We start from the raw sequence: 72,089 nt of genomic DNA, 5'->3' as shown, positions 1-72,089 counted from the left end.
ACTGCTCCAACACTGGAGAGGCTTCCTCTATGCATGATGTGCCCACATAGTGCTTTGGCTGGAACCTGAGTCTTCATTCATGTAAAGCGGGCACTCTATTGGGTGAGCTGTCTTCTGACCAAAAAAAGTTGTGCAATTTCAATGACTGATATAAAATTAACTGATATAAGATAAACTCTCAAAGATAAATAAGATAAATTAGTGTAAAATTTTGAAAGGTGGTTTTGTGAGGAGTGAAAAGAATTAGCCATTGATTATAGAAAGGAAAATTAATTCCTACAGTTGTATAAGCCAGCAACATTGAGCAAGAAATATACTAAAATGCCTTCTTTGTATACTGACAGTGTCAGAATATTGTACCAACTATCACTCTATAGAAATAAATGATCTACAGATTATCCATCCCTGAAGTATATGACATTCAGTTTAGAGTATGAGTTCAATTTAAGCTTAAAGAGTTTAGTGTTTAAATTGTAAAAATATCTGGTCATTTTACCTAATGTAAATAAAGAATGTAACTAAGAATGTAACTAACACATTTAAACACCTCATCTCTAGTATTACCTATGAATTGAATTAAGTTTCTAAGGTGAAAAATATTATATATATATATATATATAGCTTTTTTAAGTTTTCTTCCTCTCCCTTTCTTTCTTCCTTCCTTTCCTCCTTCCTTTCTTTCTTCCTTTCTATAAAGAACAAAAAAAAAAGAGAGAGAGAGAGAGAGAAAAGGTCACCAGGCATTGTAGAGTTGTGCAGGCACAGAACTTCAATGATAACCCTGGTGGTAACAAGAAGACAAGCAAAACCAAAAAAGGCTGTTCTTTTAGTTATCAAATGACCTAGCTTTCTTGTTAACAATACCCCTTAGAGGCAGTAGTAAAATAAGAGATTAAACAAGAAAAGGTAGCACATGGTTTACTGAGCTTTAATAATCATTTCATTCTTATAATAGAGTGCCTAGGCTTAGTTATATATTTAGTGCAGAAGTTCTTTTAGTGTGTACAACACTACTGAGTTTATTATATTTTTAGTGTATCTCAGACTCATTTTAGATCCTGATTTCCCAGTACAAAACTAAAGTAACATATATGCAATTTTTCACATAAATAACTCAGCACCTTATATTTCAAACAAGGTTCCCAACAAGGCACAATGTCCTATATTAAGTTCTTTGAAGTGTAAGTTAATTAAGGCAAAAATCAGTTGTTATAACCTTAAAACATTTTAGTTTTAGCAGCAATTCAAAGCCAGATTTATCACAAGTAGATTTGTTGCTGCTCACATGTATAATCATCAGGAAAATTAAAAATCAGTTTTAGTGTGACTATGAGTCATTGTGGTTTAGGCAATAAATTTCTGTAGAATGAAAGATCTATAAGTACTATTACTGTAAAAACTACATGTAGTGAAAACCCAGATTTAACACAGTCAAATTGAAAATGTTGGGCTTCTAATTCAGAATGTGATAATATGGAGTCATCAGAGGCAGGGAAGCTGATGATTCTGAATAAATAATATGATAATTTTTAGCCGCTTACGACTGTAGCTTTCAATGCATACAGTACTGAGAATCTCTAAACTAGATGCAATGGAAAGAGTTGCTGATTTCTAGTAAAAGCAGAGAAAGTCACCAGAGAATGAACCCCAGAATATTTTAATGAATCCAGCCTCATGGCTGGCCAGATATCCCAGGATTGTTAATGCAAACCAAGCTGCTTGCAGAATTGCTTCCAAAGGACTTCCTTTTGTGTTAATTCAAATGGGGAAAACTATGATCTCTCATAAACCATGGTAACATCTTTCCATTGGTGAATACTTATGGTAGGCTAGGTAATCTCCAAGACACTTGTTTTCTCATTTAATTCTCACAACCACTTTAGAAAAAGAAGCTACGAATGCTTAAACAGTGTATCCTAGCACAAAAAGTGAGTAGAGAGAGGCACAACTTCTACCCAAGCTGATCTCCAAGCTTTATGGACTTCTCTTATGTTGTTGTTGTGGTCAGGTGTTGGGCTGCACCGTGGAGAAGAGAGAGGAAGTCTAGAGCAAGTGTGTTGGATAGTATGCCAGCTCCCCCTGGCTTCTGCTTAACCATATGCCTATATAGGGATAGACTTAATCCCATTCAAAGCTTTGGTCTATTTACATAAATCACTTTTACATTTACATAAAGCACCACACTCCCTCCAGGGCATTGGTGTTTTAGTGGTAGAATTCTCACCTGCTCCACCCCCTCTCCTTGTCACACCCTGATCCTCTCCTTGTCACACCCTGATCTTCCACCAGTCACTTTTCGCTCCACCCTCTCTATATCACATCCTGTTTCCACCCTACTTAGTATAAAAACAGCTGCTCTTCTGATTAAAGACACTTGGAAATTGCTTTCCGGCTCTGAGAGTTCCAGAGTGTATCATCTGTGAAGTTAGTGCGGCACGAGTTCCTGATCCCTCTCCCACACAGCAGCCTAGATCGGCTCCAGTTGAGTTCTCTCCAACCCAGAGAGCACTAGCTTGGGAAGAAGTACCCTCAGGCTATCCTGGCATCTGGTGCCCAGAACAGGGACATGTAAGCAGCAGATTTACAAGAAGACATCCTAGATAAGTACACACCTTTTGGGTATCTGCAATATTGTGTTAAGGCGCTGTGATTTTTTTTCGTTCTTATTGTTTTCCTGAGATCTCTCCACCATGGAAAATCTTTTCCAAATTCTGCATTCTTTTTCCAGTATACAATTTTTATATATCTGGGACATTTTTCTCGGGGCTGCACCTTATATCCTGTTGATCATCATAGCAGCTTTTAAGGGATATATAGGGCAACCTCTCAAAAGGCTTAAGGACCTAGAGGCTGAGGTCCAAGAGATAAAGGAAGTGATCATAGAACTTAACCAGCACCTTAAAAACAAGAAGAAGCAAAGGCCTGTCATGATCCTGACCCACGCTAATTCCTCTGTATCTTGCCCTGAGGCCCCTATTTTGGCATCTTGCCCTGAGGCCCCTATTTTGGCAGACACGTGTCCGAATTCCCCTTTGGACTCCACAGCCACTTCTTCGGCCACCCCCATTTTGGCAGACATGTGTCCAGAACCTCCTGCTGCCTCCATGGCTGCTTCTTCGACCACCCCCAATTTGACAGACACATGTCCAAATTCTCCTGTAGCCTCCAAAACCACTTCTTCGGCAGCTTGTCCAGAAGCTTCCACTTCGGTGACTCCTCCTACCGCTACACACTTATCAGAGCAAGTCCACATATTCCGTTCAATGTCACCCCCAATAGACAAAAACCTCAGGCCTGGTATCCATATTCCATCACAGACATGAAGGAACTATGCCAGGCTATCAAGGATGACGGTATTCATGCACCATGGACCAGGTCCATTTTACAAGGGCTGCTTCAGAACCTTAATACCCCCCAAGATTGGAGGGATATAACTCACGCTGTGCTCCCAGGCCCCCTCTTCCTGCAATGGGAGGCATTCTTTCACGACAAATGTTTACAACAATCACAGAAAAATATTCAAAATCAGCCAGAGGGGAATGTTGATGCATTGTTAGGAACAGGCCAATTAGAAACAGGGATTCAACAGGCGGAAGCCAAGTTTCCACTAGGGTATTTTGATCAGGTATGCCTGTGTGCATTAAAAGCATGGGAGCGATTAACACCACCCATGGGAGCGGCCTCAGCCCCCATTCTCTCCCTTCAACAAGAACCTGATGAATCCCTCGCTAAATTCATTGCCAGGGTCCAGTCGAGTTTGGAAAGGAAGATTTATAATCCTGATGCTCATTTTCTCCTCCTGCGATCCATAGTCTGGGATGGAATGCTTCCGCATTTTCGACAGGCCTGTATCACTCTTAAAAATGAACACACAGATACTTGGATTATAGCTACACAGGATCTCAGATCAAGCTCTTTTCAAGGACCTATGTTACAGGCCTATGCAGCTACATTACATAAGCAAAAAGGGGCTTGCTTTCAGTGCGGTCGCCAAGGGCATTGGCGTAACCAATGTCCAGAAAATAGACCGCGACCCCGCCTCCAGTCAGGGCAACCCCGACTCCAGACAGGGAATCAGAGACCACGAATGCCTTGTCCCAGATGCCAGAAAGGATTTCACTGGAGGAGAGATTGTTGGTCAAGGTTCCATAGGAACGGCACGCCTCTGCCAAATGTAAACAGGGATTTAAACTAGGTGTGGACTTCCCTTAGCCCTGCCCCCAAGAGGGAAGGAAGCAGGTCGCCCGCTTGGTGCTGTGCCCTTCTTTCACAAACAGAAGCCCAGCTTGGGACCCAATCCATCGCTACACCCACCATGCCAAGTAACAATAACAGAGGGTGAGCAGAAGGAAGAACCTGCGGTATGTGGGAACTTCCAGCATAGAAATAACCAGCTGGAGCAAGAGAACAGCTCGAATTTGGAGCCTGAGATTTTATGGACCACCCCTGTTTTAGAAAGGGGTCGCCCAACTATGACAATAAAGATTGGTAATATTCCTTTTAAGTGTTTGATTGACACGGGAGCAGATAAGACAATATTAAGACAAGCAGAGGTTCCCCAGAGTTGGGAACTCCTCCCAGGACCATGCTTACATGGTGTTGGAGGATTGATTCAGGCATTCCGCATACGAGATTCCCTTGTGTGGGAAGATCCAGAAGGGACTACCGGATGTTTTCAGCCTTTAATAGCTGATATAAGCACCAATTTATTGGGAAGAGACTTGCTGGAATCTTTAGATGTAGTGATATCCTCAGAAACCTCTGCAGGACACCACACTCACTCCTGTGAGACTGCTAGACCTAACCAGCACCCCCAATACTAACTGCCACTGTTCGTAACAGAACTCCCCGCTTAGATTGGATTTCTAATGAGCCTGTCTGGGTGAAACAATGGCCTTTGCCTAGGGAGAAGCTAGAAATTTTAAAAGAACTCGTCCAAGAGCAGTTATCTTTGGGACACATTCGTCATTCTCAGAGCCCATGGAATATTCCAGTCTTTGTGATTAAAAAGCACTCAGGAAAATGGCGCCTCCTCCAAGATCTTTGTGCAGTTAATAAAACCATGGAGGTTTGGGGCTCCCCCCAAAGGGGTTTGCCTCTTGCTTCCGCAATTCCCACAGGAATTCCAATCATAGCTATTGATATACAGGACTGTTTTTTCTCTATTCCCTTACACCAACAAGATTGTAAACGTTTTGCTTTCTCTGTTCCTTCTATTAATAATGCCAGCCCTGCCGATAGATTTGAATGGGTGGTACTGCCCCAGGGCATGGCTAATAGTCCTACTATTTGTCAAGAGGCTGTTAAATCTGCCCTTTTTCCATATATTCATAAGGGCCTTAAGGTTTTTCATTATATGGATGACATGTTAATATGGGGAGAATTAGATACAGATCTCTCCGCCCTAAGTGATTTTCTAATCCCTGCCTTAAAGAGAAATGGACTTAATGTAGCTCCTGAGAAAATACAGCTAATTCCTCCAATATCTTTCTGAGGCTCAGAGATTTCCCTAACGCAGATTCGTCCTTTAAAACCTTGTGTTACTTTTCCTTCTAATCTCACTCTTGCTTCTTTACAAAGTTTTCTTGGAAATTTAAATTGGCTTAGGCAGTATCTTTATCTGCCTACGAGCTGCCTGCAACCACTGTTCGATCTGTTAAAAGGAAATAAACAGCCCTCCTCAAAGCGTGTGTTAACCCCCGAAGCCTCCTTGGCACTGGAAAAAGTTAACCAGGCTCTCCAGGACATGCACCTCATTCGGTTCTCCCTCTCCTCTCCAGTAAATCTTCTAATCTTTAACTCCACCCCACGGTAGTGGGGGCACTGTGGCAGAAACATGGCATTCTGGAATGGCTTCATACGCCATTAGGTGGAGCTCCAAGACTCCTTACCAAGATTGATGCCTTAGCATTTATGGTTCACCAAGGTAGAAACAGATTGGTTTAGGTCTTAGGAAGGGAACCAGATTCAATCATTCTTACCTTTTCTCTCACAGATACAGAATGGCTCATACGCCACCATTCTCGTTTTGCCATAAGTTTAATGGGTTTTCCAGCACAATTAGATAATCATTTTCCCTCTAATAATTTGATAGCTTCTTTACCTCTGTTGCCTCTACTAGTACCTAAACTTTTCTCTCGAGATCCCATCCCCTCTGCTCCTACAGTGTTCACTGATGGTTGAAAAAAGAGAGCTGCTGCCCTTATATATTATCCAGACCAGCAATACCCCAAACCTCTCTTTACTGAACTTCCTGATAATTCCCCTCAGTACAAAAAACTTTATGCTGTTTTCTTTGCATTAAAAGTTGTACCATAATCCTTCAACCTTTTTTTCTGACAGTGTGTATACTGTTAACATACTTCCATGGCTTGCTCGATCTTATGTAAGAATTGATGAGAACCCACTTTCTCCTCTTTTAATTCAAATTGCCTCTATGCTCTGTTCTCGAACCCAACCACTGTATGTTCAGCACCTTCGTTCCCACAGCCCTCTTCCTGGTCCCCTGTCTGAAGGAAATGCTGCAGCTGACCACCTTGCCTCCACAGGAATTCTCCTAGCCTCTGTCTCTAATCCTGCTGACTTTCATTCCCTAACCCATGTTAATCTTAAAGGTTCTCGAGCTCGATTTCCTGATATTCTTCTGCCACAGTTAAAATGTATTCTTGCTACATGTTCCTCCTGTGAATGTCTAATCAAAACACCTGCTATTCAAATTCTGGGGGTTAATCCTCGAGGTTTAAAAGCCAATGCTCTTTGGCAAATTGATGTTACCCACATACCAAACTTTGGCAAACAAAAATATGTGTTCGTCTCAGTTGATACCTTCTCTAAGTTTATGTGGGCTACAGCTCAGACTGGAGAAAACTCAAAAAAGCTTATAAGCCATATGCTCTCCTGTTTTGTTGTAATGGGATTACCCCTTCAACTTAAAATGGATTATGGACCTGCTTTTACCAGCAAATAATTTAAAGATTTTTGTTCCCTCTGGAACATTACTCATACTACAGGCATTCCGTATAATCCACAGGGACAAGGCATTGTTGAGAGGGCCCATCAAACTCTTGAGGCTCAATTAAATTTAAAAAAGGGGAAATGTACCCCCCCAATATCCAGCTGTCAAAAGCCTTAACTACATTAAATCTCTTTAATATTTACAAAAACTCAGACCAACCTCCTATTATTCTTCATTGGCAAACACCACCCACCCTCCAAGCTATTAAAGTCAAACGGAAAGACCCACTGGATAAAATCTAGAAAAGACCTGACCCCCTGTTGACTATGGGGAGGGGTTTCGTATGCATTTTTCCACAAAACTACTCCAAGCCTGTTTGGGTTCCTGCCCGTCATGTCCGGCAATACCCACATGATGGCGCTGATATCCCTGAAGAACAAGAAACACTACAAGTAGACTGGCTGCAAGAGGACTGGCTGCAGGATGCACCCCAGGATCCATAATACAGCATGGCAAAATCAAAAATATATATATATGATTCACAGAACTCTTCCCCCCCCCCAAATGTCTTATGCTATGACTGGCCAGTTGTGTTTTGTGAGTGAGTGAGTGAGTGAGTAAAAAAAAAAAAAATTGAGTGAGTTGAGTGACCAAAATTTTTGTACGATCCATTGTGCTTAGAGTACTCTGAAAGTTAACTGACTTTATATAAAATGGCTGGACGCAGCCATGGTTTCTAGAGACGTCCAGAAACAGTCCAAAAATTGTTTATTCCCCTTTTTGATTTCTTTTTAAGTCTTGATATAAATATGAAATGTTTAGTCTTAAACTGTATGAGTAAAGATGGTTCAACTATGACAGTAGATCTAAATTCGCATTTGAAATGATATGTCTTATTTACAAGTTTTTCTCCTCCTGTGTGTTATAAACTATATGTTTAATATGCATGTTTCAAGTTTGGTAAACATTAAGTTAACGGTTAAATTGTAACTTCGAACCTACATTCTTATGAGAAGAGGTTAAATCAATTCATTAAAGTAACTGAGTGTTTAAGGTAAAACTCTAAATATTCAATGTGACATTTCATCATCTCCTAAGTTAAAATACAAATCCTCTATACAGGACATTTTTGGAGGGCCCCCCAAAATGTCCTATAAACTATCTTGTGGAAATTAATCCACAACAAATTTGGCATCAATCTGATATTGTAAATGTACCAAAAAAAATTGTCACTAAAATGTGTTAACTCTAGTAACCTGAGTTTGCTTAAAAACCCAATGTAAAAATAGTTAAGAATCAATATATGTGACTTAAATTCAGTATGAAAATTTTGCTATATAGAGACTGCTACATGAGGTCACATAAGATGGCCTTTACACAAAATTATAAAGATACCTAAACCAATTATAATCATTGAGTTATCAATTGTAGTAAACTTCTAATTTGTTACAAAGTTTTTTCATAAGTAATTGACTACAGCTATGACAAGCCTTCGCATAAAGAAGCATCTGCTCATATAGAATCCCCAAAAATCCATCTTGGACCCCTGACCTCTGACATCACCCACAATTACAGTCATCCCCCGAAACCCATGATGTGACCTGACACGATCTAGAGAACCTGATTCACAGACTCCAAAAGACAAGACTTTCCTACTGCCTTTCTCTCAACCATCGGTGTCTACTCTTCCTGCTTCTATTTCGCCCATCATTTTTTGGCGGTTCCAGGTCACTCTCTACAGAGAAGAAAAGTTCCAGTGGCTGTCCTCCTCCATCAAGATAGACGTGTGGCATTTATTTCCTGGCCGTTGACATTGGACTGATGCTTCTATAGAACTTGCTGGACACTCCCTTTATACTGCTGAACTTCTTGAAGAATGACTGTAGCAGTTCATAGAACTTTCCGCCAGCTGACTCGGGATTTTGCAATGCCAGATCACCCCTCTAGCCCCTCGGCTTATCAGGCCCCCACTCCTCCACCCATCAGGCTCACTCTGTCTCTTGCTACTCTTACTTATCCCTCCCTGTCTTGTGCTAGTTCTTTTTGAAGACACTTACATGCTATCATTCTGCTTTCTTCCCAACAGGTTTCTGTTCACCCCTACACTGCTATTCCCCTGACAGAGATGAAGCCTTTTACAGACATTGACCCAGTTATATATGGCCATTAAGTAAGAGGAAGATGTTGGGGAATTGTGAGGATATGGTTGAGCTTGGAAGGGCTTGAGCCTGAGGGGTGTGTCAATCCTGTTAGTCTCTCTCTCTACGGAGAGGTTGAGCAAGGAGGGACAGTAGAACCCCAAAAAGTGTGCCTCTTATCAGTCTCCCTGCCTCACAAAGTGCCCCACACTCCTGATACTATGGTAAATAGTTAAAAAGAAAGGGGGAGATGTTGGATAGTATGCCAGTTCCCCCTGGCTTCTGCTTAACCATATGCCTATATAGGGATAGATTTAATCCCATTCAAAGCTTTGGTTTATTTACATAAATCACTTTTACATTTACATAAAGCACCACACTCCCTCCAGGGCATTGGTGTTTTAGTGGTAGAATTCTCACCTGCTCCACCCCCTCTCCTTGTCACACCCTGATCCTCTCCTTGTCACACCCTGATCTTCCACCAGTCACTTTTCGCTCCACCCTCTCTATATCACATTCTGTTTCCACCCGACTTAGAGAGTATAAAAACAGCTTCTCTTCTGATTAAAGACACTTGGAAATTGCTTTCTGACTCCTAGAGTTCCAGAGTGTATCGCCTGTGAAGTTAGTGCGGCACGAGTTCCTTATCCCTCTCCCACACAGCAGCCTAGATCGGCTCCAGTTGAGTTCTCTCCAACCCAGAGAGCACTAGCTCAGGAAGAAGTACCCTTAGGCTATCCCGGCACAAGTGGGGTACACAAATCTTTATTATAGGATGGGGGGTGGCTCAGGCCACATGGAGTTAGCCGACAATGGCCGTCCCCACTACCTGACCACGGGGCAAGAGAAGTGAGAGAGATCTGAGAGAGAGCCAAAGGGGCCAAAAGAGAGAGAGGGGGATCCAAGAGCCCAGAGAGAGCGAGGGGGGGTTAGGGGGCTTTTAATGGGCAACAACCAGGGGTGACGTGTGGGGCCAGGATTGGTTGAAGGGGGCACTTCTAGGATTTCGCGGGGCATGGTAAAACCTGGGGCGGAGACTGCATCAGAATAATTCCTCAGCATCATCTCCTCCTTTCCCTTTATATCTAAATGGACACAGTAAAGAAAAATGGAACAGAGCAGGCTTAAATGTTATTAAAGAGTGCTGTGCTCAGGTGGGAAGATGTAGGACTTTCTGTGGAGGAGGGAAGGCTTAAATGGCTGCCAACCTTATGAGATTTATGCATCCTCCTGTGCTCAACCCCTCTTTAGAGAGAGAGAGAGAGACTTACCTGGAGGGACTCATCTCATAGGTTTAAGCGCAGCCTGCTCAACCATCTCTTCACAATATCTCTACATCTTTTCTATCTTTCTATCTAGTAATAGCATAAGATGGTTCAAAGTCTGTAAAAGACTATCATGGGGCAGAAACCCTTTGGGCATAAACCTTAATGATATAACAAAACAGGAAGGGACAAGTAGGGGAGTAGTAAAAGCCAGTGTGAAGTGAAGAGAAGGATTGGTTTGTAAAGGAATGTTCCCTGCTTGGGGGGTAATGGGCAAGGGTACATAATGAGGGGGAGGCGGGAGGGCATGACCCACCAAACAGAGGGGCTATTTGGCATTGTATAGTCCTCAAGGCAACAGTCTGTAAAGTCTGTGAACTACTCAGGATCAGTCTATGAAAAACCAGCAGCGTGAAAGGAAATAAGCTGCTTTAAAATTGTGTAAAATGTCTATAGGGTATGCCAGCAAGTCTGATACAAGTCTCAGTCCAAAGTAGATGGCTAGGGGAAGAGTTGGCAAGGGATGAGACGCTGCATGAGGGAGGTCAGCCACTGGAATTCTGCTTTTCTGTAGATAGCCAGCTGGAACCGCCAACACGTGACAGGCAAATCAGAAGCAGGAACGGCAAGCAGGCATTAAGAAAGTTCTGTCTTTGGAGTCTGTGTATCAGGTTCTTCAGATCGCGTTAAGTGACATCTAGGGTTTCGGGAGTTGTGCCACTGTAGTCGTGCCATCTAGTGGGTGACGTCTGGGTGTTCAGGGGTTCAGATGGTTTTTCCGGGATTCCTGTGAAAGAAACACAAACAATCTGCTTCTCGTGGTTAATTTGAACTTGTAACAAGTTATAGGTTTGTTATAGTTGATACCTTGATGATTATAATTGGTTTAAATCTCTTTATGATTTTATTTAAAGGTCTTCTAATGTGACCTCCTGTAGCAGTCTCTGCCGCAGGATCTTGAGACCAATTTTAGCTAAAATATGTATTTTAAACAGACTCAAATTGCTTAGAGAGTTAACGCATTTTCGTGACAATGATTTTAATGTTTACAGTGCCAGATTGATGCCAGATCTGTTGTGGATTAATTTCCACAAGATAGTTTACAGGGCACCTTTGGAGGCCCTCCAAGGGTGTCCTATATATAAAATTTATATATTTTAGTTTTGGGAATGTATAGTCATGTTAAACATTTAGACTTTTACCTTAAATAGTTAGTTACCTTAGCAAATTAATTTTTACCTTGTCTGGTAATAATGTAGCTGTAGGGTTATACTTTTGAGTGTTACCAAACTTAAGACATACCCATAAACATTTAGTTATAACACACTGGAGGAAAAAGAACTTTTGTTATAAAAACATATCATTTTAAAAATAAATTTGTCTGTCATTAGTCACACAGTTTAAGACTAAACACTTACATATATATACCAAAAACTATATATAAAAATCAAAAGAGGGAGAAAAACAAAAATTTTTTAATGTTTCTACGCATCTCCAGAAACTTTGGCTGCATCCAGCATTTTTATATAAAGCCAATTACCTTTTAGAGTACTCCAAGCAGATGGGTCATGCAAAAAAAAAATTTTTTGTCATTCAACACACTCACTCACAAAACACAACTGGCTAGTTATAACAGAAGACATTCAGGGAAAGGGTAGGAGAGAGGTCTCTGTGAGCCAGATTTTGTAGGTACTGCCATGTCGTATTACGGGTCCTGGGATGTATCCTGCATCTGGTCCTCTTGTAGTATTTCTTGTTCTTCAGGGATAACAGAGCCATCCTGCGGGTATTGTCGGACATGGTGGGCAGGAACCCAGACAGGTTTAGAGAAACTTTGAGGGAAAACGCATGCAAAACCCCTTCCCATGGTCAATAGGGGGTCAGGCCCTTTCCAAATTTTATCGAGTGGGTCTCTCCATTTGACCTTAATTGATGGGAGGGTACATGGTGTTTGCCAGTGAAGAATGATAGGAGGTAGGTCTGAATTATTGTAAATATTAAAGAGATTTAACGTAGTTAAGGGTTTTGCTAGCTGGATATTCGGGGTGTACATCCCTCCTTTAATTTTATTTAATTGAGCCTTAAGGGTTTGATGGGCCTCTCGACAATGTCTTGTCCCTGTGGATTATAGGGAATTCCTGTGCTATGAGTAATATTCCAGAGGGAACAAAAATCTTTAAATTGTTTGCTGGTAAATGCCGGTCCATGGTCAGTTTTCCGTTGAAGAGGTAAGCCCATCACAGCAAAATAGGAGAGCATATGGCTTTTAAGCTTTTTATAGCTTTCTCCTGTCTGAGCTGTAGCCCACATAAATTTAGAAAAGGCATCAATTGAGACAAACACATATTTTTGTTTGCCAAAGTTTTGTATGTGGATGACATCAATTTGCCAAATAGCATTAGCTTTTAAACCTTGGGGGTTAACCCCAAGGGTCTGGATAGCAGGTGTCTTTATGAGACTTGCACAAGAAGAGCATGTAGCTAGGATATGTTTTAACTGTGGTACAGGAACATCAGGAAATCAAGCTTGAAGGCCTTTAAGATTAACATGGGTTAGAGAATGAAAATTAGCAGGATCAGAGACAGAGACTGGGAAAGTTCCTGTGGAGGCAAGGCGGTCAACTGCAGCATTCCCTTCGGACAGGGAACCAGGAAGAGGGCTGTGGGAACGAAGGTGTTGAATATACAGTGGTTGGGTTCGAGAACAGAGCATAGAGGTGATTTGAATCAAGAGAGGGGAAAGTGGGTTGTCATTAATTTTCACATAAGAACGAGCAAGCCATGGAAGTAAGTTAACGGTGTACACACTGTTAGAAAAAAGTTTGAAGGATTCTGGTACAGCTTTTAATGCAAGGAAAACAGCATAAAGTTCTTTGTACTGAGGGGAATTCTCAGGAAGCTCAGTAAAGAGAAGTTTAGGAGATTATTTGTCTGGGTAATATATAAGGGCAGCAGCTCCCTTTTTTCCACCATCAGTAAAGATTGTAGGAGCAGAGGGAATGGGATCCCAAGAGAAAAGTTTAGGTGCTAGTAGAGGCAGAAGAGGTAAAGAAGCTATCAATTTATTAGAAGGAAAATGGTTATCTATTTGTTCTGGAAACCCCACAAAGCTTATGGCAAAGCGGGAATGATGGTGTATAAGCCACTCTCTATCTGTGAGAGAAAAGGGCAGAATAATTAAATCTGGTTCTTTCCCTAAGACCTGCAACATCACTCTTACAGTCCAATTTTTCTTGTATACTCTTTCCTTTCCTTCTTTCCTGTCTTTATATTTCTATTACCCATTTTCCCACTATAATTTCCCCCATATGCTTTATGTGTCTCCTGTATAGATGCCTGGTATAACCTCCTGTTACCTATTAGTTATTATGTCGATTGTCAGTTAACAATTAAAAAAGTCACTGGGTTCAAGGCACTGATGCCCCTTCAAGCAAGTATGACAAATTAAAGGACAATTTATTTCTCCTTACAGATATAGGTATTCTCTCATTATTTTTCCAAGCCTGCTTTAGTTTGCATATTCATTTTCTCGTCATTTATCAATTTGTTACAATTTTTATTTTAAGAGGCACCAAATCTTTTTTTATCTGTAGTTTACGTTTTCCCAAGTTGATTCAGTTGCCTTATGTTTTTAAGCAACATAGGTTAAGAATGAAGAAACATATGAAAGAAATAGAGAAAGAATGGAAGAAAAGAGAAGGAACGAATATAGAATGTTCACATTAAAGATTTGTCACTTTCCAAAAAAAAAAAAGAAATAAAAACCCACATATGTTTCTGGGTGACAGAAGCTTCTAAGGACATCATTAAAAAAATCTGAGAAACAGAAAGAAATAATTCCTAAATTAGGCAAGTCACCCTATCTGCAACAAACTACCCTCAAACTAACCTTCCTTTAGTCACATAAAAAGAGTAAAACCTAACCAACTAGGAAAGAAAAGAAAAACAAAAACTCTACTCATCTCCCAGGAGCACTACTGGAGTTAACAGCAACACACATGGTCTGTAATCACCAGGAACCAAACATACTAAGTTTGTCCCTGTTGGGAACCCGTAATTCACTTGCTGTCGCCAGGCAACAGGAGAATGGGCGGAGCTTGCCATGCGCAATCTGGCCTCTGACCCTGCTAGGAGGAGCGGAAGTATAGGTGGCGGGCGAGTAGGAAGTGGTGTTTCCTCTGGTAGACATGGCGGCTTTTGCTCCGCTGCCCCCGCTCCCCCCGCAGTTTAAGAGCATACAACATCATCTGAGGACAGCTCAGGAACATGACAAGCGGGACCCTGTGGTGGCCTATTACTGTGAGTTTTTCTGAGTTGCTGCGCCTTTCCTTTGAGGCCCATAGGCCAGTTCTTATTTCCTGGGCCGGGCCCCGCCCCCTGACGGTACCCTGAGCTTTGACCTCTGGAGGCCTTGAGAACGCCCAGCGGCCCCGCCTGTCGGGGTTACACATCCCCCCGCCCAGTATGGCGGGCAGGGCTCCAGAAACTCCTCTGTCCAGGCTGACTTCACGGGCCAACTCGGGCACTGCTCCAACGTTTCCTTTTTGTATCTACACACTTGTCTCTAGAGACTGCCGAAAATAATCTGTGTGGTTAAGTTATGTGTTTGGATTAAAACCAAAATGTTAAGTGCCCTAGAGATTGTAGTGATAGGGACAAAATCCTTTGTTAAATTTAGTAATAGTGTAGGTTAATTAGGACCAAGGCCAGTTTATTGAGAAAACTGATAAATAATGGAACCGCCTATAAAACAAGCACTGGGATTTGACCATCCATCCTGCATTCAAACTGCTGTCTCCCACCAATGACAGTTTTTAGTCTTCGGCTTAAATAATCTAGTTTGAAACACTTTGTAGCCATAACTTTTACTTAGACTGTTATGCATAGCATCTGCAGTTGATGGAAAACTGATTATGTTTACTATATTTTCTTTAGATTGAAGAAAGCAGTTCCAGTAATTTTATGTCCCATATATCAGTTCTACTGTAAATGAAATAAGCAACTTGGAGCTAAAACTTTCAAGATACTCAAGAACTGAGAAGCTCAGTGTAATATTTCCTATTGTGTACAATATAAAGTTTAGTTAAAAATTGGTCCACTACATTGCTGTTCTACTCAAAAGTATACTCTGCTCTATTTTTCAAACGTGCAAGATACTTTCAAACCTCCAGTGAAATGCAGGTTTCATTTTCTTAGGATAGCTACCCTTTTTCTCCACTTTGCAAAATCCTCCTTATTTAAGATTTATTTATTTAAGTGTTATTTTAAACTTGTTCTTCAGGTTCTTTAATCTGGGATAGTCTATTAAGAATGTAGTCATTGAACTTCTACATATTTTAAGCATATATTGACACTGTGGTTCTCCCATATACTGTAGCTTATATCCAGTGGGCTGAGGGAAGTAAACAATAGGTAGAATATAATATATAAACTACTAGAAGGTTATGAAGAAAATATAAAGTAGGGAAAGAGAATCAAGAGTACCCAAAGAGGTGATTACAGAAAGGATTTCACTTTCAAAGTGATTAAGGAACTCTCCATTAAATTCACATCTGAACACAAAGGCTTGAAAGAAATAACAGGCAGACATCTCCATGGAAGGAATTGCAAGTATAAAAGGGTAAAGGATATTCTCCATGGAAGGAATTGCAAGTATAAAAGTCCCAGTGTAGTGCCTGCTTGAAGGAGAAGGAGTGTGTAAAACAAGGAGAAATGTGTGATAGGGACAGATATATATTATTGTTGTTAAATAGAAATGAAATTACAACCCTTATTGTTTAAATGTGGCCATTTGTGAGCTCTATATTATGTTTCTTTGTGACTACCCAGAGACCCATTATTTCCCTTCCCCCCTTTTTGTTTCATTCTAAACCTGACCTACTTTCCTTTATTTAAAGATAAAAAATAAAGGTTCTCACTTGATATTCCCCTAAAACTGCAGTTTCAGTGTGTCTGTTTAACTTAATAGATAAGTTCAAAATAGTTGTCTTTAGTTGTCTACGAATCCTTCTCTCAGAATCTTTTCAGCCTATTGTAGTATGTTTGTCATGCTACTGATTTACTGAAATGCTCTAAAATTATGAACATGCCTTTTTATTATCAAATCCAGATTACACTTAAAATATCTTCATTTTGAAACATCTTCATGTTGAAAATTTATATGTGTAGTTTAAGGAATACTATATATTATTAGACCTTTAAATTTCTTGCTGTTTTAGTGGGTGTGATGTCTCATTGAAGTGAAATTTGCAATTCACTGACTCTCAGTGAAGTTGAACATCTTTTCATATGTTAATTAACAATTTGTGAATCCCTTTTTATTGCTTTTGACCACTTCTCTGTTTATCCCTTTTCAACAAAACATTTACAAGTTTTTTGTTATATACATTATAAATATCTTCTCCAGGTTTGTAGTTTGATTTTCAGTTTCTGCAAGTCTTTGATGTTCAGAAGTTCTTAATTTTAAAATGTAGGCATTTATTTAGTTCTTCCTTAGGAATCTGCATTTAAATTTTCTAGACCTTGATTTATTTTGTGGAGTTTGTTTCAGATTTTGACCGCTCTTTTTTAGATGGGTGACATCTGTTCCTTCTGGAAAATTACCTACTGTTCAAGGATTGCTTCTCCCTTTTGTTGAAAGTTTCAGTAGCATATTTGTGCTTCATTTTGTCTAATGTCTTTTATTTATTTATTCCCTTTTGTTGCCCTTGTTTTATTGTTGTAGTTATTGTTGTCATTGTTGGATAGGAGAGAGAGGAATGGAAAGAGGAGGGGAAGACAGAGAGTGGGAGAGAAAGACACTTGCAGACCTGCTTCAGGGCTTGTGAAGGGACTCCCCTGCAGGTGGGGAGCCAGGGGCTCAAACCTGTATCCTTACTCTGGTCCTTGTGCTTTGCTTCACTTGCGCTTAACCCGCCACACTACTTCCCGACTCCCCATTTTGTCTAATTTCTTTAGGTATGTTCACTTTCATATTTCCGATTGTTGAACAATTATTGTATTTGTTAAAATCCTCTAACTTGTTCTCTTTGTTTTCACGTTTGAATCTGCTTAACAGCATCTGATAGTCTTTTTTATTACATTAAAAAACATGTCTTTAAATGTTTTATATATATTTGTATTGTCTGTAACTCAGCTGCTGTATTTGTGGGTTTGATTCTGCTTCATCAGTGAACTCACATGGTGACTTCTTATGCTTTGTGTTCTACACATACAAACTCTCTGAACTTGGGTTGCAAGTAATTTTACAGGATTCAATTCCATAATTCTCAACTTCCATATATTTATTTCCTGACAAAGCTGCTTTGTTAGAGTAGCAAAGAAATAAGCTGCTTCACTTTTACCACATCCTGTAGATAATCGTCCCCCTACAGTAAAGAAGTCATGCTTTCATGAAACGTGGGTATTTTATCCAGAGAGTTGCAATGGGGTTGTTTGGGTCCTAGGTCATATGCCAGAGGGTGTGGAATTATCAGCTCTGTACACAAATAGAAGGACCACAATGAAGAAATATGTGTCTCTTAGTCTTATATTTATTAAGAGTAATGTGAGTAATGTTTCATATTAAAAACTGGGCTGCAGTGCAGTCTTCAGATTCCCAAAATGGTAAGAGTTTTCATGAAATGACGTGTCATTCCTGAGAAAAGAGCAAAGGAGATGCTAAATTCTCCTCATCCAATTGGTTATCAGTTTAAAAGTAGAATTCAAACATGAAGTAGTAGATACAGTTGCATGCCTTAACATTTGCTACAGTTAGAAAAATTAAATCATATATTTATGAAAAAATAAGCTTCTGTTGGCTGATTAGTTGGTTATTAACTATTGGCATCTTGCTCCCATGTGATGCTGGAGTCTCAAGCTTGCGTCATTGAGCATAGTAAAGTGTGCACTCGTTTGGTTTTATAAGTAGGCAAACTTTTCCAGACTGGCTATATATACCATTTTATATTACCATTATGAGTGATAGTTTCTTTGCATTCCTGCCTGCATTTAGTTTTGTACATTTTTTTTTTAGTCATTCTAATAGGTGTGGTGCTAAAATGATTTTAATATTTTTATTTGTATTTATTTTGGATCAAGACAAAACCTGAGAGGAAAGGGAGAAGTAGAGGGTAAGAAAGAGACACTTGTAGGGGTGGTGGTGGCCCACCTGATTAACCACACATAGTACTATATAAGGATTCCCATAAAGGCCCTGGGTTCGAGCTTCTGCTCCCTACCTGCCTCAGGAACACTTCACAAGGTGAAGCAGATATGCAGGTGTCTTCCTTTCTCTCTCCCTACCTACCCTGGTTAATTACTCCCTGTCATATCAAATAAGAAGAAGGAAGGAAGCAAGGAAGGAAGGAAGGAAGACAGGCCCAGAAGCAGTGGATTTGTAGTGCTGGTACCTAGCCCCAGCAATAACCCTTGTGTCAAGTAAAGCAGAATAAGAAAGAGACACTTGCAGCACTTTCGGGATATCTCTCTCCCTCTCCGGCGGGGTGGTCTCCAGGGGAAAGGTAACGGGCTGGTTCTTTCTCGCTCACAACAGGGGTGACATGAAGTAAAAGACACCAGGGGACTCTTAGCGTGCCTAGAATCTGAGTCCTTAGAATCCCAGAATCCTAGAGTCCGTTTATTAGCAAAATTGGCATGAGTTAAATAGAAAAGCAATGGAGGTAATTATTGTTGAAATATGACAGAAATTACAGGTTTCTTAACAGTCAGCATGCCCCTAAGGTAGGGGGCTGGTATGACAGGAATTGATGAGATACAAGACAGTTATTTTCCATGACACAAGCAACTTAATTATCCAAAGGTATTTGAGAGAAGCATAGGGGTTAAACCGGTAGGGTGAGACAGAAAGAAGATGAATATCAAAAGCCATATAGTTTGGAATTTCTCTTGTCTGGGGTCTGAGGTGTGTGATGAAATGTGTGATAAGCTGTGTTCTTCTGTGATCAGAAGGTGACTTTGAATAAGTGAATCTGCGGCCATGTGGCCTACAGTTAATGGAGGGAAGTACTGGGGTATCTGTGGGCCTGAGAGTCAAGAAGGAAAGAACCAAGTCTGAGTTTCCCCCCTTATACTCACCTCGGTTGAGAGAGACTTACCAAGAGGTTATCTTCTCAGACCTCCATCCAAAGATGGGGGTGGTTCTCCCTAAGCTCTATCAGGCTTACACATGTTCCCAACACAGCACTGTTTCACCACTTTTGAAGTCCCTCTCCCCCACCCCCATAGAAACTGGGAGCTTGAACCTAGGTCCTTGCACACTAAAATCCTGGGTATGCCAACATCCATTCCCTATCTAGTTTTAATTTTTATTTTCTTGATGAATACTGAAGTTACCATCTTTTCTTGTGTTTACTTGTTGTATATATCACCTTAAGTGTTTTTTTTTCTGTTTTCCCTCTTATTTTGTCCCCCTTCACCCTTTTTCATTTTGTACTATGTTTTGAAATGTCAACCATATATGTTTGTGTTGTGTTTTATTTTTTTGTCCTATTTTTTAGTTTCTCTTCCCCCTTCCACATAACGTTCCTAAGTTAAATGGCGAAGCACACACACCCCCATGTTATTAGATTTTTGATAACAGTGTTATTCAGGTCTCCCAATTTTTTTTTATCATATCTGATTTGGTTATGAATCAGCAAATTAATCTCTAGTTAAAAAATAAGATAGCCTATGTGAAGGGGTGTGCCTGCTTTTCCTTAGAGGAGACCCAGTTTCTATTCTGTCCTCCCTGGTGCTTTTATCTCTCTTCCTCTGTTTCTGTTTCTCGCTCTCTCTCTCTGAAAAAGTAAAGTAAAAAGTAAAGATAAAAAAATTTCTTCATAAGTCTTAGAGAGATAACTGCCCAGGTTGAGTGCCTACATTGACTGCCAAGTGCATGACTCAGATTCAGGACTGGGCACCATGTGTGATGTGTTGTGGCAACAGAAAAAGCTTTGGTGCTGTTGTCTTTCCTCTGTGTCTTTCTCTGTCTCTCACTGAATGAAAAAAAATTAAAGGAGGCAACATAGTAAAGTCATACATTGAGGAAGTCCTAGTTCTACCAGACAAACAAATATAGCCAAAATATAGAATCATCAAAGCCTATTGACAAAAGGGTAAAGAAGTTGAGGAATATATAGTTGGCAAAATACTGGTATGAAACTTAAAAAGATAATAACATCATTTGGTGCAAAATAAAACTGGCAGTGATTATGCTAAGTGAAATAAGTAAATACTAAGTGAAATAAGTAAATGCTAAGTGAAATAAGTAAATGAGATAAGTGTCAATAGCTTTACTCATAATGTGGAATATAGATAACTAAAGCAAAAAAAATGGACAAAAAAATTAATAACCTAATTGTCTCCTAGACTTTGTAAAAATTATGGTGTTTATTACAGGGGAGGATGGGTGGGACTTTGGCAAATGTGGTGAATTGCACACACATTTAAGTGTGAAACTCTACCTCTGAAATTTTGTAGTACTTTGAATAAGTATTCAGTAATACTATGTTATTCTCAAGTCCAATTGCAAGAAACTTACAGAATCAGAGATTTTTACATGCCATATATCAGACAAAAGACTAGTAACCAAAATATGTAAAGAGTGCACCAAACCCAGCAGCAACAACAAAAACAAATGACTCCATCCAAAATTGAGGAGAGGATATGAACAGAATATTCACCACAGAACAAATCCAGAAGGCTAACAGACATATGAAAAGAATGCTTCAAGTCATTCACTGTCAGAGAAATGAAAATTTAGATGAGATACCACTTCACCCCTTTTAAGAATGTCATACATATATCAGAAAAGGCAACAACAACAAATGCTGGTGAGATTGTGGGTGCCGGGCTTGCGTCACAGGAGAGAGACCAGGAACTCATGGCGGCTTGGTAATATAATTCTTTATTCCTGCGGGAGCCCCAGAGTTGGATGTGAGCACAGAGGGTTAAGCCACGTGGCGCCAAACTGCAATGGCTGGCATTTGCCTCCCTGTCTGCACACCTGCCTTCCTCCAGGTCCGGACACGGAAAGAGAGAAACCAGAAACAGAAGTGACTTTTATAGCATAAAACTGGAAGTGGCAAGTCAGAAACAGAAATGGCTAAGAAAAGGGGGTGGAGAAAGGAAAGAGGCATGCTGGGAACTTCCTTAGCAACCATTGCGATGGTTTTAACTGGTGGAATTAATGTTACCCTGCATGCAGGGTGGGTCTCGAGATAGAAAGAAGATAGATCAAAGGAGTGGGTGGGGAATCTTTCAGGCAAAACAGTGATTATGTAAATAGGTCATAGTGTCAGCAATGGAGGATGGGGGGGGGCGTGCTTAATGCCCAACATGTGGGGACAAAGGATCCCTCCTGCACTGCTGGTGGAAATGTATTTTGTCCAACTCCTATGGAGAGCAGTCTAGAGAGAAGACTAGAAGTGAGTCTACTCTGTGACCCTGCAGTTCCTCTCCTGGGAATATATCCTAAGGAACCAAACACGCATCCAAAAAGAAAGAAGATACACAAAATAGAACTTGGATTAGGTTTGGTGTATTGTACCAAAGTAAAAGCGGTGGTAGAGGGGCTTTCAGGTCCTGGTGCATGATGGTGGATGAAAACCTAGGCTGGGGGTGAGAGTGTTTTGTAGAAAATTGAGAAATGTTCCACATGTATCAACAACTGTATTTAACTATAAACCATTAACCTCACCCCATTACAAAAATATTACAATCATGGAGCTGGGGAACAGCACAGTGGTTGTGCAGAAGGCTTTAATGTTTGAGGCCGTAAGGACCCATATTTAATTCCTAGGAGAATAAGTCAGAGCTGGGCAGTGTTCTGGTCTTTCTTGTTTATCGCTATCATTTCAAAACTAATATAAATTTTAAAAGATATCTTGGATTGTATCTAAAGTCTGAAAATGTATCTTAAGGCATCATATGTAAACAGTTACGTTTTTTTTTTTTGGCATCTAAGTTCACTTGTTCTCATTTATTAATGCAAAGCCAGTCAGTGAACCCAGGCCTTTGCAAATGCATGATATTACTATCCTACCTTTCTGTCCCAACTTTTATTCTATATCTTTGAGAAAGATGGAGAGGCAACAAACCTAACCAAACAAGGAAAAAAAAAAAAAAAACTAGGTCATTTAAAAAAAGAATTATTTATAAAATGGAAATATTGACAAGACTATCAGATAGAAAGGGTGCTTTTCCACACAATTCCCATCACCAGAACTCCATATACCGTCCCATCCCTTGATAGCTTCTCTATTCTTTATCCCTGTGGGAGTATTTTAGGTATATTCCAAGGGGCCTATGACTTTACTAGTTTTTGCCTGAGCCTGACAGCTAATATGGAAGTGGACCCAGGTTATTGTCTGGGGAGATGGTCTCATGGTTGGAAAAAAGACTAGAAACTGCATCAGGGAAGAGAGTAGCTCCCAAATATGGGGAAAGTATATAAATATTGTTAACTGTAAACCCCATCGATTTGATCTGGGGCCCATGTTCAGAACAGGAGCCTCTGTAACCTCTGCATCCCTGTAGATCTGAGCTTGCATTCTGTAGTCGTGGCTAGGAACATTCCAGGATGCACTAATTTCAGGACCCATATTCCTCGAGTAGTAGGTAGAGTATGTTGTACAACCTCACTTTGGAGAATGGAACAGTCCCTACCATTGATGATCCACATTGAGGTCAAGGTCCTGTAGGGTCCCACAAAGGGGTCCATTATATTCCTGATGGAGATGACCAGTGACAATGGCGAGAGGGATCTGTTAGAGGTCTAGGTGAATTTCTTTTCAAAAAGTCACTGATAAACAATTTTTTTATTTGAGAGAAATTCTTTTGTATGTTTATCACAAAAGAAAAAAAATATTGCTAGGTAAATATGTGAGAAAATTATAGAATACCTTTATTATTTTTGTCAGATTTTCAAATTTAATAGTTAATAATTAGAAAGGTAAAGCTTCCTCCCACCCCCAAATCTGTTGCAATCAACTCATCATCAGATATCTCAATTTTTACTTAACATTTTCAGTTTCTCTATTATTATTATATCTAATACAACTAAATTATTGATATTGCCCTCTAGTTTCTACTTGAAATAGATAATCTTTCTTGCATTAGCAAGTTCTGTTCCACATGCTTAGGTGAGAAAAACATCGTAAAGGAGTGATACAGTTCACCATAAATATATAGAAATTATGTATGACATAGCTGCTATAATTTTGAAAATACTGCATTCAGAAAATTTATTTCCAATAGATGAGGTGGAGTTAATGTCCCTTATATATTAATCATTCATACAAATTCATTTTTGGAACTAAGATCTGTATAGATAGAAACTATGTCTATACAGTTTTTTTTTCTCATTCCTACTGCTTAATTTGGGCAAGGCATTTTTTAAAAAATTTGTGATTAATAATGGTATGCAAGATTGTAAGATTATAGGGGATAGTTTCACCACATCTACCATTAAAGTTTTGTGCTCCAGTCTCCCAACCTATTACAGTTACTAAAGGAGACAATAGTTATTAGCAATTACCTTAATTAGTAGTAAGCATTAACGTGCTATTTTATTTTGTTTTTTCTTATAAGTAAATTCAGTGGAAATGATTATATAGTGAGATCTTACTTGACATGACAATTAATACAAAGTTTTGGTAAACAATTTAGTAAATGTGGAATTATAAAATATATAATTCATTAATGAGTGAGAGAGACCAGGGTATCACTCTGATCACTCTGGCACATATGATGCTGAGGATTGAACTTAGTAATACATGCTTGTGAGGTCACCACTTTTATCAGACTTGAGAAACCGACTCTTACCCACTCCACCACTTCCAGGAGCACAAAGTTTCCTATTTTATTTGTGGGTATGTTAGGAATAAAATCTGTATTAAAAGTAAAGCTCCTTAGTGACCGCCATGATTTGAATTTTTTATGATTAATAGTGGGTTACAAGAGTGTAAAATTACAGTGTAGAATTACACACCACACCCGCCACCAAAGTTCTGTATCTCCACTCTCCCACCTCTGAAAGATAAACACCATAGTCTCAAAATTCAGTTTGCTTGCTTCTGTTCTTTTGTTTTTGCAAATTCTTGTGTATCTGATCTGTAGATTCCACATATAAGTGAAAACATTTGGTAGGGTAGTTGTCTTTCATCTCTTAACTTATTTTGCTAGGCATAATCACCTCTAGTTAGATCCATTTTGTTCCAAAGGGCACAATATCATCTCTTTTTTATTGCAGAGTAGTATTCCATGGAATATACGTCTCATAACTTCTTTAGTCATCCATCTGTTGATGGACACTTAGGCTTCTTTTACTCTTTGTCTATTGTAAATAATGCAGCTATAAACATAGGGGTGCACATGTCCCTTCTAATAATTAGTGTTTGAGTGTTCTTTGGATAAATGCCTAAGAGTGCTATGCTGGATCATAAGGTAGTTCCATATTTTTTAATGTTGCATTATCTTTCCTAGTTTTAATCACACTACAGGCTATTTCATTTTCTTATCTCCAAGTTTTCTAGTATTGTATTCATTTTACCTTACTATTTTCCTTCATCATCCCTACTTTGTATCCTTAAGGTCTTAGCTGGAATCTCTCTCTTTTTTTTTTTTTTCTCAAATTGCAAAGGTTCTGCTTCTCTGTGTCTCCATAATACTTTGTATGGCTTTTACCTTTAGTGTTTTCATTTACCTGTTGTCTCTTCTAGACTGTAAAGTTAAGAAAACTTGCACTCTAGGTGCTCATTATTCATTTACTATGTTGATAGTACAAAATTGCTAGAGATATTTGCACAATGAGAAATTGTTCAATTTTTTTTTAATTGAGCTGAGTTTTAAGGCAACAGTGGTTTCTGGAGGGAACAATAGAGATGTTGTTATGAATGAAGATGCCAGGTAACTATCGATCATGTTGCCATTTGCATTTGTGGTAGTGCTTTCCTTCAGGATGTCTGATTTGATCTTCACAGCTATCCAGGACCTTATGTTAGTATATGATGAAACCAGAATCTGAATGGCAGACACCTAATACTTATATGGGAAATTATTGATGGTAGGGAGTAGTAATCAGAAAGCCAAATGCAGAATGAAAGAGTAATGGGAATAGTTTAGACTTTTGAAGATTGAAAGTAGGACAGAAAGTTATTATAGTTATTTGAGAGATTCCTGGTTACATACAGGAAGCAAAAAGGGGACATACTTTGCTAGATATCATTACAGCCTATTTCTGAGTTCCATATATATTTTTTTTTTAAATATGGAACGCTTCACGAATTTGCGTGTCATCCTTGCGCAGGGGCCATGCTAATCTTCTCTGTATCGTTCCAATTTTAGTATATGTGCTGCCGAAGCGAGCACAGTTCCATATTTTTTATATAGTGAAAAATTCTTTGTTCTATGAGGAAGCCAGGAAGTATTTGAGTTCCTACTAAATCCATATTCTATATGATAGTTTTATTCTATGTTTTTTTTTTTTTTTGGTGCTGTAGATAAAGGTGAGCACAGAAAGCCTTTTCTTTTTCTTTCTCCTCCCCCTTCCACCTTTTCTTATTTAATCAAGTTTCAAGCTATTTTTCCCCTAGGAAATTAGACTGCCTGTAGGCAGGCACCCTGACCAGAATCTCAAGCTGGTCCTGTGTTCAGCTTTAAATCCATGAGGTTCTAGTTTTATGAATAGTCCTTGTAGTGTATTATCGTATTCACTTTAATGATGTTTTCAAACAACTTGTAAGGACACTGAAAAGGACAGAGACTTTTTTTTTCCTTTATGCTCTATGGTGCATCAAAAACTTTTTTTCCCTCTAGAGGGAGTCATAGTACAATTAAACTTTCATTGACCATGTTCTTGAGAGTCACTTGTTTATATGATCATGGGAAAATTTAATATATTTGTTTAGAAATTTATAAATATGTTTGGTTACTTTAGTTTTGAAGTGCTATAGAACAGAGAGGAATAGAATTTTAACTTATGTTAAAGGTAAAATAATACTGATTTTTTTTCTTCTTTTTTTATCACTAGAATTGTGGATAGGGCTTAGTGCCTACTCAAAGAATCCATCACTCCTAGTAATAATACTGATTCCCCCCCCTTTTTTTTCTTCACAGTTTGGTGCCGTGAATTAAAACCAGGGACCTTAGATATATGCTCTACTGTTGAGCATCTTTTGGCCCAGTTTTAATTAATTAATTTTCTCCAGGGTTATTGCTGGGGCTCGGTGCCTGTACTACGCCATTTTTTTCCATTTTGTTGCCTTTGTTGTCCTTGTTGCCACTGCTGTTGTTGTTGGATAGGACAGAGAGAAATCGAGGAAGGAGGAGAAGACAGAGAGGGGGAGAGAAAGACAGACCCCTGCAGACCTACTTCACCTCTTGTGAAGCGACCCTCCCCCCACAGGTGGAATGCCGGGGCTGGAACCAGGATCCTTAAGCTGGTCCTTTCGCTTTGTGCCATGTGCATGTGCGCTTAACCTGCTACGCTACCACCTGGCCCCTTAAATTTATTATTTATCTGTCATCACCATGGCTTCGTCACTCCAGGATAACCCCCCCCCCCCCCAGAGGTAGACAGAAAGACAACAAAGCACCAAAACTTTGTTCAGTGTTGGGGGCTTGACTAGAACTGAGGTTATTCCCATGACAAGCTAATGTACTGTCTGAATGAGCTAGCTATTTTTCTGGCTTTTTTTTTTTTTCCTTCTGAGAGAAAGAGAAAGGGAGAAATACCAAAGCACAGCTCCACCATCCATCTGCATTTGTCCTTGGTCCTCTAATATGGAACCAGAGATTAAACCCAGAATTTATTTATTCATAGAAGGTGTGTATTCTTCTTGCTAAACTACATCTTGGGTTCATGTATTCTTTTATTGACGGTGGTCAGTCACATAAACATTGACATTAATAATCTCTTGGCTGATTTTTTTCATGTTAGAAAATAAAAATTATAAATATTTCTTTTATACTTGGCATTTCATCATTGCAGGGATCCAGTTTTAAATTTAGCATTGATTTTAAAGAACTTTTATCATTTTTTATGCAGACTTGCAGGCAGTGAATCCTTTCAGCTTCTGTTATATGAATAGGCTTCTACTTCATTTTTTACTTTTAAAAACTGCTTTTGCTGAGTAAATATAATTTGTCTATTTTTTCAGTACTTTTGTTCTTACTATATCTCCCCACTCTTGTAAATATAGTTACAACCATCTCACTGAGGCTTTGCTTTTTGTTTGTTTGCTTGTTTTCTTTTGCTTTATATCTTTTTCCTGCTTTGAGTAGTTTCTTTTGCTATGTTCTAAAGTTAACTTAATCTTGTTTCTGTTTCTAAACCATTTATCTAATCGAATCAAATTTTTCCCACTTTATATTTCACCTTTAGAAGTTTCATTTATGTCTCTTGGTATATGTTGTTTCTCTCATCTTATTCATGTTTATAACTTTATAATGATTTCTAATTATCTTAATGTTGTCTTCTGTTTCTGTTATTTTGTCATTGCTTGGTTTTACTGAGCTGTTGACATTTTTTTTTTTTTTTTTATGGTTACGGGTCATGTTTTCTTTGCCTATAGCCACCTTCAGTAATTTTTGGTTGATTATACAACATTGTGAATTTTATCTTGAATATTTGAAACTCATGTATTTTGAAGGCATTTGATCTGACCAGCAATTGTCTTTCAATATGATTCCATTCTGCCATGTTTCATTGTTTACCTGTTTGTGTCTTTTGGGGGTATATCTGCAAACACCATTGCTCTGGGAATAAGATAACTACTAAAGAATATCCTTGTTAGGCTTTTTACTGAATGTCCTAGTTAAGCATCTAGGACTCTTCACTGTCTGGTTGGCACTTGCATGTATCTGAACCTTGTATATGCTTTGGAAACAGTTCAACTTGTAACCTCTCTTTATGTTTTTACCTTTTGGAATTTTCCTTATATGTGCATGCAATTCTGCAAGGTTACCACTGTTCAGACTTCTGCAGTTCTTTTTTACATAGCTCTCTCCTCATAATTTTGCTTCTCAATTTATAGCTGCTTCAGTGTTGAAACATGCAGCTTGCTTCAGTCTTAGCTCAGTTAGATTGTACCTTCAACTCAATTAGAAGTCTGCTCTGGGGCCAGATGGTGGCACACCTGGTTGAGCACATGTCACCATGCACAAGGACCCAGGTTCGAGCCCCTGGACCCCACTTTCAGAGGGAAAACTTTGTGAGTGGTGAGCAGGGTTATAGGTGTCTCGCTTTTTCTCTCTCCTCTTTATCTCCCCCTACCCTCTTGATTTCTGTTTCTGTCCAATAAATAAATATAATAAAAAAATTAAAAACAGAAAGAAAGAAAAGGTCTGTACTCTGCTTATTTCTCTTCACCTTAATTTGAAGTGTGCTTTCAGGCACACAATTAGACTGACAAAAAGTATCATATCATTTGTTTCCTTTCTGGTTGCCACGGGGTCTTCTGCTTTGCTTTTTCATTTCTGAAATCTTCATATATTTTCTTTAGAGTATGTTGTTATTGTTATTCTTGGTAGTAAATAGTTATCCTATTGTGGCCAGAACTAAAATCTTATTTTAATAGTAAAACTGCCACTTACTATTAAATCTTACTATAATCTTATAGTAGGAATTCAGGTGTTGCTAACTTTTTATTATGACAATTCTGAAAATATTTGCTTAATGAAAGAATTAGTAAAATAAATACCCTTCATTGTAAATATTCATACACATTATTTTTTTCCTCTCACCTCTGGGTCTTCACTACTTTAAACCAACTTTATCAAATAGAAAAAAACACCTTCAAATATTTATTTATAAAAATAAACATTTTCTTAATGAGATAAATCAAATGTATTTTCTTATCATGATTTTAATTACACATATTTGTTCTGCTTTAGTAGGTAATTTTCCATGTTAGACATTTTATTTTTATCATACCACTGCAGCTACAATAAATTACTATCCATATCAGAGTTCTGTATAAAAGTGTTCTTTTTATTTATCCCTTATAACAAAAATGAATGCTCTTGTTAATTTTCATAAATAAATTAATAAGGGCTTTTTCACTATTATTAATAAGGTATCACAATGTGTTTTCTGCACTTAAGATTTATAATACTATTAAGAACTATAAACAACAGCTCAATTTTTTTCTTTATTGGGGGATTAACATTTTACATTCAGCAGTAAATATAAAACTTGTACATGCGGGAGTCGGGCTGTAGCGCAGCGGGTTAAGCGCAGGTGGCGCAAAGCACAAGGACCGGCATAAGGATCCCGGTTCGAACCCCAGCTCCCCACCTGCAGGGGAGTCGCTTCACAGGCGGTGAAGCAGGTCTGCAGGTGTCTTTCTCTCCTCCTCTCTGTCTTCCCCTCCTCTCTCCATTTCTCTCTGTCCTATCCAACAGCGACAACAACAATAATAACTACAACAATAAAACAAGGGGAACAAAAGGAAATAAATAAATAAAATAAAGATTTAAAAAAATAAATAAATAAAAAAAGAAAGAAAAAAACTTTAAAATAAAAAAAATAAAAAACTTGTACATGCATAACATTTCTCAGTTTCCACATAACAATACAACCCCCACTAGGTCCTCTGTCATCCTTTTCCAAGACCTGTACTCTTCCCTCCACCCACCCCGGAGTCGTTTACTTTGATGCAATACACCAACTCCAGTCCAGGTTCTGCTTAATGTTTTCTGATCTTGTTTTCAAGTTTCACCTTTTATTTTGGGGGTGGGGTGGGGTGGAAGGTGGGAGGAGATGATTCTTTTTTAAGTGATTTAATAATGATTAATAAGATTGTAAGATAACAGGGGTTCAATTCCACACAGTTCCCAACACCAGAGTTTGGTATCCCATTTCCTCTTGGGAGCTTCCCTATTCTATATCCCTCTCTGGGGTTATGGACCCAAATTCTTTCTGGGGTACAGAAGGTGTAAGGTCTGGTTTCTGTAATTGCTTCTTCACTGAACATGGACATTGGGAGGTCAATCCATACCTCCAGACAGTTTCTATCTTTCTCTAGTGGGGTAGGGCTCTAGAGAGGTGAGGTTTGGGGACACATTGATCAAGTTGTCTGTCCGTAGAAGTCAGGATGGCATAATGGTAGTATCTGCATCTTGGCGGCTGAAATGCAATATGATATAAAGCAAATTGTTCAATAAACAGGCACCCAAAGATGGTAAGTTTTTTCTAGGTATGTTCCATGTGGCCAATGACTCGTAATTTTTGCCTGATAGCTAGCATGCAAGTGGACTAAAAGTATTGCTTGGGAAGATGGTATCAGACTTGAGAATAGGACTAGAGAGCTAGATTATGGCAGAGAGAATCTCCCAAATATGAGAAGAGTATATAAATATCATTAACTGTTAACCCCTTGATCTGACCTAAGTTCCATGTCTATTTAGCACAGAAGCTGTATAGTCTCTAAATCTCTGTTGGTCTGAACCCATAGTCCATGGTCACAACTGGGAACATTCTAGGCTGCACTCATTTTAGGACCAGTCTTTCTTAAATGGCAGAGTATGCTGACCCAGCCTCCCTCAGAGGAGGAGGGTCTCTACCATTACTGATCTACAGTGAGGGCAAGGTCCTAGAGAAGCCCACAAGAAGGATTATGATAACATTCCTGATGGAAGTGACCAGTCATTCACCTTTTTTTTTTTCATTTGCTGTCCAACTATGAGTAAAATGATTCAGTAAGCAACCTTCTCTTTCTAGCTAACTTTTAAAAGAAACTGAAACATATCTATTATACATTGTGAAACTAGATGAGAATGCTTGTGGTGATAAGTGCAAAAAAAAAGATTCTTATTTCATAGTATATAAGTATGTAATCTGTTTTTTTACTGTAAGCAGTAATAGTTATGAACAAGTCAGAAACTGAGAATTATATATATATATATATATATATATATTTTACATAGAAATGAATACTTTTTTTCACGTTAACAAGAAAGTGCTAAAGTACGTTCCTGTGTATCTGCTTAATGATTGAATCTAGAAGAGGTAAATCTAAGAATCAACTTCATGATTTCATTATCTGGGCAAGGTGGCCATTTATACCCACAGTTGGTCTACCAACTAGCTAATTACATTCCATGGATAATAGGATTCATACAGTGTTCACTACTATGGCTAGAAAAATGAGAATGAGGTCCTAGAGAAAAGAAACTATATATCTACAATATTTCATCACATTATCATATTACTTTTTTGCCACTAGTATATATAGGTAGTAAATTATTTATATCTGTTAAATGTTCTCTGTTTTTTTGTTAAGTTGATATTTTAAGATCATACTATATTTGAAATAACATTTGGAAACTCTTTTTTCATTTCTTTAAAAATTTTTATTTCACTCATTCAGAGTTTCTATTGTCTGGCACTTGGTAAGCACTCTTATACTTGTGGTAGCTTTTCTGATATCCTTCTTATGAAATACATTGCAGTTTCCTTTGACAGTTTAGTACCTAGTACTTGTTTTATACGATCTATTTCCAAAAGAGAAGATATTTATTTAGTCAGTGTTTTTGTTTTACTTTTATTTTAGTTGTATTTCTTATTAGTGATTTACAAGATTACAGATATATGGTTCTACACTGTACCCACCACTATAGTAAATTTATTTTATCGTCATTGTGCATATCTTCACATAATTTGTGTTCTTCATATTTGTAAATAAGATTCTTGGTAATTCAAAGTTATATTTTAATTGTAAAACCTCTTAAATTTTTAATAGATAAGACATGTATTTTTAACATTAGATCAGGGAAAGTATGGTTTAAAAAAGAAACTACTCAAATCATATTTTTCTTTCTCCTTTTTATTTTAGGTCGTTTATATGCGATGCAAACCGGAATGAAGATTGATAGTAAAACTCCGGAATGTCGTAAATTTTTATCAAAGCTAATGGATCAGTTAGAAGCTGTAAGTTAAAATTTATCACTTATCTTATGATTCATGTTTAAAACTCCATTTCAACTTATGTGCATTTTTTCCAAGTCTTTCCCTTAGCAGCAGTCAGCAATGTCGTATGAGGAAGAATTACATTTTTTTAAAAAAATTATATAACTAAATGGTGAAGTAGTACTTCCTTGTTCTCAAAGATTGTAGAGTGAAAATTAGGCAAGTGAGGTGGTTTAACATAGTGACAAATGCATGATGCTCATGGTTTATTTCATAATACTACATAAAATTAGTTAAATGACTTAGTTTGACTATAATTTTTTCATCATTAGAAATAGATCTATTTTTATTACAATGTAGACAAAGATAAACTATGTTAGGGTACAATGACCCTTTTATTTTTTTATATGATAGGAGAAATTGAAATGGAAATAAATTTAATTTTTTAAAAAAATTTATTCATTTGTTATTGAATAGAGACAGAAAATTAAGAGGGGAGGATGAGATTGAGAAGGAGAGAGACAGACACCTGCAGCACTGCTTCATCATTCATATACTTTTTCCTCAAGGGCTTGAATCTGAGTCCTTGCACACTGTAAAGTGTGTGTTTAACCAGGTGTACCACCACCTGGCACCTCTGATTCTTTACATATATATATTAAGATGTTATCTATTACTAAAACTAAATTATATTGGAAGTTATTGTGAATGTTTCTCCAGAATTTTGTGAGGAATTTTTTTTTAAATATGTTGAGCAAAGGTCGAGCAGTTTTCTATTTTTAAGATTTCATTGCTATATCATTAACAGAATTGAATATAAAATAATTTATTATAAATGATTAATAAAGTTATATGTGTGTGAGCTATAAGCACAAAATCATAATTTATACCTGATTCTGTTTTAGCTTAAGAAACAGTTGGGTGATAATGAAGCTATTACACAAGAAATAGTGGGCTGTGCACATTTGGAGAACTATGCTTTGAAAATGTTTTTGTATGCAGATAATGAAGATCGTGCTGGGCGATTTCACAAGTAAGTAATAAGGGGGAAAACAGTGTGTATGTTAAATTATTCTATGGCTAGAATTATTCAGTTTTCTACTAAATACTGCCTGACATCATGATTAATGTTTTACATTTTTCTTAACAATTTGTAGCATCTTATATTTTGGATTTACTCTAATTAAGAGTAAAACGGTTGAAAGAAAAATGCCCAGAGCAGATTTATTCATTGGCCATAATTTAATATTTAGTGAAATCTAAAAATAACCTGGTTCAGTTATTTTGATTTAAAAAATTCTCACCCCATTAATTCAACTAATTTTTCATGATTATAATAAAATGTAAATGCAAGAGGTATACACTGATTGGATTCAAATAACACAGTAGTTATATTTTTACATTTTGTAAAATCAAAAGTATACCTTAAAACATAGCAATAACATAATTACTTATAAATGTTGTTACTGTTATAAAAGAGTATTGTTATATTCTTGAAATTGTTTTATTTAAAACATTAATTTAGAGTGTTTTAATAAAAATTGAGTGTTTTTCTTAAAGTAGCCTTATTCTGTATCAGTGTTTTTCATTTAAACTACACCAGCTTTCTTTTGTATTTCAGAAACATGATCAAGTCCTTCTATACTGCAAGTCTTTTAATAGATGTCATAACAGTGTTTGGAGAACTCACAGATGAAGTGAGTGTATATTCTTTATTGGTTTATTAGATGAAGATCCATTGTTGTTTATCAGTTTTGTTACAGTATTGTTTTATTTAGATCAGCATGTCCAGGAATGCGTTGTGGTGGTGGGGAGGGGAACAGCTGTTTTAAGTTTGCTATTAGCCACATTTTAAAAGGCAAAACAAAAGATGAAATGATTTTAATCATCCAGTTTATTTTTGTCATAAGATCTTAAAAGTTCTGTGTTTATTTTATATTTTAGTGCATGTGTAACCACTAAGTGGGTTAGCACAGGCTTATAGTTTGTTTTTTAGTAAATGTTTAGATAATGCTAATTCACCATGCTGTTCAATTTCTACATTGACAGTAGAGAAAACACTCTTAAGGACTATTGTAAATTAACTTAAAAAGAGGTATGCGGGTGGGGGCTGCTTGTGGCACATATAGAAGAATTCACAGCAGGAGCTGGGAACTGGTTTAATCAATACACGGTTTATTAAGGTGAAACAGGTAAAAGGCAAAATAAGCAATTATCGTCAAGGGTTAAGCGTACGCTAGGTCTATAAAATCTGAATATGGTTATCAAAGTTTAGTCCTATAAGATAAACAATTATATGCTCTGGTAAGGATTGCTCATGGCTGTAGATGGGTCTAAAAGTTTACCGGCTAGCAAAGTCACATGTGTTCAGTTCCCAGGAGAAGTAGACATGGCGGATGGATGCCTGGAGCACCTCCGCTGAGAGGCATCTGACCAGGAGAAGCTGCAGCCAAAAAGATCCCAGAGTTCCGGCTGCTTTCCTTTTAAGTCTATTCAGCCTACCCACAGTGCATTGCACACCAGCAGTCTGGATTCACCTATAGTCCACCATGCCCCTGCGCAGATCACTGCACACTGTCAGCCTTCTGTCACCAAAGCTGACGTCACCACTGTGTCAGGGCATATAGCGTCACCACAACTATTTTTTTTTTTAATATTTTATTTATTTATTCCCTTTTGTTGCCCTTTTTTTTTTATTGTTGTAGTTATTATTGTTGTTGTCGTCGCTGTTGGATAGAACAGAGAAAAATGGAGAGAGGATGGGAAGACAGAGAGGAGGAGAGAAAGATAGACACCTGCAGACCTGCTTCACCGCCTGTGAAGCGACTCCCCTGCAGGTGGGGAGCCAGGGTTCGAACCGGGATCCTCATGCCAGTCCTTGTGCTTTGCGCCACCTGCGCTTAACCCGCTGCACTACAGCCTGACTCCCCAACTATTTTGTTTTCATGTTTCATTCTTACTCATTTATGTTGTAATATACTGATAAGTGTTTGATATTTTATAAGAAGTATCATGTTTGCTTGTCATAACCCTTGAAAGATAAGTAGAGCACATAGTCATCCTGTATAGGAGCAAATTGCAGTTAATTGACAAACTTTCTGCTATGAATTTAACATTGTTTTCATAGGCATAGTATTTATTTATTTATTGTTTCTGAGCAGAGATAGTAAGCAAAAAAAGAGTCCTCTGCCCAGGGAAGTCTGGTTGGCATCATGGTAGCATCTGGAACCTGGTGGCAGAATAATGAAGCTAAAGGATTGACATTTCATGTCTGACATCTCTAGCCTTGGTCCGAAATGAAACAAACTGAGGTAGTACTGGTTGCATTGCTTACGTTGGGATCAGCAGAAGTGGTATCAGTTGGTATATATTGAGAAAAGCATGCAGGAAAGTGGGCCCCACCTTAGAGATTCCAGGCCTGCGAGAAATATGGGCTTTATAGAGAAAGAGGAAGGTTCCTGCTGTCTAAGGGTTTAAGGAGGCAGTAGATAGTTATTGCTATAACCAAATTATTTAGCAACTAGGTTAACTTTGAAAATCCCATTGTTAGGATTTGCTGTAGCACACAAGACCTCACCATAATTTATGTTCTTTTATGCTATTTACATATAGCTGTATCCTATAAAGGAACATACCAGTTACTTCTGTTCTCCATGGTCTAAGCTTATAAGTGATTTAATATTTCAGATAACAAGTCATTATTGGAAATGTATTAACAATTTGAGCCCACTGTTAAAATTCAATCTGATTACCAATTTGAAGTCTTAAATGCTTAGATTGATGGGACATATACTCAGAGCTATGGTCTACACATCAAAAAGTTTGAGACATTCGATCCATTTTTCCCCTCTCATTAATTAGTGTCTTATGAGACTAGAAGTTAATAGTGTATATTAACACCATTCCCACCACCAAAGATCTTTGTCCCTCCCCCCATCTACCCCTTCATCCCCCCACCCCTGCCCTGTGAAGCTGACCATTTGCCCTCACTCTCCACCCAGAGACTTTCACTTTGGTGCCCTACTCCAAACTCGGTCTGATTCTGCTTTGAGTTTCCCTTTCTGTTCTTCTTTCTTAACTTCTGCTTATGAGTGAGATCATCCCATACTCTTCTTTGTCTTTCTGACTTAGCTCACTTAACATAATTCCTTCTAACTCCATCAAAGATGGGTCCATTGTTCTTAATATCTGCATAGTACTCCATTATATAAACATGCCACAGCTTTCTCAGCCTTTTGCTTCCAGGTTTTAGATATTATGAATCTTTTTGGTTCGGTGTTATGGAGTCCTTAGGATATATCCTTAGGAGAGAAACTACTGGGTCTTCTGTTGAACTATATGATTTCTTTATAAATTAACCTCTAGTCAAATGTGTGATGCACATATATCTTCTTCTAGTTGCTTGGTTCTTTTGTATTCTGGAAGTTTCTTTCCATCTATAGAATCCTTGTAGTCTGATACAGTCCCATTCTTCTTTTAGTTTCCATTCTATGGGGGGCTTGATACGCCTTTGATGTTGAGGTCCTGAATTGTTTCACATATGTTTTCTATGTATTACATAGTTTTTACATTTAGTATCTAAATCTTTAATCCACTCACAGTTAATTTTGGTATATGTTATTAAGTGATAGTCTTGTTTCATTCTCCTATATGTGACTGTGCAGTTTTTCCAATACCATCTGTTGAAGAGGCTTTCTTTTCCCATTCAATGATTTTGGCTCCTTTGTTGAATATTAGTTCCATATATGTGGGGTTTATTTTTGGACTCTCTAACCTATTCATTGACCTGAGTACCTTTTTATTCCAGTATCTTACTGTTTTAGCTAATTACTTTGTAGTATACTTGAAACTCAGGGACTATTATGATGCCTCATATCCCTTCCCTCCCCTCCCCACCCCTCCCCTCTCCTCCCTTCCCCTCCTCTCCTCCCTTTCTCTCCCTTTCTCTCCCTTTCTCTCTTTTTCTTTTCTTTGAGAATCACTCTTTGTCCATGTTTTTTTAAAATCTTTTTATTTAAACAATGCTCTATAACTTTCATATAGAGGTCTCTCACTTCTTTTGTTAGAGTCATTCTAAGGCATTTTATCAGTTTTGGCTCACTTGTAAATAGAATTACTTCCTTTATTTCCCTTTCCTGTGACTAATCATTTGTGTGTAGAAATGCCAGTAGATTTATGTATATTAGCTTTGTATCCTGCTGCATTAACGAGTTTATTGATAGTTTCTAGTAGTTTTTGGTTGAGAGCATGAATGAATCTGTTAGATGTTATACTGGAGAAAAGAAGTGTAAATCACATCTATGCTTTAGAATTAGCTAAAAAAAAAAAAAGTCATCAGTGCACAGCCTTGGCAGTTACAATGTATGCTGGAGATAAACTTGACTAGGTTAGGTTCAAAAAGAAAACCTCAGGTAGAATTAGAGACAGCTCTAAACTATATCAACTATAGGGGGCCAGGCAGTGGTGCACCTGGCTAAACACACATAGTACTAAGTGCAAGGGCCCATGCAAGGATCCCTGTTCAAGCCCCCAGCTCCCCACCTGCAGGGGGGTATACTTCACAAGTGGCAAAGCAAGTTTGAAAGTGTTTATCTTTCTCCCTCTCTGTCTTCCGTCTCCTCTCTATTTTTCTCTTTCTTATCATATAAAATGGAAAAAATAGCCACCAGGAGCAGTGGATTTGTGGTGCAGACACTGAGCCCAGACATAATGCTAGAGACAATAAATAAATCAATAAATACAAATAAAAGTATCAAGTGATTTCTAACAGACTCTATAGCCTAGTTTAGGACCTTTAAAAAAATTATACCCTTATGGGATTCCTATATGCATCAGATTTGAGAATCATTGCTTTAGCCCATGAAAGGTATTGCCTAACATCACTATTTAGTGTAACAGTACAAATAATTAAAAAAAAATATATATGGAAGGTCTTATTTATTGCTACTGACTATAGTGCTAAAATTTGCAGTAGTCAGTGATTCTCAGTAATTCAGTTACAAAACAGGAACTTAAAGGCCAGGGACAAAAGTAAAAGTTCTTTTTTGTAATTCCTGTTTTCCAGAAAGGATGTCTAATCAGCCAAAAGAAGTTAAAAACTTTTCAAAAATATTGACATCTTGATAATGACCTCTTGAAATATTATTAAATGTTTAGCATCTTTTATTTAAAAAAAAACTCAACAAAAAATTCATTTTGAGTTACAACTACCATCACTTTCTACTAAATATTTTAAAGACAGGTTCACAGAAGTGTCTCAGAAATGTGGAATGAAATCAAACTTGTGATGATTATCTCCTTGGGGAAATTTTTAAAATTGTAGTTGTTTAAATAATCCTATTCCAGGTTCGCATGATATTTTTTAAACTTTATATTACAAAAATATTCAAAATTTATTTCTTAAATAGATTTTTTAAGGAATTGTTTTGCAGGGCTCTTATTCAGGGGTACAATTTGACATGTCCCCAAAATGTGTGTAAGCACACTTTACCTACCACCAGAATGGCATCTCCCTCCAGCTTAAGGGTACTAAGCCTTCATATCTTTTCTTTCTTCTTTTTATTGTTATCTTTATTTATTTATTGGATAGAGACAGCCAGAAATTGAGAGGAAGGGGAAGAGAGAACAAGAGAGAAGGAGAGATATAGAGAGACACCTGCAATGCTACTTCACCACTAGTGAAGCTTTTACCCTGCAGGTGGGGACCAGGAGCTTGAAACTGGGTCTTTGCTCATGGTAATGTGTCTGTTTAAGGAGGTGTGCCACCAGTTGACCCCACCCCCATTTCTCTTTTAAATCACTTCCTGTCTTTCTCTTTTAGTGTCCTCAGACCTGTTAACATACACCAAGATATTATTAATGTTTGTCATTTCCTTCTGACTTAATTTATTTACCATGGTCCCCTTCTAATCCATGTTGTAGCAAAAGGCAAAATCTCTTATTTTCTTGTAGTTAATAAGTATAACACAACCATGCCTCTTTCTTGGTTCTTGGGTTGTTTCAAAATGATATTTATTGGGTCTTGGAGGTAGCATAAAGGTTATGCTGTCTCATTTGTGAGATTCCAAAGTCCCAGGTTCAGAGCCTGACACAACCACAAGCCAGAGCTTAACAGTGCTCTGTTAAAAAAAAAAAAAAAAAGTGTTAGTTATTGCTGGACAGCAAGATAGTTTAAACAGGAGGGTGCCTGTTTTGCTTTGAGATGAAGATTTGATTTCAGAACCCACCATACTGGGTTTCAGTGCAAGTTTTAGTGCCCTCTCTCCTAACTTCCTCTGTCTTTATATGAAAGTGTCAGTCCAGAGTGCTGAAGCCCCAGTGCCAACATCAAAAAAGAAATCAGCTGTTGAATATAATGTGAACATAGGCATGCAAGTATCTCATCAAATTTGTATTTATGTATTCTTGGGTAGATACTTAGGAGAGAAATTGTCATAGTTTACAGTAAGTCTATTTTGAATATTTTGAGCAATCTCTATACTTTTCTCATAAGAGCTGGACCAGTTTACATGCCCACCAAAAATGTAAAAATGCTCCTTTTTCTCCACCACATCCTAGCCAGCCTTGTTATTTCTCTTATTTTTGATGTAGAGTATCTTACAGGTTTGAGGTATCATCTGATCTTAGTTTGAATTTCTCTTCTAAGTAATATTGAGCTTTTTTTATGTACCTGTTGGCCATCTGTATAGCTGGTTTTGTAATCTGAATTGTCTGGGTCTTTTCTCCATTTTTTGATGGATTGTTCATTTTTGTTGTTATTGTTAATGAACTTTTGAATTCTTCATATATCTTGGATATTAGCTCTTGTATCTGAAGTATAGGAATATCTACTATCATTTAATGAGATGCTTGTTGTTGTTTTGCTGATAGTATCACTCCCCACCCCTCACACTGTGCAGAAGCAGAAACGTTTTTTCTTTTTTAGATTTTATTAGTAATTTAATATTAAGTTACAAAATTATACCAGGTATAATTTTGCACTGTTCCCACCACTAGAGTACTGTATCGCCACTCCCTCCATTGGAAACTACAGTAATCCTCCCAGAATCACAAATATATGTTGACTTTTATTTTTATAACTACCTCTCTATATTTATATTTTTTTACCTTTTTTTTTCCTATGGCCCTGCCTTCTTTTCATTTCTGAGTCACACTTATACCTATTACTGCTTCTGAATGTCATTCCTTTTTTCCTCTTCTCTCTCTGGGTCCTGATGGAATTGGGTTTCTGAGCCTTCTAGTCATCTTCCCCTAACATTTCTCCCTCTCTGGGAGTCTGGACCAAAATTCTGTATGGGTTGCAGAAGGTGGGAGTTCTGGCTTCTATCATTGTTTCTCTGCTGAATATGGATGTTGGCAGGTTGATCCATATCCTCAGCCTGTTTCTATCTTTCCCTAGTGTAATAGGGCTCTGGAGAGGTGAGGTTCTGAGACACACTGGTGAGATTGTCTACCTAGGGAAGTCAGGATGCAATCATGGTAACCTCTGCAACTTGGGGGCTGGAAAGTGGTAGAATAGAAAGCAGGACAAATTGTTTAATACACAGGGACCTAAATGTAAGATTAGAGCAGATGAGAATAGCGATTTTATGGGAGAAAGAAGCTAGTAAGTCTATTTTAGGTATGTTTCTAGGGGGTCTATCTTCTGTAGTTTTTGCTTGAGTTTGATAGCTAAAATAGAGGTAGACGCAAGTACTGTCTGGGAAGATGGTGTCATAGTTGAGAACTGGGCTAGAATGATTAGAGCAGAGAGTAGCCCCAACTTTGATGAACACCTGGGAATAATATTAACTGTTTACTCCATCAACCTGACACAGGGCCCATGTATGAAGCAGAAACTTTTCATCTTGAAGTATAAGGGCAAGGGAGATAACTCCACCTATGAGAACACCAGCCTGAACTACCTTAGAGGTCCTAGGTTCAATCTCTGCTACTACCATATGCCAGCACTGAGCAGTGCAGTAGTCTCTTCTTATCCCCCTGCTTCTCTATCTCTTGCTCTCTTTCATAATAAAATATATAGTCTTTAAAAATTTTTTTATATTTATTTATTTTTCCTTTTGTTGCCTTTGGTTTTTTATTGTTGTTGTTATTAATGTCGTCGTTGTTAGGACAGAGAGAAATGAAGAGAAGAGGGGAAGACAGGGGGGGATAGAAAGAGACACCTGCAGACCTGCTTCACTGCCTGTGAAGCAACTCCCCTGCAAGTGGGAAGTCAGGGGCTTGAACCGAGGTCCTTGCACTTTGGGCCATATGTACTTAACCCACTGTGCTACTGGCAGACTCCCAAAATATATGTTCTTAAAAGAAGAAAGTTCGGGTAGGAGTATATAGCATAATGGTTATGCAAAGATACTCTCATGCTTGAGGCTTCAGAGTCCCAGGTTCAACTCCTCACACTACCATAAGCAGAGCTGAGCAATGCTTTTGTAAAATTAAATTAAATTAATTAAAATAAAAAAACAAGTTCAGTACTTTAGATTTCCACTGGCTTTCCTATTACTTAATGTGGAAAATAGAGTCCATATAAATAAACATTTACACTACAAATATAGCATAGTAAAGATTTATTTAGAGTTCTGACTGAGGTTTACTATCCAGAGGATATAAGTAGGAAACATAGGCAGAAGATGAAGTGTCATAAAAATCCTGAGAAGGGAAACTTTTATAAAGATTGCAATGGTCCATGGTCCAATTCTTACATGTTGCTGAGATGTTTAGTAAGATAATGCCTGAAAAGTATTTGTTGGATGTACCACAGTGAAATAGACTGTTGGTGTCATTAGCAAGTATAGTTTCTCAAGTCATCAATGATTTAAATAGGATAGAGATTCCACTTTTTTCCCTGCAATACCAGTTTGGAGCACACTATGTTTCTGTCATTCTTTGTGTGCCCAAATTAAGAACTAAAAAGGATAAGAAAAACTTTTCTTCCTGGAAGGAATTTAATGATAAAGAAGAAAAGTCTTTTTTTAATATGAACTTTTTACTAGTAATCGACAAGATTGTGGGATAAAAGGGGTACAGTTCCCACCACCAGAGTTTTATAGCCTCCTCTTCACTGGAAGGATGGACCAAAGATCTTTATGGGATGCAGAAGGTGAGAGGTCTGGCTTCTGTAATTGCTTCTCTGCTGGATATGGCATTCTCTGCTGGATATGGCTGGATATTGACAGGTCTATCCATACCTCCGGCCTGTTTCTATCATTCCATACTGGGGTAGGGCTCTGGAGAGGTGAGGTTCCAGGACACATTGGTGAGGTCTTCTGCCCAAGGAAGTCAAGTTGGCATCATGGTCGCATCTATAACTTGTTAGCTAAAAAGCATTAAGATGATTTTTTTTTATATGAGGATGGAGAACCATATTATAACTCTGGCACATGCATAGCTAAGAATCTCATACCTAAAAGGCCAGCACTTTTATCTCTTGTTACATCTCCTGTTCTACAAGAAATTCAGACTTTAAATGTGGATCTCTTGAAAAGTTTCTTCATGGTTTTGAGTAAAAATATTATAACAGAAAGGAAGTGGAAATCATGTAGAATGTACTTTTTAAATGAAATAAGGTGATTGATAAGAAAGAGGAAATTAAATACACAGACTCAGTGGTTTCTACATGCCATTTAACTAGTGGTAGTATATAATGGCTATATATAGCATAAAATATTAAGCTAAGTATTATGGTATGTTGCATTGTCACTTAGTGACATCTAATGAATTTTTGAAAGGTACAGATTAGTTATTTTTCACCTGATAAAACCATATTTTCTTTCAAATAATTGTACATAATCCTTTGATGATATTGTCCTCATTTAGGTGTGAGCCAGTAAGGCTGGGATTGACTTGAAGGTTATGTATTTTAACAAGTTCACAGTTGATAACAATGATACTAGTTTTCCTTGGGTATCATAAATGCCAGTTGAAAATACAAATTAAAAATGACTAGTCCTTGCAAAATTCTGACATTTCAGTCCTGTATATTTTTGCCACTTTATAGTTCATTTTTAATAATTATGTTTTCAGATAACTTTATTGATGGAAAGACAGTTGTCACATGAGTACAGTTTCTTATTTCCCCACCTTAAATGTGTAGGCACCACTTACTTCACCAAAACCCCATCTTGTACAGGGTCCCTCTCATCCTCTCATTCTTCTCTCGCTTCCTCCCTTTAGGATGTTTAGCTCCCTTGTACTATTCACTCTGATATTTTTAAAAGGTAAGATACTACTTTATTTTACAGAAATTTAGCTCTTTCTTTCTTTTCTTTTCTTTCTTTCTTTCTCCCTTTCTTTCTTTCTTTCTTTCTTTCTTTCTTTCTTTCTTTCTTTCTTTCTTTCTTTCTTTCAACCAGAGCACTGATCATCTCTTATAACCTGGGACATCAGAGGCTCAGGCATGAAAGTCTTTTGTCCAACCTGACTTCCCTGGGCAGATGAACTCACCAGTGTATCCTGGAACCTCACCTCCCTAGAGCCCTACTTCACTAGGGAAAAGTAGAAACAAGCTGTAGGTATGGATCAACCTGTCAAAGCCCGTGGCCAGCAGAGAAGCAGTTACTGAAGCAAGGTCTCCCACCTTCTGTATCCCATAAAGATCTTTAGTTCATAACTCCCAGAGGGATAAAGAATAGGGAGCCTTCCAGTGGAGGGGAAGGGATATGACACTCTAGTGGAGGGACCTTGTCAATCATTATTAAATCACTATTAATAATAATTTTTTTTAAAGAAGTAGAAAATAAGAAAACACAAAGCAGAACTTGGACTGGGTTCAGTGTATTGCATCAATGTGAAAGACTCGGGTTGGGGAGGGGGTTCAGTTCCTGGAACGTGATGACAGAGGAGGACCTAGAGGGGGCTGAATTGTGTGGAAAACTAAGTAACTTTACACATGTACAAACTACTGTATTTTACTGTTGTCTGTAAACCATCAATCCACCCAATAAAGAAAATTAAAATAAATTTATGTTATAAAAAAAGAAAAAAATATTTTGCATAATTGGCATATAAATAACAATTTAAAAGAGAGTCAGAGCGAGAGAACAAACTAGCAGGTTCATCACTGATATTTTCAGTTCTCCTTATGGCTTTTCCCTTTTTTTGAATTGAGCTAACTGAGATTCAGAACTTTTAAATAACATTTTCTGGGTTAAAAGGTCATTTCCCATGTCATTCTAGTAATTTTTTTGTTTTGTTTTCATAGATTATAACAGATGGCCATTTTTTCCCATGATGAAAATAATATAATCTATTGTTATTTTATACTTACTTTCAAAATTTCATTTGTCCTTGTCCTACCTCTGCATGAGTTCTAAGTTTTACTTTATTCCCATTATAATCTTTTTTTTTTTTTGAAATATAAAATCTTAAAAGGAGAACTAGGCTTGCTTGTGTTTCTAGAAGTGGTTTTCTTGGTGTTTGTGGAGCCCAAGACATTTGTTAGAAACCAGCGATTGGGTTGGGAGCTTGCCAGACTCTCAGAACTGTATCATGTAGATAAAATTTTTGTTTTACATCAGCATAAATACATATTTTCGTTTTGTCTTTTTTGCTTCAGTATAAATTGATATAAAAACATTTCTTTTAGAATGTGAGACACAGAAAGTATGCAAGGTGGAAGGCAACATATATTCATAATTGTTTAAAGAATGGAGAGACTCCTCAAGCAGGTCCAGTTGGAATTGAAGAAGATAATGGTATGTATTTACAGAAATAAAATGATTTTGTCTAATCTCAGTTGTCTAATGCATTATTCAAAGTTCTATTTTTGTTTTGGAGCAGGGGACCTGTGTATGTGAGACTTCACTTTTTTTTCATTTATATAGACAAGAGAGAGAAAAAAGTACACTTTAGTACCAGAACATTCTGCCACTCTCCCCATATTGTGAAACTCTCATGTGGTAATAGGTCGCAAACCCGGGCTTGTGTATACATGGCAAGGTGCACACCTTTCCTACTTTTGTCTCTCTGGTCTCACTACTCAGAGTTTTTAGAAATATCAGTACAAATTTAGTTACTCCATCAAGATCAGTTTCCATGAATATAAAATCATTCATTTAGGGATGGGTAGAGATTGTGGTCAAACTATTTTAATATCTATATCAAAATAACTTGACTATCTCTGGTCTTTAATCAGATTTAATTCCTACAGACAGTCTGTTTATAATTTTTAAAATATATCCAAGCCACTAAGCATATTTTATTTTTTCATAATTGTATTTTTATTTTTTCATACATAGTAGCTAATCCATTCACATAGTTCAGAGTTAATAGAATATATAAAAAATATGAAGTGAATGTCTTATTTCCATCAGACCCTACCAAAGCCCAAATAAGTCAGTGTTGTTTTCTTTTGAACTAATAATTAAGTAGGAACTTAGAGCCTCTTCTTTTTCACGCAATTGGTAATCTGTACAATGTTATACACCTGGCTTTCTTCCCCACTTAATATATGCAGAAACATTCATGATTGCCAAAATCTGGAAACAATCTAGATGACATCAGTTTGTGACTGAATCACCAAGTTATGGAACACTGTGTGATGCAATATTATTTAGCAATTAAAGGAAATTAACCGTGTGTGAAGAAGGCCAAACACAAAAACTACACCTATATATGTAATATGCTGGAAATTGTCATGCTCTGAAAATAGAAATAAAAGTATTCAATGTCTGAGATGACAAGTGATTTATTACAAAGGAATATGGGAGGGGACTGGGCAGTAGTACACCGGGTTAAGTGCACAGGACCCATGCAAGAATCCTAGTTCCAGCCTCTGCCTCCCCACCTGCAGTGGTGAAGCAGTTCTACAAGTGTCTTTCTCTAGGAGTATTGGATTTGAGGTGACAGGGATATTCTATATTTTAGCTGTGGTAGTTGTTACCCATGGTATATGATTGTCAAAACTATGAACAGAATGTCTATATTTTGCTGTCTGTAAATTATGCTTCAATAAACCTAGCTTTAAAAGACAGAAGAAGGAAAAAGTATGGAGGACAGAAAACCTTTGTTTCACTTATTTCCTCAACACAGTAGCAGGTCCTTTATGTTAACTTTTAATTCAGTGTTGCCTCTTTATAATTTTAAAGAGAGTAAATCATTTTTTAATAACAAATACCTTGCATAGTTGTTGTTTAAAGCTTGCAGATCAGTTTTTACACATTTCATATGCTCTCGAAAATCCCTGAGAGAGTTTATATGATTTCTGTTTTAAAGAGTTCTTAAAGAGTTTTAAAAATTCTAAAAAATGGTTAAGTATTGCGCTTGCTTATGACATGGAATTTATTTTTTTGAAATATATTGCCACAACATTTCTTTATTTAAATTTATTGTTTTAGAATATTTTATAAACTTTCTTCTTTATTATATTAGATTGCTAGTCCTGTTATTTGCAAGTGTCTCAGGAAAAAGATCCAAGACCCTTAGCCTACTTAGCAAGACTGGCACCAACCTACTTTACCATTTTATTTCATATTCCTGTCTCTTACTGCTGTAGTTTGCTCAGATTGCCATAGCAAAATACCATAGGTTGAATGACTTAAACAATTTATATTTCTTTTCTCATAGTTCTAGATGAAAGTCCAAATCAAGGTTTGGCACAGCTCATTTGCTGGTGAAAACTTGATTCCTGGCTTTTGGACAACCAGCTGATTTCTCTGTGTTCATCTATAGCTATTTCTTTATTTGTACAGTTATAAATATAGATACAAATACACACATTTAAATGGAGAGAACAAGAACCTAATAAAATATATTCATATTTTATAGTAATATTTATGGTTCCCTTGCTAGGTGTTAGTCACTCTGCTAAGCATTTTACATGTTACTAGATTTAATCATAACTTCCTCCTTTTCCATTTATTCTCTTTCCTCTTCCTTGCTTTCTTCTTCCCCTTTTCTACCTCCCCTTCATTTCCTCCTCCTCCTCCCTCTTCTTCTTTTCTATTTTCTTTTTTTTTCTCAACATACATATATATATTTTTTTATTTAAGAAAGGATAAATTAACAAAACATAGGATAGGAGGGGTACAACTCCACACAATTCCCACCACCCAATCTTCATATCCCACCCCCTCCCCTGATAGCTTTCCCACTCTCTATCCCTCTGGGAGCATGGACCCAGGGTCACTGTGAGTTGTAGAAGGTGGAAGGTCTGGCTTCCGTAATTGCTTCCCCGCTGAACATGGGTGTTGTCTGGTCGGTCCATACTCCCAGTCTGCCTCTCTCTTTCCCTAGTAGGGTGGGTCTCTGGGGAAGCGGAGCTCCAGGATACCTTGGTGGGGTCTTCAGTCCAGGGAAGCCTGGCCGGCATCCTGATGACATCTGGAACCTGGTGACTTGAAAAGAGAGTGAACATACAAAGCCAAACAAATTGTTGAGCAATCATGGACCCAAAGCTTGGAATAGTGGAGAGGAAGTGTTAGAGGGATACTCACTGCAAACTCTAGTGTACTTCTGCTTTCAGGTATATATTTTGCAGTAGTTTATGGATACGTGTGAACATATGCTCTCTCTCACAGAAACTGGTGTATATCTAGGTTTTGGGACTTTGTTAGAAAGTGAACCACCTGAGATGGAATTAGAGTATACTATGAAAGGAAAGGTCTCACCCGAGTAATGAAGCTGAAGGGTTGTCATTCCACACGTGAAGTCTCTGGACACAGTCTGAAGTGAAGCATGTTGAGGTGGCAATCGTTGTGTTGGTTAGGTTGTGATCGGCAGATGCAATATTATTTGGTATGGATTGGGAGAGGCATACGGGAAAGTGGACCCTATCCAAGGGTTCCAGGACTGGGGGAAGTAGAGGCTCTATAGTGGAGATGTGAGGTTCCTGCTGTCTGAGGGTTCAAAAAGACAATGGATAGTTAATGTTATCATCACATTAATTGGTAATTGGGTTAACTTTGAAAAGTCCTTTTGTTAGGGTTTGCTGTACAGTACCCAGTATCTTGTATATAGCTGTGCTATTGGTTGCTTCTGATCTACTTGGTCTAGACTTTTGAGAGAGTCTGCTTATCAAATACACAGCCTATATATTAAAAAGATTCAGTCTGTGTTTTAAAAAACTTCAAGACATACAATTAATTTTCCCCCTCATATTAATTAACTAGTGATTTTTATGACTACATTTTACTAGGAGTGTACATAGACACCATTCCCACCACCAAAAGAATGTGACCCATCACTCCCACCCCCACTGGCCCAGGAAGCTGCATGTCTACTCCTCACCACAGGGTTTTTACTTTGGTGCCCTACTTACAATTTGGTCAGGTCCTGCTTTTAGTTTCCCTTTCAGATCTTCTTAGTCAACTTCTGTTGATGAGTGGGATCATCCCATACTCATCTTTATCTTTCTGACTTAGCTCACTTAACATAATTCCTTCTAGCTCTGTCCAAGATGGGTCAGAGAAGGTGGGTTCATTGTTCTTGATAGCTGCATAGTATTCCATTCTGTATATATACCACAGCTTTCTCAGCCACTCATCTGTTGTTGGGCACCTGGGTTTCTTCCAGATTTTAGCAATTATGAATTTCGCTGCTATGAACATAGGAGTACACACCTCTTTTTGGTTGGATGTTATGGAGTCCTTGGGGTATAACCCCAGGAGAGGAATTACTGGATCATATGGAAGGTCCATGTCTAGCCTTGTGAGAGTTTTCCAGACTGCTCTCCACAGAGGCTGTACCAATTTACATTCCCACCAGCAATGTAAAAGGGTTCCTCTGTTTCCACAACCTCTCCAGCATTTGTTGCTGCTGTCCTTTTTGATGTATGCCATTCTTACAGGAGTGAGGTGGTATCTTAGTATTGTCTTAATTTGCATTTCTCTGACAATCAGTGACCTAGAGCAGTTTTTCATATGTTTGTTAGCCTTTTGGATCTCCTCTATTTTCTTTTATAGATATAGGGAGGAATGTGGGGGCCAGGCAGTGGTGCATTTAGGTGCACATAGTGCTAAGCACAGGATCCATGCAAGAATCAGGTGAGAGCCCTCAGTTCACACTTGCATGGAGGATGCTTCAGAAACTGAAGCAGATCTGCAGGTATCTTATGTTTCTCTCATTCTCTATTTCCCTCTTTCTCAATTTGACTCTGTCCTATATAATAAAATGGAAAAAATGGCTGCCAGGAGCAGTGGATTCATAGTGCCATCACCAAGCCCCAGTGATAATCCTGGAGGCAGAGAGACAGAGATACAGAGAGATGAAGAGATACCTGTAGCACTGTTCTGCTGTTCATGAAGCTTTTCCACTGCAGGTGGGGACCAGGGACTTGAACAACCAGGTTTTTCTGCATGGTAATGAGTGCACTCTATCAGGTTCACCACCTCCCGCTTTGTAGTCCTTTTAACATCTGAAAATAGCTGGACATCTTTATCCAGTAATTAATTAGTTTGAATCTAAGATTTGAATCCAAGTCTCTTTATTCTCAAGTCTAGGCTCTTTCATAAATTTAAGCAGATAACATTTTTTTTCCTTAGTTAGATTGACTGTCATCTTTATCTTCTCAGCTGAGCCTAGTAAGAAAGTGCCATCTAACATGATAATGTAAGTTTCCCTTGAGGGAACAGTACGTATATTGCAGAACCCTAAGTCTGTAATGATCACATACATTCTGAGATAGAAACTTGTCCTTGTATTTTGTTGTTGTTGTTGTTTGCTTATTCAAGGTACATTTTTAATGTTATTTATTTACTTATTTATTTATTTTTTAGCATTAATAGATTGAAAATAGGCCAGTCTTTTAAGAATTAGGAGGGGAGGGGTCAACAAATTAGCTCACCTGGATAGTGTAGCCTTCTTTGTCATGTGTAAGACTCAGGTTCCAGTATGGACATACACAGCCCCCCCCCCCCCACCCCATGGAATTGGGAGAAGCTTTGATACAGTGGTATCTTTTCCTTTCTCCTGCCTCTATCCATAAAAGGGGAGAGAAAAAAAAAGTTGAACAGCAATTCTGTAGCAGTAAAAATAAAGTGAGTGGTGAGGAGAGGGAGTATTTTTGTGAGTTAAACAAAGATAATTTTGTAGATTGTAAGAGAAATTTAAGGGATGGTCATAATTCAAAATAAATTTTTGTTTCTGAAAATAACTTCTGTAAGATTAACATTAAAAAATAAATGTGTGATAGAATTTACTACTTTGCCTATACCATATGTTTATTTGTTGGAAGCTTTTTAGATATATGTTCTATTTCATCAGTTGACATTAGACAATTCAAAACACATCTTTTTTTTCTTGGACAAGTTTTAATAGTTTCTATCTATGTACCACTGTAGTAATGACCATATAGATATTTAAAGATAAAAGGACATTCTCCATAGGTAGTCCAGTTTCTCTTAATATTTACTTACGATTATTCCATTATTTTTTTCCTTTTTGTGTTAATGCTCTTTCCCCTGTCATTTTCCCCTCTCTGAAGTTTAATTTGATTTAACTTCTATATCTTGAAAAGCATTTATTCTCCTAATATAAGCATGGGAAACTATCAACCTCACAGATTTTGATATCAAATTCAAAATGTTTATATTTCACTAATACAGTTTTAGAACTATATTGTTCAAATTTTAAATATTTAGGACTTTGCTAACAATATTACTATTATTAATGTCTAATTTAATACACTCTTTGTCAGGAAACATGCTTTCTGAGTTTGCTTTGTTATATGGTTCAGAATATGATTTGTCTAAATTTTGCAGGTATGTTTAAAAACAAAATTTTACTTAATGAGTTTTCCTTATGATGTCTCTGCTAATATTCTTGTATTCATAAGTTTAAAGAGTGGATTTAAGAGAACTTTATACCTTCTCACCCCCCACCCCCATTGGAGGGGAAGGGATGGTAATGATTTACAGTACAATTGTTGACACATAGTCTTTCATTTCCCATAATAACCGTCTGTACCCAGCCTAGGTCCTTTCCACTATCATGCACTAGTATCCCAGCATCGCTCCATCTCATAAAAGTTTATTTTTAAGAAAAACATATCTTGCTGTCTGGAGATAGTACAGTGGGTAAAACATTGGACTCTGAAGCATGAGGTTCCAAGTTTGATCCCAGCAATGCATATGCCGGTAATGCTGTGGTTCCCCTCTTCCTTTTAAAATAATGTTTCTGTATGCAAAGCTTTATAGAAGTAGGAAGTGCTAGTTAAATTGTCATGCATAGTCAAGTATTATAAGAAAAAAATAAACTATTATAAAAGAACCTGGTTATCAGTGCATTAAAGAGTTGCACTTGGAGGTCTATCATGTCTATATTACAAAATATTTGACATTTTAATCTGTGTATATATGTGTATATGTATGTGTGTTATGTAATAGATGTTGAAGAAAATGAAGAAGTTGGAGCAGCCTCTTTGCCCACTCAGCCACCTCAGCCATCATCATCTGCTTATGACCCAAGTAGCATGCCACCAAGTAGCTATACTGGCATACAAATTCCTCCTGGCGCACACGCTCCAGCTAATACACCAGAAGTGCCTCACAGCACAGGTAGGAAACTAAACGTTAACTCATTTGGACTTTTCTTTCAGAAGTAAGAACGGTTATTTTTATCACACTTGTGATATTGTATGATGGTGATTGAACATTATAGGATCCTTAAATTTTATCGGAATCCACAAATACTTAACCCTGTGGTCATGAGGTAGCTTTCCTTATAAGCTACCCAGTCTGAAGACCAGGGGACACTTCACAAATAGGTAAGCAGTGCTGTGGTATCTCTCCTTTTACTTTACTCTTCCATCCTTTTTCTTTCTCTCTGTCTCTCTTTGTTTCTATGTGAATAAAAAGGGACAGAAAGAAAAGACTGCTCAGCGTGGTAGAATCCTGCATGCACAAAATCCCACCCTCCAAAAAGAAAGGGAAGAGAACAAGTCAAATCCTTTATGTTGAAGTTTTAATACCCATTATATTCTAATTTCTTTTTTTTAATTAAACTTTTAAATTTTGTGTCTAGTTTGGTTTTTTTTCCCCCTTCCCCTGTTTTTCCCCGTCAGTGTACAAAAATAGCACTGGGGTTAGAGAGATCTATTATAAGCTATCTGGGTGATATGAAAGATTTGATTTTTCTTGCTCATTCTCTTAGGTACCTTGCCTGTCTTCAGTATGGCTGTTGTGGATAAAAGGAGTGGGCTTGGAGGCAGAGAGTCTTATGAGTTGCAGTAGAATCACAGACAAGGGAATATAGAAGATCTGGATTAGTTTTTCTTTGTTTATTTTTATAATTTTGTGCTCACAAATATATGACTATAATGCCAGAAAAATGATACCCAGTCTTTGAATAAATTGTAAATGCATGTCCACATTTTCATTAAAAAAAAAAAAAAAAAGATCCAGGGGTCAGTAGGTAGCGCAGTGGGTTAAGCGCACATGGTGCAAAGCACAAGGACCTGCATAAGGAGCCTGGTTCAAACCCCTGGCTCCCCATCTGCAGGGGGGGGGGTCGCTTCACGGGCGGTGATAGAGAGGTCTCCTCCTATCTCCACTCTTCTCTTGATTTCTTTCTGTCCTATACAACAACAACATCAATAGCAACAATAATAATAATAATGGCAACAAGAAAGACAAAATGGGAAAAAATGTCCTCTAGGAGCAGTGGATTTGTAGTGCAGGCACCAAGCCCCAGCAATAACCTGGGAGGCAAAAATAATAATAATAATCTGACAAAATTCACCCCCAGTAAATATAAGTATGTAAAGGACACTTTTAAAAGTTGCACAGATATTCTTCCTATATTTGTACTGTATATGAGTTTTACTCCCAAGTAGGCAATTAAATTTAAATAATTAAAATAATTTAAATTTTATTTCAACTTACATTAAAATTGTTCTTAAATTTATACTTTCATCCCAACATGAGTAATCTATAGACATAAACTTTCTGAAACATTTAATTAATAGAATCTTTTAAACCCTGATTTCTACTATATCTGTTATATAACAGCATTAAATCATTGACTCAATTGTCAGTCTTGGTTTAACCATACCATTAGGTTATTTTGCTTCAGTTGAATAACATTTAACTGAAGCAAAAACATTTTTTAACATTTTTGTTTTTGTTTTTTAATTCCCAGCATTGTAGTAGCAATTGTGATTAGCTTTTTTCTTAGTATTTTAAAGCTTCCAATTTTTTTTTTTTTTGCCTCCAGGGTTATCACTGGGGTTCAGTGCCTGCACCATGAATCCACTGTTCCTAGAGGTCATTTTTTCTCATTTTTTGTTGCCCTTGTTATTGTCATTATTGTTGTTGTTGCCATTGATTATGATGTTGGATAGGACAGAGAGAAAATGAGATTAGGGGAGATAGAGATGAGGGGAGATAAAAACACCTACAGACCTGCTTCACCACTTGTGAGGCAATACCCTTGCAGGTGGGGGACCCGGGGACTCAAACCAGGATCCTTAACGCTGGTCCTTGAGCTTCACGCCATGTGCGCTTAACCCACTGCACTACTGTCCTGCCCTCTAAAACTTCCAATTTTATATACAGATATGTTTCATTTTTTTTTGTCTAAGCATATAAATAACCTGAATAGTTTTAACACACATCTTATGTGTCATCATTCTGTATCTTTTACGCTGGTTTTTTGTTGTGTGTTTTATGTGATGGCACTAATAGGCAAACCAATTTGAATTAATTTTGTAAGTAAAATTTTATGGAACACTTTCAGATATTTTATTGTGTTGTAGTAACACTCAACATTTCCACTGTAGTGCAATGTAAGCAAAACCTAATTGGTGTCATTTGCCTTGGATGAATACTGTTTGAATTATACAAGGAAGGAAGTTTGAATACTAACCAAGAGTCTCAGACTCAAGTATCATTTTTGAAGGTGAACATAAGAATCAGATGCATTGTTTAGATAGTTACTAATGTATTAGGTTTAGCCCCTTACAAAACTAGACTTTACTATCAGCTTCTCAGGCTTTCCCTCATTTGAAATTGATTTAATCATTCTTCTCATTGATGGTTTTAGTTGTCGAGAGAAAGTGTGAAAAGTGAGTAGCACTGTGTTTAACACAAAATCAGTGTTCAGCAAATTAACTTCATTAACTTTTTTTTCTTTCTTTTTTTAATTTAATCTAATTTTATTTTTTATTTATTATTTAAGAAAAGATTAATTAACAAAACCATAGGGTAGGAGGGGTACAATTCCCATAACCCAATCTTCATATCCCACCCCTTCCCCTGATAGCCTTCCCATTCTCTATCTCTCTGGGAGCATGGACCCAGGGTCATTGTGGGTTGCAGAAAGTAGAAGGTCTGGCTTCTGTAATTACTTCCCCTCTGAACATGGGCGTTGACTGGTCAGTCCATACTCCCAGTCTGCCTCTCTCTTTCCCTAGTAGGGTGTGTCTCTGGGGAAGCGGAGCTCCAGGATACCTTGGTGGGGTCTTCAGTCTAGGGAAGCCTGGCCGGCATCCTGATAACATCTGGAACCTGGTGACTGAAAAGAGGGTTAACATATGAAGCCAAACAAATTGTTGAGTAATCATGGACCCAAAGCTTGGAATAGTGGAGAGGAAATGTTAGGAGGGGGGTACTCACTGAAAACTCTAGTGCACTTCTGCTTTCAGGCATATATTTTGCAGTAGTTTATAGATATGTGTGAACATATGCTCTCTCTCTCACAGAAACTGGTGTATATCTAGGTTTTGGGACTTTGTTAGAAAGTGAACCACCTGAGATGGAATTAGAGAATACTATGAAAGGAAAGGTCTTACCCGAGTAATGAAGTTGAAGGGTTGTCATTCCACACGTGAAGTCTCTGGACACAGTCTGAAGTGAAACATGTTGAGGGAGTCCCCCTATCAAATACACAGCCTATATATTAAAAAGATTCAGTTTGTGTTTTGAAAAACTTCAAGACATACAATTAATTTTCCCCCTCTCATATTAATTAACTAGTGATTTATATGACTACATTTTACTAGGAGTGTACATAAACAACATTCCCACCACCAAAAGAATGTGACCCATCCCTCCCACCCACTCCCACCCCCCACTGGCCCAGGAAGCTGCATGTCTACTCCTCACCACAGGGTTTTTACTTTGGTGCCTTACTTACAATTTGGTCAGGTCCTGCTTTTAGTTTCCCTTTCAGATCTTCTTACTCAACTTCTGTTGATGAGTGGGATCATCCCATACTCATCTTTATCTTTCTGACTTAGCTCACTTAACATAATTCCTTCTAGCTCTGTCCAAGATGGGTCAGAGAAGGTGGGTTCATTGTTCTTGATAGCTGCATAGTATTCCATTGTGTATATATACCACAGCTTTCACAGCCACTCATCTGTTGTTGGGCACCTGGGTTGCTTCCAGGTTTTAGCTATTATGAATTTCGCTGCTATGAACATAGGAGTACACACCTCTTTTTGGTTGGATGTTATGGAGTCCTTGGGGTATAACCCCAGGAGATGAATTACTGGATCATATGGAAGGTCCATGTCTAGCCTTGTGAGAGTTTTCCAGACTGCTCTCCACAGAGGCTGTACCAATTTACATTCCCACCAGCAATGTAAAAGGGTTCCTCTGTCCCCACATCCCTCCAGCATTTGTTGCTGCTGTCCTTTTTGATGTATGCCATTCTTACAGGAGTGAGGTGGTATCTTAGTATTGTCTTAATTTGCATTTCTCTGACAATCAGTGACCTAGACCAAGTAGATCAGAAGCAACCAATAGCACAGCTATATACAAGATACTGGGTACTGTACAGCAAACCCTAACAAAAGGACTTTTCAAAGTTAACCCAATTACCAATTAATGTGATGATAACATTAACTATCCATTGTCTTTTTGAACCCTCAGACAGCAAGTTAGTGACTCATTTCATGGAACAAGGGAAGTGTCACTTTTGGGCATACAATACTAATGTTAACAGAAAAGTTTTTTTAAAGTGCATTGATTTAGATAATATAACAGGGTAGAGTTGTGATGGGCATGCATTACATATATATAAACAGATATAAATGTATGATGTGTTTATATCTGATAGGAAAAAGTTCAAGTATAAGCTGAATCATTCATAGTTCCTATTATGTGTACTATACTACAGGGAAAGTTAAAATATTGACTTTCTATGTTCAAATTAACAGACTATTTCTTACTTATAAATACACACACACACACACACACACACACACACACACACACATGCGCGCACATGAAAGGGCTGGAGCCCTAGCACACCTGGTAGATTGTATACTTTGTCAAGCACACAGCCTGAGTTTGAAACCTGGTACCATGTGGAGGTGACAGGACACCAGAGGAAGCTCCAGTGCTGTGGTCTGTTCCCCTCTCTTTTCTCTAGATCTGAATGAGAAAGAGACTGAGGCAGTGAAATTTCACACTATGGCTATGCAATGTATATGTCCATAGACTTCTATTGGGAGATTTTCTTTTATTAAGGTTTATATGAACTGATAAGTTTTCGTATAAGTCCCTTCCCCCCTTTCTTTGTGCTAGTATGAGTATAAAATAAAATAAAAATCTTGTGATTTTTTAAAAATATTTATTTATTTCCTTTTGTTGCCCTTGGTTTTATTTTTGTTTTATTGTTGTAGTTATTATTGTTGTTATTTGTGATTTTTTTTTAAGGGTAAACTCTACTTTTACTATATACACTCTTGGAATTTGCATTTAAATGCTATTTCATCATTTAATTCTCACAACTATACTAGATTTTATTGTTCTTGGTTCTTGATTTTTAATGAAATTTATCAGTTATTCTAGGAAAATAAACTTAAAAATGTACGAAGTAAGTGACATAACTAGAACTTGAACCCAAGTCTTTTCAATTTTATGTTTTTGGCACCTACTTCCTGTAGTCCTTTCCAAGAAACTAAAATTCTGTCAAGTCAAAGCTGCTTTTCTCATATTTTTCCCATTAAGATTATTTTAAGATAATAGAATATCCTCCTCTAGCTGGCAGTCTTTTTATTATATTTCAGAGTTTTAAAAAATCAGTGGATATTTACCTAATAGAAAATGAAATAACATTTTTAGTTTATAAATATAGCAGATGTTTCCCCTGTTACTCACTTTAAAAATGATTTATTTTCTCTCATATAAAAGCTTCAGGATACACTGTTATCAAAGGGAAATCCTTAAGATAGCTGAAAAGAATAGTGTGTACTGATACATGGACTTCTTTCACAAAAAAATCAAAAGTGGGGGGAGGATTTACAAAGAGGGCAGGGAAAGCAGTTGTTTGTGTTTGCCTCTTGTGCAATCACTGATATTACACTATGTAATAAGATTTAAGTGATACAGCAATCAGCTTTTTGTCTCTCAAAACATGCTTTTTACATTAAATGTTGGGGAAAATTGAATAATAGGATTATTTTATATTTAATGCTTTATAAACTAAATAATACAATAATTTAAAACAATAGTTTATAAATTTTTATCAGTGTTCTACTTATAAGAAGTACTGATTTGAGCTGTCAAAGTTATTTATATCTGTCTCAGTAATTTCTTTGTAGGTGCTTGTCTGTAATTATGAGATTTTACTCAGCCTAATCCTCTTGGGGTTTTTTGGCTTGTTTGTTTTGTTTGCTTTACCTTTGCTTATAGTAATGTAGTAATGTACCAGCTACCTAGGAGGGGTTCTTGTGTTACTCCTCCCCACCCCCCCAGAAAGACTTCACAGGATACTCCCAGATTTTGTCAAATAATACAGAATTATTTAGTCAAAGGCATCCACTAGTGGGGGACTGTGGACTTGACTTTAGGAAATGGCATAAACCAAAGGGCAAGCTTCATAAGGAGTAGAAAATTTATTTAGTTAAGGAAAGGAAAAAAGATACAGAGAAAAAAGCATTATAGGTATAATACATCCTGGACAAAGGGCTAGAAAAAGTAGATCTGCCTTGAGCTAAGGGGCTTCTAGCTTTATAAAATTTAAGTCAGGGGAGCCGGCGGTAGCGCAGCGGGTTAAGCGAAGGTGGCACAATGTGCAAGGACCAGCAGAAGGATCCTGGTTCCAACCCCTGGCTTCCCACCTACAGGTGGGTCGCTTCACAGGCAGTTAAGCAGGTCTGCAGTTATCTACCTTTCTCTCTCCCTCTCTGACTTCCCCTCCTCTCTCAGTTTCTCTCTGTCCTATCCAACAACGACAATATCAATAACTACAACAATAAAACAGAAAGGGCAACATAAGGGAATAAATAAATAAATAAAGCATTAAAAAATTTTAAGTCAGGCCCCCTTGTCCATGACTAGCCAATTCATATTTTGAATGGACTGTGTTAGTCCCTCTGATTTGTACAGATAAAGGTGGGTGGTTACTGCATCTGCTCTAAGTCACTGGTAGGTAGGTGGTCTTATGTCAGCCATCTTATCTTTTCATGCTGGCTCCTAATTCATGTTTTCTACTTTGCTAGGTGTTGTGGGGCACACAAAAACAGTGGGTTAGGACAGATGCTTATGGGCATGAATGGTTACGAGAAAGAAGAGAGGTCATTACTTGTTTGATTTCTGTATGTCCAAGAGAAATGCATTTTAAGCATTCTGTATTTAACAGTGGCATAATCTAGGTATTTTAAACTATGCTTTGTGAAAGACCGACTGCAAGCAAAACAATTTATGTGGCTGGACCTTCTGTCTGAAATTCTAGTAGGGATGGAAATTTGAAGGGCTGAGGTAGCAATCCTGTTTTCAGTGACTTTTTAAATTCATTGATTTAGCATAATCAGTTTTTTTCATTTGCTTTTCTGCTGATTGAATTACTTAAGTCTGATGTTTCAGAAGTTCATGCTAATTTTAGGTGATTAATTATCAGAGGTGCGTTGCTTAATATTAATCAGAAATGATTCATAGAACATGACAGTTATGATAAGTCTTAACAGAAAGTTAAAACTGATTGGTTAATAGATACATAACAGTATCATCTTAAAAACTAGGGAAATTTGTAATGCATAATTTGTAATGAGTTGCAGGGTGAAGAAATGTTCTCATCTCATAAATTAGACTACATCATAATTATATCCCACCCTGTCTCTAAAATTATTTGATTGGCTAAAAATTTGAAAGGTGGAACAGAAATCTGTTTAGTTGTAATTGAGAAGCAGATTAAATCATTAATCACAATTTAAAAATATACAGTATAAACTGTATGATACATTTATGTAAACATTGAAAGTGTATTTTTCTTGAAATTGCTCACCTACCTGCAACATCAAATAAATATATCAAGTGACAGATGAAAGTTTCAAGAGAATTTAGTAATGGAATTATTTGGTAACCATTTATTTCTTATGTAATTAAGAGATACAATGTTTTAATCTATTTGTGGTTTTCTAATTAACAGGTGTAACAAGTAATACTATCCAACCTACTCCACAGACTGTTCCAGCCATTGATCCCTCACTTTTCAGTACTATTTCCCAGGGTAAGTCAACTATTTTGTGACATATCTTTTGATTGAGCATATTTTGACATTTTACCTTAGGAGTGCTGTGTATTTAAATTTTTATGTATCTTGAAACAAATTTCTTTGAATGCCTGTGTTCTCAAATATCCAGAGACTCAATATTGTTGCATATTATCATAAATAATCAAAATTCAGAACCATACCTTTAAAAAAAATTGCTTCTTGTGTGTATACTGCTGGGTAGGGTGGCGTAAACATAATAGAGCTGTCATGGAATTTTATGATAGGTTAGTCTAGTTTACCATGTGTTATGATTATGGTCTTTCTTATCTGTATTGAACTATATTATCAAAGGGGCTAGGAATTGACTATAATTAAAAACAAATCTTTAAGGATAATTATTTTAATACTATTTAGTTTACAGGTGATTAGTTTGTTAGTTACAATCTTTCCTCCTTTTCTAATTTACCTCTCTCTCTCTCTGGTATTTTGTTCTGTTTGTTTCTGTTGTTCTCATTCAAAGAAAATCTTTTGTTAGATGAGTTTAGCCCTTTTGTATCAAGAATGAAGACCAGGGTCATTTTTAGTAGTTGTTAGTGAGTTTTGTCTGATACTGTGTTTGCAGTTTTAGTTCCCTCTAAATTTTTCTGTTCTTCTTGTAAATAGGAACTAGACTTTAAGTTTATTCTACCTCTAAGTCATGAAATAAAAGAAAACATTTTATTTGAGGAGGTTAGGACAGGAGTATCATACCTGCCTTATCATTCCTAGCTCAGTACAGAAAGTTTGTTCAACAATTTTAGGTACTTTTTTTTTTTTTGCCTAAGGAGTAGTATGAGATATGGGAAACAATTAAGGCCAAACATCATATGGAAAGGATATGAAATATTGCTTGTTTGTTTTTTCTTTGGAAACAGTAATTAAAAAAAAATCCTCTATGTTGATTTAGTGAAGATCCCTCTGTCCCCTCCACCAAGACCCCTTTATATGGCTAGTCTGTCTTCATATGACCATTTTCTAGATAGGCTCCACAGTTACTTCAATAGACATAATCTGAATTTTATTTATTTATTGGGTAGAGATAGGAATTGAAAGGAAAGGGGAATTGGGAAAGGCACAGAGATACCTGCAGCACTGTGTTACTATTCAGAAAACTTCCCCCTACAGGTGGGGACCAGTGGCTTGAACCTTAGTCCACTCAATATAAGACTGTTGTCACAGAAATACAGTCTGACCTTTCCCCGAAATAAATTATATTGCACCTCACCTACCACCAGATTACCATCTCCTTCCACCATGGGGCACTGGGCCTCAACCCTCTTTTATTTTCTTCCCATGTCTTCCCTTTTGTATGCTTTGACCTACCAAAATAGACTACAGCTTATTAATGCTTCACCCTGTGTTTTTCTACACAGTTTCTTAAATCTCATCCTTCTGACTTATTTCACTTAGTATGATTCCTTCTAGTCCCACCTTTGTTGTAGCAAAATAAAAGATTTCATCTTTTCTTATAGCTGAGTAGTATTCCAGTGAGTTTATATGCCACAACTTCCTTCTCCATTAATCTATCCTTGACACTATGGTTGTTTTAAATCTTGACTATTGCATATAGTGATGCAGTGAATCTAGGTGTACATAAATCTCTTTGAATAACTGTTACTCTGTTCTTTGAAAAATGCTTAGGAGAATAGTTTCCAGGTTATATGGTTGTTTTGGTTATTATACATTTAAATGCAGTTTAGCATTTACTTACATTGAAGTATATAAGTTACCTTAAATGTTTTTTATTAATCCCAACTTTATTTTTTTTAATTTTTAAAAAGATTTTATTTATTTATTTATGAGAAAGATAGGAGGAGAGAGAAAGAACCAGACATCACTCCGTCACATGTGCTGCCAGGGATCAAACTGGGGACCCCATGCTTGAGAGTCCAAAGCTTTACTACTCCGCCACCTCCCAGACCACGAATCCCAATTTTATTAATAGCATGTGCAGTAATTGCTTCCCTGCTGAACATGGGTGTTGGGCAGGTTGATCTATACTCGCAGCCTGTCGCTCTCTTTCCCTAGTAGGGCAGGGATATGGGGAGGTGGGGCTCCAGGTCTTGTGTCTTATTTCTTAACAGACTTGACTAATAGAAAGTATTCAGACTGGGAGTATGGATTGACCAGTCAATGCCCATGTTCAACAGGTAAGCAATTACAGAAGCCAGACCCTCCACCTTCTGCATCCCACAGTGACCTTGGATTCATACTCCCAGAGGGATAAAGAATAGGAAAGCTGTCAGGGGAGGGAATAGGATACGGAGTTCTGGTAGTGGAAATTGTGTGGAGTTGTACCCCTCTTATCCTATGGTTTTGTTAATGTCTCCTTTTTTAAATAAATTTTAAAAAATTTAAAAAAAAAGTATTCATTTCCACACAACAGAAGATTCTCTTCCCCTCATTACAATGTTAAAATTCACTTAGTAGACTAGGATGAAATTGATATTCAAATAAGTAATGAATTCCTAAAGTCTATATAAAGAGCTATTACAATGAATAAATAAAGCTGAACCCAGTAGAAAACATAAGCAGAAAAATCTTGATTGTTAAATATAAAGCTTAATACTGAAGACCAAATGGTTTCATAAAATTCTGTCTGTGCATTTCATTCTAATCAAAAAATACTTATAATAGCACACACTGAAGTTACATTATAAAAGGTATTCACTTCAGATGTAGATGGATTTCTCGAACTACCTAATTAAAAAGAGATTCATAGTGCTGTCACCGAGCCCCAGTGATAACCCTGGAGGCAAAAACTAAAAAAGAAAGTCGAGGGAACAAGTTGAGCCATTACTACAGCTGGGGAGCTGAAAAATCTACACTACCATTATGGCTACTTAGTAAGAATATAGGAGTTTTGTTTTCTTGTTATATTTTTAGACAATAAAAGAGAATAAATTGTTTTCTAAATGGAAAAAAAGGAGTTTCTAAAGACCCATTTTAGATATATTTAAAATTAATATTGTATCTCCTCCATGAAATTAGATAAACTATCTTGGAAATTGATGTTTATGTCAACTGAATATGTGGGGATCTTCAGAAGTGATGCTACTTTTGAGCTAGACTCTTTATATCTTAATAAGCATCTTGACTGATTAACTATAGCTATCTTTTTCCTGTTTTTCTTATTGTTTTATTAGGGGCATAATGATTTACAAGATAGTTCTCACATGAGTACAGTCTTAATTATTTTGTGCTAGGTATCTGCTCTGAACACACCAATACCTTAAATTCTTATGCAACATTTTGCATTGTGTCCTCTACCCACTCTTGTGCTGGACCGTGAAGTGGAGCAACAGCCATGTTAAAAATGGACCTGTCTGAAGCCATTTGGAACTTGAAAGCATAAATTTCATTTAAAAAAAGATACATATTAGACAACATCTCTAAACAATATGTTCTCTCTAGTTCTGATTACGACTTACAATAAGTTTCAGTGTTAAAAAACAGCTTTTATTTTTGGTGTACTAAATGGTATTTTCTCTTTTGAATATAAAATTAGGTAAACTGAAATCAAACATTTATTTTCCTGAAATATGAATATCTACTCTGGTCTTTTTATTTTGCTGTTATTATTTATAGTTGACAGCATTATTATTTATAGTCGACAGTAAAATACAATAGTTTGTACATGCATAACATTTCCATGTAACAATACAACCCACGATAGGCCCTCCTCTGCCATCATGTTCCAGGACCTGAACCCTCCCCCTCAACAAGAGTCATTTACTTTGGTGCTTTACACCAACTCCAGTCCAAGTTCTGCTTAGTGTTTTCCCTTCTGATCTTGTTTTTCAACTTTTGTCTATGAGTGAGATCATCCCACATTCATCTTTTTGGTTCACTTCTCAGGTCTTTTCTGCTTTCTCTGTTTATTTTTTAAATATTAACATTAGAATGGCACAAATTAAAAGAATTCTATTTTGCCACACCCCACCTGCCCTGGCTCTTTGCTGAAAAAAAAAAAAAAGAAAGAAAGAAAAAGAATAAAGAATTCTATTTTGGAGGCAGATTTTAATTTTATTTAAAGTTTTAAGTTATGCAATTTGGGATGCGGTGCAGTAGGTAGAACACCAAACTTTTGTGAATGAAGTCCTGACTTCAATCCCCAGATGTTAGTAAAACATTTTTCAGTCTGATTCATCTGCTATTATTGACCACGCGATATAATTTTTAAATATGTTTATTTAATAGACCTTAGTAGAAAAAGTTTCAGAAAGAGAAAGAAGTACACACACGGTGCCAGGGCTCATACTAGAAGCCTGAGGCATGAAAGACCCATGCTCTACCAGTTTTTAATTTCATCTTTTGAAATATATATGTACTCAAGTATACTCACATCTTAAATGAAATGTTTTAGTGTGTTTTTTAACCCAAATACTTAACTTGCATTAACATGTGCTAATCATGTTTATAGTTGAGAAGAAATTTTAGAGAAATAGGAGCTGGAGGAATAGCTTATTGAGTAGATAAATGCCTTGCCATGCACACAGCTCAAGTTGAGCCTTGCACTATCTAGATGGTACTATGTATGGTACAGAAGGAAATTCTGGTGCTGTGGTGTCACTCCTTCTCTTTATATTTCTCTACCTGAATTGGAAAAAAATAAAAAGAGGCATGTGTAAGCCCCCAGCTACACACATATTCAAAAAAGGGAAGAAATTGGAGAAATAATTAGGTTTATTTGCATGTTTAATTTGGTAGTTTAATTACTTAACATCATGGCTAAACCAGAAAGGGTTTTTTGTTTGTTTGTTTGTTTCTGAACAGCACTTATAAAAATGCCAAGTCTTTTCATAGTTAAAAGCCAAAAACAAAACCTACAACTAATATAAATTAGGGTTATATTTATGTAGTTGTGTATATGGGCCCATGAAAAGAGAGAGAGTGGGCAATCCTAGACTACATCCAAAGTCACGCTTTCTTTGTTTTACACAGCTCATTATATTTTTACAATTAATTTGCTAAAATATAAAGTCTAGGTTTTTTAAAGGAAATTTTGCTTATGTTAGTATTATGTGTTAGTATGTGTTTGGTTTCTATTAGTAACAAAAAATTAAAGTTTATGAAGAAAATTTACAACCTTTAAAACTTTACAGTATTTTATAACCTTACATATTTTGTATAATTTTGAATTAAGCATGTACCTGCCCTACACGGAATATTTTCTATTCTTAATTATTGTTTTGTTTTCTAGGAGATATCCGCCTAACTCCAGAAGACTTTGCTAGAGCCCAGAAATACTGCAAATACGCTGGCAGTGCTTTGCAGTATGAAGATGTAAGCACTGCTGTGCAGAATCTGCAGAAGGCCCTCAAGTTACTTACTACAGGCAGAGAATGAAACTTTTGTATGACCACTCCATGCATTTTTTTTTACTTAAAGGACTAACAGTTCATTACTCTATCTCCACCCTATCAGGAGCACAGTTTTAAGGAAGACTTTCACTCCACTGAATGTTATAATGAAATCTGCCTGTGTATCAGAATCTGGTTGAAGCATTCAACAACAGCCTCACCCAAGTTTTCATTGTTTATTGGATTCATTATTCTTGGGACATATAGGCCTGATGTTAGCAATATTGTAAAAAGACAAACCGAACCTTCTTTCACAAAATGAAAGAACACTTCTGTAAGATATATTGGGAGAAAGTTTATACCATAATAACATGTATTAAGTTTTTAAGTCTACAATTTGAACAACTGGACCATACTACTTCACTATAAAATTCTAGACTTAACTTTTAGCAAATATTGTGAGAAAATTCTAGATTACAGATCATGTTTATATTTTCCTTGCAATTTATAGAACAAGGGGAAATGTCCAAAAATGGTATATGAACTGGAAAGTTTGTTTAAAGTTCAGTGTATATTCATGTTAAGCACAGCTACATTAAAAGACTCAATTTTCATGGAGGGTAGAATCACCTTCAGACTTAAGAATGATGTCCATTTTCTAACAGTTTTACTTATCCATTGAAGCTTAAGGGGAATTATAAGCAGTTAGACTGCATGTATTAGAGAATGAGGGGAACTGTAATGCCTGGGAAACCTGATGCTTTAAATTAAGCTTCTCTTCTACTGCTGTGGAATAAATTCCATAGAGTGTAACTATGAATGATATGCAGGAGGCTATAAGAACTTAGATTCTCAGCTGTATTTATAAGTTTTGTAGGAAATTATGGACTTATTGTGTCGACTGTATTTGTGCTGTGTAAAAATAAATACAACTTATTCTGTGCAAATGTCTGTTTAGATTGCATGTAAGAATTCTTTTTTTTTTTTTTGAGAAATTATTTTTAGTAGGGGTATGAATGTTTCTGTAGAAAAGATCAAAACTTTTTTTTTTAAGAAAGCAGGAATATGCCTGAAATATATCCGGTTCATTTCATCCATTCCATTAACATTGGAATTCTTTTATATTTGGGGTAGCAAGCTGCAGTCCATGGGCTAACAAAATTTTGTCGTTAATCTGTTGGTTTTCTCTGGTTGCTTCTCATGGCTCTATAATTATATAGCTTACTAATTTTGAAACCATTATTTGGTCCTTTAAGTAAAATTGCTGAGCCCTGTTGTAACAATGTTTTTTTTAAAAAAATAAATAATTAATTCAATATTTCATTTGCATAAGGGCAATGCTACTGTATAAGGTTTAATAAAAATGATTTTTAGACAGATTAAACTGTCCTAAGTTACTGAAAGAAATAAGCTTTCCCAAAATATGTCTCCTGGAAAGCACTGTTGTATATCTTGAACAACTAAATCCCTACAACATTTGTAGGACTCAATGTTTGTATCTACAAATTCAATGTTCTGCTACAGTTCTCTAGATTTTATTGTAATAGAAAAATGATTAGGATGATGCTAATTAAGATGTGAGCAGAGGTCAATATAATTTAGCAAATTTTAATTAAAAACCTACCTGGAAAGGAAATTGTTACTTTTCCTTTCACTCACCAACTGCTGCTCCCAGTATTGTTCCCAGGGAAGATAATGTGAGACTGGGAGTCCACTGGTAAGTGGACCATGGTATAATGGCCCATATCTGTAGAATGATGCCGCTGACCACTTCAGAGTTGGTTTTGAATTCCTGTACACTCAGTGCTTACTGAGCACATTGCCTCACTCCATAATTATTTGTTAATATAATAAATAATGTAAATTATTAACATATTTTCCAAGTCTAAGGAATTTCGAGTTCTTTGTGGCCCATAACTTTGTATGTCTTCATATAAAACGTGACAAGATGAAGTTAGAAATTTTCTCATGTAAGCAACTTTTGCTTAGTCACTAAACACGCACCCACTGAGCAATCCTAATGTGCCTGATAGCTAGAGGTCTTTGCCTGAGGATACAGTAGACGAGAATCCCTGCCTCAACCCCTTAGAGTATATTCTTTTCTTCTTCTTTTTTTTTTTTTTTTCCTTCTCCAGGGTTATTGCTGGGCTCGGTGCCTGCACCATGAATCCACCGCTCCTGGAGGCCATTTTCCCCCCCTTTTGTTGCCCTTGTTGTAGCTTCGTTGTGGTTATTATTATTATTGCCCTTGTTGACGCAATTCGTTGTTGGATAGGACAGAGAGAAATGGAGAGAGGTGGGGAAGACAGAGAAGGGGAGAGAAAGATAGACACCTGCAGACCTGCTTCACCGCCTGTGAAGCGACTCCCCTGCAGGTGGGGAGCCGGGGGTTCGAATAGGGATCCTTACGCAGGTCCCTGCGCTTTGCGCCACATGCGCTTAACCCACTACGCCACCGCCCGACCCCCTCTTTTCTTCTTTTAAAATAGAAATAGAAAGGTAGCAATAGGGAGTCCGGCAGTAGCACAGCAGGTTAAGCGCACGTGGCGCAAAGCACAAGGACCAGCTTGAAGATCCTGGTCGTACGCTCAGCTCAGCTCCCCACCTGCAGGGGAGTTGCTTCACAGGCGGTGAAGCAGGTCTGCAGTTGTCCATCTTTCTCTCCCCCTCTCTGTCTTCTCCTCTCTCCATTTCTTGCTGTCCTGTCTAACAACGACGACATTAATAACTACAACAATAATAACCAACAATAAAGAAACAAGGGCAACAAAAGGGAAAATAATTTTTTTTTAAAAGAGAGAGGTACAATAGAGGGTTCAAAGAGACCACCATCAGAGCTCCATTCAGTGTAGTGGAGCCTAGGCTCAAACCTGCAGCACACTATTCAAGTGAGCTATTTGAGTCCAGGCAATGGTGTATCTGGTAGAGCACACACACATCACAGTACTCAGTGAGACAGTACTTCAGGTTGACTCCTGTTGGGAAGCCTGAGTGAATGAAATCAGTATAGTGAGAACTGTTGACTTCTGCTGATACTTAGGTTAAAGTACAATGTTTCCCAGTACTTATGACTATCACAGGTAAGATTGATAACATTGTTTTGTCATTGCTGACAGAGAAGTAAAAAATAAAGACAAAAGTTCTGTCTACAGTGGTTGTCATGATCATCATTAATTCCCTATGAAACGAGCTAACAACCAAGAACAGTTCCCATGGTTAGCACCCTGTGCAAGGATCTGGGTTCGAGCCCCCACCCCCCACATGCAGGGAGCCTGTTTGACTACTGCAGGTGTCTACCTCTATTTTTAAAATTTTTTTATTACTTGATTTATTTATTGAATAGAGACAGCAAGAAACTGAGAATAACAAATCTATAAGAGCTAGATTTATAGTTCTTGTTAGGATAAATCTTCTAAGAATATCATTCATTTATTCAAAAATATATTTGAGTAGCCATCATCAAAGTTCAACATAATAGTGCCATATGGGAAGTCACATGCAGGGGGAAAAGATGAGCAGTGAAGCAGTGCTGCAGATGTTACTTCCCCTATCTTCTCTTGATTTCTCTCTGTCTCTATCCACTGTATAAATAAAATATTTTTTAAAAGATAAAATAGTTCTTCCTGGAATGAGTTGGGGAAGACCTTAAGGGAGGCTAAACAATATGTGCAAGGGAGAAAAGCTGAGAGAAGTTAGCAAAAATAAAAGCATGAGCAACATGGAATAAAAAAGAAAAACAAGGAATCTGAGTAGTACTATTATGGTAAATGTTTTATTCAGTAAATATGAGATAAATATGAGAATAAGAAGGAAGTTATAGAGTGAATTATGACTTGTCAAACATCATATATGAAAGTTCTACCTCCTAATGTGATTGTATTTGAGGAGATTGAAACAAAAGGTGGTCACCTCGTATAGTGTGCTCACTACCATGTGCAAAGAACTGGGTTGAAGTCCTTGGACCCTATTTGCAAGGAGGAAGCTTCACAAGTGGTAAAGCAGTGCTGCAAGTGAGTCTCATCCTCACTCCTCTATATCCCCCTTTTCTATCAACTTCCCTATCTCTTATCACATGAAAAAAGAATGAAACCCATAGACTTGTGTCCTTATCTGCTTTCTTATCTACAGGCACAGGGACAAGGATACATGAGGACACAATAAAAAGGTGGTCATTTATATACCAGATGAAGTAGCCTCATCAGAAATCAAACCTAACCACAGCATGATCTCAGACTTATATCTTCCTGAACTGTGCTCTATTGTTTAAATCACCCAATTAATGTTATTTTATTATGGTAGACCAAGCCAACCAAGATAGAAGACAAGAAGATGAAGCCACTGGTCGTCCTGTAAAAGAACTGACATATTTACACTCAAAGCAGTGAAATATAAGAAAGATTTCAATTTTCAACTTGCTCTAAAATCTGTGGCTAAAGTTTTTACTTCTAAAAGTGGATTTTACCTGTGTAGCTTATATTTGGAGATTTTCACTTAATATGTGCTTGCTTTATTGGGAACTCATAGAATTATTTCTTTTTGACCCTGCAGCTGTGTTTTTGTGTTATGGTACAGGGGATACTCAAAGTCACTTAAAGAAGGAGGATGTTTAAATTTGTCTATTGTACCTAACTTGTGTATTTTTCTTCTTCCTATTTATTTATTTATTTATTTATTGCCTTCAGGGTTATCACTGGGCCTCTGCCTACACTACGAATCCATTGTTTCTGGAGGCCATTTTTTCCCTTTTGTTGCTGTTGTTACTGTTACTGGTATTGTTATTATTGCTGCTGCTATTGTTGAATAGGACAGAGAGAAATCAAGAGGAGGGGGAGACAGAGAGGGAGAGAGAAAGACACCTGCAGATCTACTTCACCGCTTGTGAAGCGACCCCCCTGCAGGTGGGGAGCTGGAGCTGGAACCCTGATCCTTATGTCAGCTTTTGTGCTGTGCACCAGGTGCGCTTAACCCACTGCGCTACCGCCTGACCCCCTTTTGTATTTTTTATTGAGGGGGTAAATGCTTTACAGTGCAGTCATTAACTGAGTACAATTTCACTGCACTAGGACCCCACAATTCCCTTTCATATCTGTCTCCTCTTCTTCCCCAGAGTCCTTTGCTTTGATTCATTACACTATGCTCATCTCATACTTCACTTTGTGTTTTCCCTCTCTGTTCTTATTTATAGAGTACTGTGTATAAGTGAGACCATTTGGTATTCATTCTCTTTTTGGCTTTTCTCATATAACATTATGTCTTCTGATTCCATCCAAGGTGACACAAAAGACATGACTTCATCATTTTTAACAGCTGCGTAGTATTAGACTTTTTTTTTTTAACCCACTCATTTATGATTGGACATCTGGGATGCTTCCAAAACACATTGTGCTGCTACAAACATAATTATACGTAGATCTTTTATGATAGATGGGTCTCCCCCACTTTGGATAAATCCTCAGGAGAGAAATTGCTGGGTTGTATTGAAGGTCCATTTCTTGTGTTCAGAAAAATCTCCAGACTGTTTTCCACAAAGGCTGGAGCAATGTACAACTCCTTCCAGTAGTGCAGATAGTCCCTTTTCCCCACATCCTCTACACTTCTATCTTTTCTATATAAAACCAGTCATGCTCTCTAACAACAATAATGACAATTACTATTCTCTCCATTTTATAGATCATATAAATTAAACTATATACCTGTGTAATATGAATTATGTATGGTAATTTTATACAATAGAAATTTATATGCCTTCATTAGATGTTAAGTTGCTTGACAATAAATTCTTCATCTGTAGATCCCAAGTACTTCATATGATATCTAGTCTATAAGTATTCCTCATTGGTGAAATGAATATGTGAAGGGTAAAAGAATAAAGAAATTATGGGCTAGGGAAACAGCATAATGGTTATGCAAAAATACTTAAATGCCTGAGTCTCTGAGACTCCACGTTCAGTTCCCAGCACTACCATAACCCAGAGATAATCAGTACTCTGGTATTTCTCTTTTTCATCTCTTTCTTTCTACCTCATTAAAATTAAATAACTATGTAAATATTTTTTTAAATTGCAATAAACTCAAATAAATGTTATATTTGGAGCATCTGATTTTACAGTCTGAGGTAAAATTATAGTGATAGTTGCAATAAAAAGTTCTGAATTTATTTATGAATTATTGTTACCTAATGAAAGCTCATTACAACATGGGAAATGTTGGAATATTGTATAGAGTCCATTCTTGCCCTACAGCAGGTCTAGATTCCTAATTCAGACGCATGATTCTTTATCTGTTAAAATCATGAGGAATATCAAGGAATGCTTAGAACATTCTTAAAATTTACACTAACAGCTTAACAGTTAGTGTGTGTGTGTGTGTGTGTGTGTGTGTGTGTGTGTGTGTGTGTTCATTTTCTGCTGGCAACTTTCATGCCCTTGGTCTATCTTTATTTTGCCAGAGCTTTGTACGCTCCAACATATTAGAATGTTTTAATTAGAAAAACTATGTATCAAAAGCAAGAAAAACAGACCATATTGAAAGCCACTATGGCATCTGAAGAAATTATGACTGAAAGTTCATTTTTGCTGACCAATGAACAAATGGAAATTTTAAATGACAGGAGCTGCCACTGATACCTGTATAATGTTTGGGAAGTCAGTATTCATTTTAACTGTTTGACTTACTGTGTAGTTTTCTGCTGACTACCCCAACCACAAGCAACTAAAAAGATGGTGTGGAAACTATAATAACTGAGGCAGAAGGTGAGATAATGTACTAAGTGTTGTCGTATGCTTTACATTGGTTTGTTCTAGCCCTCCCCCGCCAAGAGAATTGGATCAGTCCAATTAATTTCGCGGGCCTGCTTGGCCCCGCCCCAAGGAACCCCGAGAGAGGGTTCCTGAGTGCGAGAGTTCCTGAGTGCGAGAGTTCCTGAGTTTGAGAGTTTCAGGGTTACAGAGTAAGAGAGAGTTCCACAGTGGAAGAGTTTCAGAGGGCTCTCAAGTACGAGAGTTCCAGAGTGCCAGAGTTTCAGAGGGTTCCCCAGTAAGAAAGTTCCAGAGTTCCAGAGTTCGAGAGTAAGAGAGGGTGTTTGTGCCGCCGCAAAGAGACAGCCGAGTTCTGTTTGGTGATTAGT

General features: G+C 37.3%; 1 protein-coding gene and 1 non-coding gene across 2 annotated transcripts; one reads left to right on the top strand and one right to left on the bottom strand.

The window, feature by feature from the left end:
- Positions 1-14,494: 14,494 nt before the first annotated feature.
- Positions 14,495-65,910, top strand: VTA1 (vesicle trafficking 1). The gene is made up of 8 exons (XM_007525867.3): positions 14,495-14,656; positions 32,173-32,267; positions 33,152-33,279; positions 33,868-33,943; positions 44,830-44,938; positions 51,566-51,736; positions 59,556-59,636; positions 64,864-65,910. The coding sequence occupies exons 1-8, from the start codon at positions 14,545-14,547 to the stop codon at positions 65,007-65,009; spliced, it is 918 nt and encodes a 305-aa protein (XP_007525929.1). The 5' UTR covers positions 14,495-14,544; the 3' UTR covers positions 65,010-65,910.
- On the bottom strand, positions 25,599-25,705 carry LOC132538398 (U6 spliceosomal RNA). Its single transcript, XR_009549766.1, has one exon. It is a non-coding gene; the product is annotated as a U6 spliceosomal RNA (small nuclear RNA).
- Positions 65,911-72,089: the final 6,179 nt, after the last annotated feature.

The sequence above is a fragment of the Erinaceus europaeus genome, chromosome 4 (assembly GCF_950295315.1).
Source record: "Erinaceus europaeus chromosome 4, mEriEur2.1, whole genome shotgun sequence".
Lineage (NCBI taxonomy): Eukaryota > Metazoa > Chordata > Mammalia > Eulipotyphla > Erinaceidae > Erinaceus > Erinaceus europaeus.
Note: the sequence above shows the minus strand (reverse complement) of the source record. Positions and strands in the feature narration are given on the sequence as shown.

Coding starts and splice junctions, on each gene's coding strand:
- VTA1 (XM_007525867.3), top strand. CDS start 14,545: ATGGCGGCTTTTGCTCCGCTGCCCCCGCTCCCCCCGCAGTTTAAGAGC. Junction 32,268..33,151: donor TAATGGATCAGTTAGAAGCT/GTAAGTTAAAAT, acceptor ATTCTGTTTTAG/CTTAAGAAACAGTTGGGTGA. Junction 33,944..44,829: donor TTGGAGAACTCACAGATGAA/GTGAGTGTATAT, acceptor CATTTCTTTTAG/AATGTGAGACACAGAAAGTA.